Below are 72,089 nucleotides of genomic sequence, written 5' to 3' on the forward strand. Positions count from 1 at the left end.
AGAAGTTTTGTTCTCTGTTCCTTGTTGGTGGTTTGATCTGTAATTAGTCTGTGGCCACTAATGTGCGGTTGTCTGATAAACTGAACAAGGTCAACTTGACCTTGGCCTCCTCCTCGGCTGAAGGAGCAGAAAAAGCTCAATGAAGCATTATCTTCCCATTGACTTTCCCTCTTTTCTTTTCTTTTTGTATTGCGTGCAGGCTGTGATAGAACCTTTTCAGTTGTTATTCAGCCGTACAGTACACTTTGCTCCACTCGATCAGGTCATTTATAACCATCTACAGCATATGACAAGCTAATACATTCATTACAAACAGAAAGACATTCATATTAGTTTTCAATACAATTTCAAGATTTTATTTTATTTTAAGTATGATCTGCTAATCATTTGCCAATTTTCAATTGTAATTTAATTTTTTTCTTTTATTTCAATGAGTCTTTTGATTGGGGGTGGCATAATTGTTATAACACAGTACTGCCCTGATTTGGCTTGGAAGCCTCTGTGATAACACCGTACATTATATGTCACCCCATTTTTAGTTAGTGATACTGCAGCATACAAAATGTGTTTTGGCTGCTGGGTGAAGTATGGTAGGTAGATGCTGTTTTGCCAACAGCATCTCCCTACAACGCCACCACTGCAACCTATTAATGTGGAAAAAAGATTAACAAAGCTCAAAACCTCATGCCTGCTTTTTCTGAAGAAGATCAGCACTATGACAAATGAGTCAACAAGCAGCCTTTGGCTATTTTCTGGCCACCCTTCCTGGCCTGTACTTTATCTGTCCTGCTAACACCTGGCCATTGAGTCAGCTGAACAGATTAGCATCACCTCTGCTGCCTTGTGATCCAGTTACATGCTGGAAAAGGCAGACTGCTCAAACAGCAGGATGTTATGTAGCTTTGGGCTTGTTTTAGACTATCCAAAATCACAAATACAGCGCAAGCTCTTACCTGTAGCAGTTGTTGTCAAATTTGTTATAACTGGCAAATGCAATGAGCACCCCAAATCCTGCTCCTAGTGAGTAGAATATCTGGGTGGCAGCATCAATCCACACCTACGGCAAAAATAAGAGAGGAACAACAAAGCTTTTGACAGGGGCTGACAGGAATGTAAATGCTGATTTCCATTATTTAGGCAATTATTTTCATTTTCTAGTACTGTCTTCTGAACAAGCTGTGGGGCTTTCTTTGGAAAACACATGAATTTGCCTTACACATTTTATCAGATAGGAACACCTGGCTCTGGTTTGCACAAAAAAAGAAGTGAATTAAGTATATACCTGCCAAATGTAAAACAACTGAACTTTTTCTCAACCCTTACACATACATCAGCTCAGCTAGTGGAAGATCTTATCTATGCTTGAACAGAGTACATTCATTCATATACATTAAGTATGGGAGGGACCAGTGGGAAGCTAGCCCTAACCTTCAGAGCGAGAGTTACCCCACCCAGTGAATTACAGTAACAAAGATAGAAGGCTCTCTAAATCCACAATGACTCTGACGTTAATGTTACTCGTGAAGTCTAAGAGAAATGGATAGACTGGAAATTCCCACAGTTTAACAAAAAACTGGAGGTCAACAAGTAACACTTTTTTGCATTGGACTTTTTTTCACTAGAGACCCATTCAAAATCTCTCCAATTCCCATTGATGGGTTGTGACCATTATGCATTGTCTCTTGCCTCTAGATTGTTGAGCCGCTTGAAGTCGATGTGGAGGTAGGCCCTGATGCCGTCCATGGACCCTGGTAGAGTTATGCCTCGAATCAACAAAACGAAAAGGACCACATAGGGCATGGTAGCTGTGATGTACACCACCTGAATACACATACAGAACAAATAGGTAAAAGGGGGGAAAAAAACCCATCTTATAACCCCTTTTTCAACTGAACCATTTTATCAATAAACGGATACAAAATGTGTCAGTATATAACAAAAAAAGAAAGAAATGCTATTGCCCAATACTGTCTGACTCCAACGGTTGTACGGTTAAGTGGTACACAAATACAGCATGTAAAAGCAATTTCAAGGTGCGGGGTTAATTCGGTTGGTAGAGTGTGCGTCTAAAGTACAAGGCTGAGTCCTTACCGCAGCGAGCCGGGTTCAAATCTGGCCTGTGGCCCTTTGCTCCATGTTGCCCCCTGTCTCTCTCTCCCTCATTTCCTCACTCTATCTGCTGTCCTGTCATAAAAAGGCTTAAAAATGCCCCAAAAATATCTTTAAAAAAAAGCACTGTCAGTACAATATGTAGTGAGTATGATAACGTAAACACTATGATTGCAATTTACAAATCATAGTGTTAGCTCCAGTTTGTTGCTTGAATGCAAGTGACTACAGTATATTATACAGCATTGAATGTGAAGAATAAATGTGAGAATAGATCTTCACAATGTTTATCACCGCCTTTTGACTGGACCTTTTTTGACCCATTACCAACAGTTTATACTGAGCTACTTGACAAGTTTTCTGCAAATTCTTGTACATATAGTATACTAGTATAAATGATTTGGATAAAAAAAGTATAATGTATAAATCAAGAAAGCAACTGTTGTTGTTGTTTGGTGGTCCAGACATGTACCTTCCCAGAGGACTTGACACCTTTCCAAAGGCTGAAGTATAGGATGAAGACCACCACCACCAGACACAAGGTCAGCTCCCAGCGAGGCAGGCCCAGGTCCTGGATACCCCTACTCTCATGGAGATGTAGCACACCCCGTCTGCAGAAGGACACACACACAACGAAAAAAAGAAATACTATATCATGATAATCCGTGTATGGTTCGTTCTTTGATTATTTCGTTTCAAAACCAAATCAGAAAAAATTAAAAAACAAGTCGTTTTTTGTTTTTCTGTTTTAAAACCAAAACGGAAAATTATTGATTTTGATATTTAATGAGTCTTGGGTAGCTTTGTGTGTTACACTTGATAAACCTGCAGCAGATACACTTAGGCGATGGCGGTGCCCGATTAAATTTAATTAAGATGAGCTTGAACATCAACATAAGTGGGTTTTTAGTTTGAAAAACAGGACGATATTATATAGCTGCAGGACCGGAGGCTGCTATTGGCTCCACGTTCAGTTTATAACTCACTAGCAACTGGAACAGGAACGCTTTCCTGAGAATCCTCCGGTTTTTAAGATGTCTTCAGTTTAAAATGAATTCAGTGATAGCTGTCAGGACATCCAATGGTACACAGCAAATACGAACTTTTATCAGTTAATTCGGCGAGCTGTATATTAAGGATTAAAAGGTTCGGGTAATTTTTGTTCTGGCTCTCTACACTGTTTCAACCTGACCTTTATTTTATGAGATAGAAGAATTTAGGCGCTGCGGAGAGCCTCCAGCTGCAGGAACACATGGATTAGGAGCGTCGGACTTCATCCAGTCAGAGGGAACGACCACTGATCGTCCAGTGCGCCAGTTCTACTGGCAACACAACTCATAGTGGGTGCTGGAGCGTACAGGGCGTAGGTTGCGGGAGTGACCTGGTGAGCTGCTGAAGGTCGGTGATCCCTCTGGCTGGATGAAGCCTGAGGCTACGGATTTACGCATGATCCATGATGATAGGAGACAGAAAAATAGAAATGAACGGCAAAAATAGCATATTGTCGATATTTTAGAGATATGTTGATGCTGACGTACTTAATCTAGAAATTGGAGAATTATGAGTGCTTGAGTGGCTCCTCCATCTTGAGGCGAAACATGTATATTCTCATATTTCATTTTTTCGTACGTGGCTATGATAGGCCTGTAGTGCTTACTTCTACAATCATATTCGCCATAGTTGATATGAGATGCGACTTGAAAAGAAATAGCCTTAGCTTATAGGATATAAAATAAAATAAATAGCTTAAATATGTAATATTGACTTTTTGTTTCACACCATAGGCCTACACGAACACTGTTCTCCTGGTTCTGGCCCTCCTTTCACCCCAACTACATTCTTACTCAGTCTTTCCTGTTAAATATCATATACCTGCCTTTACAGTCACAAACTGACGATACAGGGCTGCCCCCACTGCGTTGACCTATGATGCTATAGGGATCCCAGTGCGTTACAAACAGACACCGATAGGCCTTGACCATGCCATATGTGACGAGTCGGAGAGTGAGAACAGGTTGTAGGGATACAACACTGGTCAAAGATAGAACAAAACGCAGCTCCTTTGTTTTCAGTTATGGGTTTAAAACAGTCTGTTTTTTGGTTTTCTGTTTTTCCATTTTTCCGATTTGGTTTTGAAACTAAATAATGAAAGAACGAACCATACACGGATTCATGATATCTAGAAAATATTGTTTTAATTCTGATATACTGTAAACTGTCGCTCATATCAGCGAAGTGTTTTAAGTATTTCCAAGAAAAAAATGCTATCACCACTACTCGGCACATGTAATGTGTTGTAATTTTTCTATGACATTTTATTTTTGGGAGGGCCGCATCTTAACATTTAGAGACATGTTTCTTGAACAGGCCCACCCAGATTCAAATCCATCTTGGGGGAGTCTAAACAAAAAAACCCACACTGTAAGTGCCTGAGGTGAAGATGACAGATAAGGTATGGGACAGAGGCTCTCTTAGGACATGCAATATAGCACTCCATATTCAAACTAGCATTTCTAACCTATACTGTCACTCAGTGCTTGAAGTGGAAAAAAATAGGTGCCAGTCCCCCCAACCCCCACCCCCGCGTACTATCCTGAACCACAAGATGAAACTACCAGATATTATAACATTAACGACTTTGCGCATTAACCACTTAATTTCTTGCATTCTGAACACATTTTCTGCACCAAGTTAAGGAGGAAATGTCTTTATTTATATGATGGGAAACTAAATTAAGGTCACAGTTGACAATTCAAAATATAATGGAATAAAATTCAGATAATTCAGTAATCAGCTTTTGGACAATGCAAATTTGTTTCTTCTATATTTCAATTGCATTGCATGTTTTCATTTTGTGCATTGTTTCATTTGTTATTTAATATTTGTAGTTGCTGTTTTTCAAAATACTTTTAACAAAAGCGTTCGAAAAAAGTGATGGAGACATTCAGATTCCCCAGTGTAAATGACACCTATCTGTCAACACTTTTAAATGGCCCGCCCCATCCAGGCTGTAATTGGTCGGTTCACGTCAAGTGACACTGACGAGCTACACTGAGCACACGGCTGCTTGACAGGCACCCGAGCTTCTCTTCTCCCTCATCTCTCTCCGCTGACAGAGTTTAGCAGGCAGGCGAGAACAGGAACAGGTGAGCGTCACGTAGCGCCCAGATAACCTGACATGGAGAGGGCAGAGGAGAGGACCGGCAGCTTGGGAGAAGTCCCAGTACGCAAGAAAATGTCCCGGTACGCCAAAGAGTAAAATGTCCAGGTGCCAGTACTGCGTACCGGGGCGTTCCGGCCCACTTCAAGCACTGCTGTCACTCTTATGTCATCCCAAGTTCATCATAGGCCAAAGCATTCAGTTAAATGACTTACAATATTAGAATATTAAATCACTTAGAGATTAAATTTCTTTCACCTAAAGTAAAGTATCCATCTTGGTGAAAGCTACACACAAAATGCTTTCATACAGTTAATAATGACCTCTGGCATTGTTTCGCTATTATCAGCTATTCTCCTCAACCCAAACACCTACTGTCAGATCAAGGTGAACGTTCAAAGGTTCAAGTGTTTTATCATGACATAATGAAACAAAGGGAGATAAATTGTGTCTCTTCCATCCCTATCTAATTATTGTTTCCAGCTGCAAGCTGATTCTTTGAAGTTGTACGCTTCCTTTCCACTATTCTGAGCAGTCATTCTGTTTACAATGGTGGGGTAGGGACAAAGTTAATGTGATGCATTGCAAAAAGTTGTTGTGGCCACTTTGGTCAGAAGCTGCTGTCAGTATTTGTCTCATCACCAGGTGACAGTATGGGCCCGTCAGCACTTCTGAAATGTTGTTAAGCTCATGTAAAGAGGACCATGACAGAAATGGACTTCATACATGAGAATACATTTAAAATAATAATACCGTAGCTCTACAACTGACTAACATGTATCTTGTTTGTTCAACCCATAACTGAAATTTGGGATTTAAGGGGAGCTTGTAATAATAATAATAATAATGAATAAGTCATGCTTAAAGGGGGGAGGGGGGGCAAGTTTGAACGGTGGGTTTTGGGGGCCTGATTGAATGATGGCAGGGTGCTTGCCTGTCGAATGTGGTTGGGGTGGGCAACTGAAAAGGCCCTGTCATCCCAACACCTGAGACTTTTTTTGGTAAACAACAGCTGCATGCAGAAGGAGCATAGTTTCTCCAAACGGAAGTGCTTGTCAGATGGTTAAAAAAATCTCAAAACCTTTCCGAAATCTTTAATTAATCATGTCTAGCCCCTTTCTGTGATGGCCAAGCCTATTTTGACTAATCAACCCGAGACTTTGGCAAGATCATCTACAGACTTTTAATGTTACCAAAATAATTTTAATTCGTCTGTTTTTTTTCCATAAATTTTTACTTTTAACACACAATTTTACATAAATGCTATTGTAACCAGGAGCAGTCCTGGGATAATATTCCACAAGGGGGTGCCACACATACAAAAGGTTTATTACTCGTAATTTGTTAAATGGATTTGTAAGATCTAGGGTCACTACTCAGTGAATGCACAAAATTTGGTAATGATTGCTTATGGCTTATTACACCGAATGTAAATTTCTAGACATTTCTCATTCCAAACTTCAAAAAAATCTAAGAAAATCACCCGTACGTCCTAGAGAGCTGAATTTTTTAAGCTGAAATGTGACAAAGGTTTATCCACTGTAATCTATGGTCAATTCAGAAGTCAGTGAATCTATATTTTTCATCTCCAGAAATCTTCGTTCAAATGCTACCAAAATTCACACAGACATTCTCTGGATATCCGATATCAAGTGTTTCAAAGGATTTTCAAATCGGTCACTTGGTGAGTCAAGTCCTACTTTCCAACAATGAGGTGTTCAGATCATAGTGAGTCAAAGTTTTCCTATTTTTCCTTGGTTCCCGAGACACAGCCTAAACCTTAAAATTTGGAAACACAAAATTTTGCAGGTCTGTTGAACATTTTACCCACTAGTCAGGTACATATAACGATACTCTCTGATCTCAAGGTGATGCTGTAAAAATCAGCTTTGCGTTTCTGCAATTATCTCTTGGCTTCCCAAATACTTTTATCACTTTAAGTCATCTGCATCTGGTCTTCTCCTCTGAAAATGTCAAATGTTGCATTTTTCACGACTTGCTTGGATCCCGATCATCTTTTGTTTGTCCAAATTGAAAACAAATAAAACAGAGACAGACCAGTAGTTTTCCTGTGCCCCCAATGTTATGCTCAGCCAGCTTAAACTCATCCTGACTACAGTTTGATACTTAACGCACAGGCATGAAATTGATTGCAATCTCTTCACCTCACTCTAAGCCTAATAGCCCCATGAACCTTTACGAGTCCCAGGAACTAAACTGAAGCTAAATCATCTAAAGAATATTTTAGATTAGGCAAATTAAACCAAGCGAAGTTTTCAATTGAAAACAATGCATCCTGCACCAATGTGTAGTCAATAGAGGGCAGCATAAGCCATGATTTTATTACACATGTTCTGCCAAAACTAGAAAAAAGCCATGAACAGTGTTGATGGAAAAGACTATGGAGTCATATATAGTTATAGTTTCTACTTTATTTGGATTTCAATATCCTGCAGTAAAATAATTTAAAACACAGTTGTTCTCTTCACATTTGTCCTAAAACTTCCCTCAAGAACGATTCAATTAAGTGGGCATGTGATGGTATGGGTTGATAAACAGAGGAACTGGATTTGGATCTGATACTCAGGCTGCTTACACAACAGCGCAACACAAAAAAAGCCAGAAACACGCAAGCTCAAGTATGTTAAGACACACAATCCAAAGGGACAGAGGGATCTGTGAAACTCCTCTTCAACTTTTTCAGCAGTTTTATCTTTGGCTGATAATAAATTCAAAGCTATAAGGTCCTTGGGGAGGCAGATAGTAGCGTGAAGATATCAGTTTATTTGGGGAGGGAAATTTATAGTCCATGCTCTGACCCGGAGGCCTTGTGTTGGTGTTGTAATACCTCAAGGCCTCTTTGTCCATCTGACTGCCAGTAAATGCTCACTATAACATCAATGCAGATCCCTTTGGCCCAGTTACTCTAAACACATTTACTCTTATCGTCACTCAGCGAGCTGGTTATGGTGCTATCCTCAGTGTTGCCATTAACTGGTCTCTGAATACTTGAGACTGGCACACTATTGCATGCAGTCTGATCTTAATGTTGGTTACAGAATAAGAAACAGGGCATGCAAAAATACATAAATAAAAAGGACTACAGACCTGAGTATCAAAACACAGCTGATGGGTTCTATCTAATTTCAACCTTATTTATTTAATTAATTACAAATGATTGTGTCATTATTTTAAAAGTAATTTTTCAACAAATATGTTAAATTGCATGTGAGATTGAAGTGAAAGCAATCTTCTCAAGTGTCTATGTAATTAGATCTTTTTGTTTAAATGAGGGCTATTTATCAAGCCTAGTTATCCTTGACATGAAATCAGATGTCGTTGCCTCAGGCTAGATTTAAAGAGAAAGGATATGGGTGCGTGCTAATGAAACAGGTTGTTGTTATCATTATTGCCATATTGTAAAAATGTCTTTTTTAGTCTGAACTTTAGTTGATATACTCAGTTTGAGTATATCAATACGCTTTGGGTCATAAAACACATTTAAACAAGTAAAACCGAAAACGAACCGACTTTTTTACTTAGAAGCAAACATTTTGTAAAAGAATCTGACATACATTATGTTTAGCTGACTGATAATGCCTGCAAGCAGGGAGACTTGCACAGAAAACCCAGTGTTTGGCCAAAGATGTAACTGTAGTGTCCATTAACACCACACTCAATAATCAAGCAGATTAAATATGCATATTACATATGTATGTCTACTTTGTGTTCACTCAATTGTTTTCAGTGTAAACAAACTACATACTTAGAGCCCAGTTACGATATATTATTGATATGGGACTGGTAGCCTGAATTTTGACCTTAAGAGCCAAGTTATGCTCAAAAAGAAGAGTTCATACGACGCGTTGTCCGACCACGCTGGAAGGCAATGAGACAGCGCGGAGACAGATTTCTTCTGTAAAGTTAATGGACACGGCGCTGTGATTTGGGAGTTTAACATCTGGGAGATTTCTTTGATCTCTTGAGACTGCACAAGTTATAAAATTAATCACAGAGAAATGTCCACATCTCTTGTTTCCAGGTCAGTCTTTTGGCAGAAGCCTTGTTTTTGGCTGTCCTCACATAGCTCCTTCCACTTGACATCTTCCAAACAAGCCCTATACACATGATTTAAAATTCACTTTCATACCCAACTATAACAATAGTACATACAGTACTTATACATAGTACAAATAGTACTATATTTAATTTTTTAGTGACACATATAGCAGCATGGTATTTACTTGCATTAGATAACTTTCAAAGCATAAAATCAGCTATGTTACTATTGCTATTAATAATTATATATTCCTCTGGTTAGCTGTTTATCACATGATATTTGGTGATATGTGACCTCTTTTGAAATACTTAGCGAGTACCCTGTCTTTATAAGGTTTTGTTGATACAGTGTTGATACATTCTATCCTTCTGTATGTTAAGTATGTTTTCATTGTTTGTCATAGTCATGTTTAATAATGGTAATGTTCATTCTTTCCAAAATGTATGACATGACTACATGCATATGAAAGGTATGACTGTAATGAGGAACCCACAGAGAATTATCGCCAGACTCTGCCGTTCCCCTCAGTTCTACAGAGAATTTTAGCTCATCATTTTGGTTTTACAGCCCCCAATTTACTGTTTGGTTTACTCTCTTACATGTATCAGGCAGTTTTTTTCAGCGAAAAAGCTCTGAGAAACCTCACTGTACATTACCTGCCTAGCTCCAAATGGAAAAAAACTTAGCAACTACCTGGTGAACATAGTGGAGCATTTAGCAACTAAAAATTTCTCTCAGTGAAGGGTGAAAACTAAAATGAAAGTGAATATTGTACCTTCATTCATCAGGTGGCCATAAACACTACTCCAAATAAATGCTAATGTTGCTGGATGTGTAAATAAGCAACTATTTACTACGCAATGTTGCTGTGTTATGCTCTGCAAATCAATGAAATTGCCTGTACAATATCACATAAACTTTTTGATCGCACAAATTGTGGTTATGTGTGATCATGAATGACTGGTAAGTCTTCAATAATAAATCAACTAAAATATGAGCTTCATAGTAATACATTATATTGTATTAAACCCCACCACCAGCAAAGTACACCAGCTCGGGTGTAAACAAAGTCTAAAATAATGTTCCATTTTTACAATTGCTTTGTTTTACTGCCGAATTTTGCTGTAAACTCCGCTCATGATAATTGGAGACAGTAGGTTCAATAGGCTTTGAGGGTTTAGAAGAGTGTAAGAGGTGAAGCAAGAGAATTGTTGACTCAGTTGGCCTCACTCTCATGCTGTGCTTTGGCATTGCTCCTGTGCTCAAAGCTAGCTGTAAGCAGGAGGATTTATTGTCCCCTACAGAGTCTAACTCCTTGCAAGATCTGTCTTGAAGTACCCTATTGTTGTCAGTCTTCCTGCGCACATCTACTGATTTTTTTCCCCTATGAGTGAAATGCAATAGTCCACATGGACATATATAGTTTGCCTTATGATTTCATGGACCACATCTACTCAAATGATATACTGCATCACTTTTTTGAAAGTCTGGAGCTTTCATGCGAATGCTGACCTCCTCATGTAAAGTGTTTACTTATTCATAATATATCAAGTTTGAGGATTCCTGGAAGTTGAGAGATATCCAGGGATACTGGTTAAATAAACATATTGTACGAGACAGTGCAGCCCAGTAGAATGGGAGTGGAACTTTAACAAGCTCGACTATTTGCCACGATGCATGCTCAATATATTCTGTGCGTCACGCCTAGCATGTGTCCCTTGTACTGTCCAAGTCACTTCACAGACTTCCTCTGGGCTACACAGTCAGTCTTCACAGAAGCTGGGGAAGAACTGGCTGTCTTTGAAGTATAAACAGATGGAGCTTTTTTCATGCACTTCAAAGAGTGCATTTGAACTTTTTATGTATACACCTTTTATAGTGCAAACATTTATGGCTGAGTAATTTTGGAGTCCTCTACTCACGTTCCAGTGACTGGTCACGTGGACAGTGGTTCACTTGTTTCATGGGAATACACCAGATATCAGACAGCACTCCCAAAACAAGAAATCATCACTTCCACGTTACGCTGTTTATTGTTGGTTGGACTGCAGTCAGTATACTGACTCAGCCAAATTGTATCAGTTCTTTCAGTGTCCAAATGAAAATAGACAATGAACGGTGTTGTTAAGACAGTGGCCAAAGCTTTGGTCTTTTTGCAATCTTGAAAATACTTTAATCCAAATATTTAAATAGTAGCATCTATCCATCCAGTGATTAAGATCACTCCATTTTGACATTTACCAAATACTTTGACTTTTGATTTTTAAATTATCCCAGAAGAGATTCAGTCTACATGTCTGAACAGCGTTGCCAGAGAGAGTTGCATGAGAGACAGAAAAATAAATTACACTGTGGGTCACGCACTGCTTTTGATCCACTGTGTTTTGTTGAAAATGAAAAGTAGTGATGTACAGGATATCATTTAGCTGTTGCAGCTTGAACAAGTCAGGTAAAAAAGAAGAATGTCAGGTTACCATGAAGTGGTTCTGTTACATTTAATGTCTCATGTAATGTAAATCATGCAATAATCTACACTGATGAATTTCATTATTAATTTCAGAAATGACTCACTCATAGTACTCTGCTGCCGGGGTGATCTTGTACTTGGCGTAAGACGTTCCATTGCCGAGGAGGGATCCGTTGATGGATTTGGGGTCGGTGCAGTTCGGACTATTCCAGCTGTTGCCACATTTGAGCCATGGCAGCTCATTGGTCATGGAGGAGAACAGGTAGTAGAGGGACCAGGCAATGATGACATTGTAGTAGAAGCCAACATACAGTGCTATGATGATCACTGTGTAGCCCACACCTGAGGAACACAGGGTTATTAGTGAGGAAGAACAATGATTTACTCTCACGCTGTGCTAATGATTATGAATCAAAAGTTTTTGTATTACATACCACCAGAGATGGGGACTCGAGTTTGAGACTCTGACTCGAGTCCGATTTAAGTCGCACACACAGTGACTTGAGACTCGACTTGAGACTCGTCCTCAAAATACTTCAGACTTGACTGGGACTCGAGGTGCGGGACTCGTGAACAATGTTTATTTTTTATTTACTTTGATTTTTTAGAAAACATCTGATGAGCTTACTGTTATTCTCCTCCCTCCGTTAACTACACCTACGTAACATATAGTATCCGCTGCTCATGGCCACACGTGAGAGAGGACAACAAACGCTGGCAGCTGCTGTGCCATTCATCATAAACTTTGGCTTTAAAACTTTATACAACAAGGCACAAACAAAAAAGCGCTGAACGCAAAATAGGTTAGTAACCTGAGGTTAGTAAACATGTTTAGCTCAGCATTGGCCATCTAACATTAGCTACAACCTTCTAGAGGTTAACTCTGACTGTCATTCGCTATGAAAAGATCAAGGAGCATTTATTTTCTTGCTTAACTTGTGGTAGTCGATTAACATAATCATTTATTTCCCTCTTCATTCATTCAAACCTTTATTTATCCAGGATAAAAAAACTCCTTGAGATTAAAAATCTCTTTTACAAGAGTGTCCTGGCAAGTGGCAGACACTTACAGGTAAATATATAGACACACTTTCACTCATCATATTCAAACAACAATGACATTTAACAATGGCAGACTGCCTTTCTGCAAGGTCCTTTAAAAAGCCTTTAAAAGAATAAAGTGAGACCAACTCCTTCAACTGTAGTTCATTCTGAAGCTGATTCCATGCAGATGGTGCTGCAAAATTAAAAGCCTTTTTGCCAAAGTCAGTGCGGGCTTTAGGGACAGTCAATAAAAACAGATCCTGTGAGCGCAGGTGATATGTCCCTGCAGGCCTCGGGAGGATGTAAGTGTTCGGATAAGGAGGAAGAAGTCCTAATACTGCCTTATAAATAAAAAGATGCCAATGCATCCAACGCCGAATGGAGAGGGAGAACCACCCAATCCGAGAATACAGCAAACAGTGATGAGTGAGAGATTTTAAGTTTGTGATGAATCTGAAGGCTCCATGAAACACAGTGTCCAAAGCATGAAGACACTGGGAGGTTGAATGCATGTATAAATATCACCATAGTCCAAGACAGACAAGAATGTTGCATTTACAAGTTGTTTTTTCACTTCAAAAGATAAACAGGACTTGATTCTAAAAAAAAAACCCTAACTTCAATTTCAGTTTTTTAACCAGATCTTGGACATGCAATGTAAAAGACAGTGATTGGTCAATGGTAATGCTCAAGTATTTATAATGTGACACTTCTTCAATTTCTGTACCAGAAAGTGTACAAATGATTGGGACATTGTTTTTAGTTGATTTTCCCAGAGTGAAAGTCATGACTTTAGTTTTTTTAGAGTTTAGAACCAATTTTAAAGTAGCCAGATTATGTTGCAAGATTTTAAAAGCGGACTGTAAATTGATTGCTTGACCTAATGTGGACCCAGAACAATAGAGAACAGTGTCATCAGAATAGTAATGATAGTTTGTATTTTTTATATTATTGCAGAGGTTGTTTGTATAAATGATAAAAAGAAGAGGCCCAAGGACTGAGCCTTGAGGCACCCCTTTTGAAATATTTAGGGAGGCAGAAGTGAGGCCGTCTACTTGCACACATTGTGTTCTCCCTGATAGGTAACTGTTGAACCATCCCACTGCTTGTTCTGATAGTCCAATAGAGGTGAGTCTTTGAAGGAGTACTTTATGGTCCACTGTGTCAAAAGCTTTTGACAAATCAATAAACAGTGCTGCACAGTGCTGTTTATTGTCCAAGGTTTTGACCAGGTCATTGACAACTTTTGAAACAGCTGTTATTGTACTATGTTGTTTCCTGAAACCGGATTGAAATTCATTCAGAATATTGTTATTAATTAGATAGTCTTTTAATTGCATGCTGATGACAGATTCTTAATTAATTTAGCTAATACTGGCAATTTAGAAATAGGCCTATAGTTATTTATATTTGCAGGATCACCACCTTTGTGAAGGGGGAGAACATTGGCAGATTTCCAGATGGCTGGTACTTGATTCTTGGCTAAAGAAAGGTTAATTAAATATGTAACTGGATTGGCTATCAAATCTGCAGCTATTTTTAGAAAATATGGTTCCAATTTGTCTGGACCTGATGATTTTTTTGGATCTAGTTCTTTCAAGGCCTTCCTTACTTCTGGTACGGTTACCTCTGGCTGCCATCACATTAATTAATACTAGGTTACTGGTTTATTGTTGTTCATGTAAGGTTACAGGGGAAGGTTAGGGCTAGGGTTAGACTCTGGCTCAAAGACTTGTGAGCATCTCTGCATGCCACTAGTTTAGAGAGGAATATCACTCCAGAGTAAATTCACTTAATACACACTGTCTTTTATGACGACTGGATTCTCTGCTGTTCATAGGTTTCATAATGTCAGTCGTTTCCAAATAATTTGTATCAATACATACATGCATTCCAACATTACTGATGTGGAGCTAATTAGCAGAGTTTCAGGAGTGGGACCACACATCAACCACGTCATCACCAGCATTTCCATAAATACCCACACGTCCCAGCTCCTCTTCTTCGCTCTCGCATTCTGCATCCCTCGCCACCACCCCTTTCTCTGTCCTGCCTCCTGATCTCCTTCTTCCTCTCCATAGAGTTATAAGGGGGTCCGTCGTGTTACGGCGGATTTCCCTATCGTACCTTCCCCACAACGCTTCAAATGTCTATTCAGCAACTGCAAGCCTCGTACCTCTTCTGTTTCAATCATCAATAAATCATTTAATCGTACCTGTCGATTGTGTGGTCTTTGCTAGTGAAATGTGCAGTTACAGATTGAAAGGTCAAAGCATTGATGATATTAGTCAAACATTCATCAACAAATGCCGCATCTCTAAGAATCGTTAGCTGTTATATACCTTTTTTTATTTAAAAAAGCCTCCTTTGGTAAAGTTCTGTGTGATTGTGTAAATTGCTGATGTGCACCACTTCCTCATGTTATCATCACTATGATGTACACATATCTTTCCCTCAGCGGTGTAGTGGAGGGCCCATTCATGTCATCATTTGTCAAACCTTTACAAATTTGAAATAGCGTTTATACACATGCGCTGTGCATTAATGCTTCCTTTCCATCATTTTGCACTTTTATTTGGTCAATTCTGGGATGAATTGTTCTTTCTTCACTGGAATGTGGCGTCCTGACATGAAAACAGACGCCATAAACCCATCACCCACCTCATTTTAGTTAGGAAAAAACAAAGCCTCCTCAGCTCTGAAGCCAACAAAAGCAATGACTGGTGCGGATTCAATAGTACAGACAGTATTTGAAACATTCTGTACCAAATAACAATCTGTTCAATAAGGGACTTCAAAGATAAAGTCAGGTCTTGACACTGTAGAGTTGTTTTGTATAGCTATTGCCGGTGGTTTTGGCATTAGGCCTGCATAGTTGGAAGTCAGTTTACCTTTAGAAGAGATGTGCTGAGTTTGAAAGTTATGAAATGACCCATTGTCGTATCATATTTTAATCATGATTTTGTCCAATTACTCTTAAATCTTTTGTAATTGCTGTACTCTGAAACAATGAATAGCTACCTGTGAACCAGCGTCAGTCCATGTAACACAAACCACATCAGCCTTCTAAAGTCCGCCATAAGTACAATGTTGTACTCCATACTGTAAATGGGGATACTTTGCAACATATACAGTAACCTAGGATATAGGCCTACATTATGTTCCTGATAATACTCTTTTCCCTGCACCTCAGTTTAAGTAAAAACACACTATGTACTAGGAATTATGTAGTTTGCCTAATCTTTTTTATGTTATCGTATGTACCCTTCCAGTGTATCTAAGTAGTATATGGTAAATTTGAAATAAATTCGCAGATTTATAAAATGCTACAGAACTCATTACCCCATCATCCCCCAAACGTCTAGCTTTGTTGCTCAATAATGATCATACTGAACCCTTGTCATAACAGAAAGATGTCAGTTGCCAGATTCTTACTCCTTATTCCCTGACTTTACATCTTGTTCCCTTGTACCTACATGTATTTATCAGTACACGCTGTACTGATACACTGCATTGTACACAAAATGACATTGTAAATTACAGTGTTCATTGCGGGTCATAATCTAAAGTCCTACCATGCTAAGGATAGTCAGAACAGCTTTTTGAAGGTTTGGTTTTACAGTAAAGGCCATTTCACTGGGAAAGAAATCACACTTGCAAAGCCCAGGTGCTAGAATTAACCAACACCAACTCAGTGTAAGCTTTAGTTTAAAGTTTACACAACATAAATCTATGTCCATCAGTGTTTTTTTATAATGTGCTCAAAGCTTTCTCTGTAATAATAATTGTATGTAACAGATCCTGTTTAATTTGAGATTTTTGGTTTTGCTTCTGAATTGAATTGACTGACGTGCAATTAAATTGACCCCAACTGTGTTCCTCGGCATGCCATGGACACTAGCTTGGATTGGTTTTGCTTCACTCATTTGAAATCGACATTTGTAAAAACATAGACAGGGGTATAAGGTTGCAAGTACAAGCAGAGAGAGATCAGAAAATACGAAGAGGTGAAACAGAGAAAGACACGATGTGACAGAGGGGGAAAGGGCAAAAACAAAGAGATGAGATGAAAGGGCAAGACAGTGAAGAGAAGCAAAAAGAGAACATGACAGAGCTGTATGTAGCACAGGTTAGAGAAAGGCAGAAATATATGGACATGCAGGTTAACACATGTGTGTGTGTGTGTGTGTGTTAAAGCTTACCTTTAAAAACAGGGCATATTTTCCAAACTGTAGCTGCCCCTTCCCTGTTATACTGGCCCAAGGCAAGTTCCATGTAGAACAATGGCATCCCCGCAATGACCAAGAAAAGAATGTAGGGGATCAAAAAAGCACCTGGGAAGATAAATAATATCATTTTAGGGTATACATTTTTTATAATTTTTCTGTTAATTCCATGCTAGTGTTACGTTTAGTTTGTAAATAATAAAGAAATAAAAAAAGAAAAGGTAAAAAAGTGGTAGTTGGGGGTCTTGACATCGTAAGAATAACACAGTGCATACAAGCAGGAAGGCTCACAGCTATTTTCATGCTGTGCCTCAGTAGAACATCCACAACAAGTAAATTACCTCTCATAATTGAAGTGTTCTTTACATCATAAATGACACATTACCTACAATAATGAATATGCTTTCCTCAGGGTCAATTGACAGGCCAGTGGTGGAGCTGACCCTTTGGGGCACTGAGCATGTGAAAGGACATGGAGGCAAACAGAGGACAGGGCCTTCCAGTGAGCACAAGTAAAACAACTGTGTTTAAAACAGTCCTTTGTCAATTCAACCACACAAACTGTATTTTTCCTCTCTCACTACAGTGCAGCTTTGGTGTTTAATGGATTTGAAAGCAGTGCAAGTTGGCAATCTGTTACCCTCGTATTCAGACTTACTGAGTAAACCTGAGCTCAGACAGTTGTTTTTAAATGTTCGAATAGCGTTTATACACATCTTATCTGTGCATTAATGCTTCCTTTCCATCATTTAGCACTTTTATTTGGTCAATTCTGGGATGAGTAGTTTTTTCTTCACTGGAATGTGATCTCCTGACATGAGAACACGGAATCCATGAAAGACCAAATAAACATTACAGTATATTTTTAAACTTGATAGAGCAGATACCCATATAATCTGCAAGCGGAGGTCAAAATATTTCATGGATCAGACAAAATATTACATGTCAGTTTTAGAGCTAAAGTGGCTTTCCACTTGTACATGCCTTTATGGAAGGAGACATGTTTTTCATCATGTAAGCAAATACCCCTTTATCATGAAATGTTAATGGATTTACAGAACTGAAATTGGCACAATATTAAAGCAATTTTAAGGTAACAATGTTAAGTAGTTTAAGACAGTTTTACCTCTTTTTTCTGAAACATTGGAACAAAAAAAAATTTAAAATACCATCTAAAACAACCTGTTGTTATGGTTATTTTGCATCCAGACTTGCTATGTAACCACTGCTGGACACTTGTATTTCCAGTGTTTGTATTTTCAGATAAATCTTACAGGATATTTAAACTGTATATTCAACAGTTTCTAATGAATCATGAATTTGGCAGGAGATATTGTCACTTTTCATCAACTCTTGAACAGTCTCATAAGATACAGTCAGGTTGTAGACGTTTTACACAGTCTCCTTTTCCATGTGCATGCTTTGATGAAATTAGGTATTTCCTTCATCATGAAAGCTAAATGCACTTCCCCCCTTAAGACACCTGGGACTATTAAAAAGTCAATTGAAGGAGATTAAAGGAACTAAAATTAGAACAACTCCAATCTAATCTAAAGCAGCATGCTATAGTGTTCGCGTTTGTTAGAAGGTTTAAACACATTTCTGAAACGTTTGAACGTAGAAATTAGAACAGCTCTGGCACCTGACCCTCAAATAAAAGAAGATACGGGCCATTAATGAGGAAAAAATGACAATTATTTTTACTGTGGGGGTTTACTTTAACGGCTTAGTAAAGCCATACAGTTTATTATTAAGTTACTGACTACAAGGATTTGTGTTATGATAAGTTTTGTGACCTCTTCTAAATTTTGAAGCATATACGCGAGTTAAACGATCACATGGTTTACTCACCTCCTCCATTTTTGTAGCACAAGTAAGGAAATCTCCAAACATTGGCCAGGTCCACCGCGAAGCCAATGACCGACAGGAGAAAGTCTATTTTTTTGCCCCAAGTTTCCCGATCGTCCTCGGATCCGGGAGGACCTGCGCGGTGGCCAGGGGTGGGAATGATGGAGGAACTGGTGTACTGGACGCCATTCTGGTCCTTCACCAGTATCAGTTCTACGTCTTTTTTCTCCACATTGCACTGTTTCAGCGGGGCCACCGACGAGAGCTTGTGTTCTGGCAGAACCTGGATATTCATCTTCTCTGCGGTGCGTACGAAGCCCACGCTGGCCCGGTGCTCTCACGGCCCCCTGCGGGTTCTGGCGGAGCAGATGGTCTGAGTCGGTGCGCTTGGATAAGGACGGCAATCCCGCTGACAAAAACCAAAGAAGCGAGCGGTCTCCACCGAAACAACAGCTCACACCTCCGCCTACATGGGCTGGAAAGGGGGAAGAGAAACAGATAGTTTGAAAAGTTTTGTGTTAGTGCGTAAAGTTTAAGTACAGTTACGCACATTGTGGGGTTACGACTGCCAAGAAGGAATAGGTACCATTATTCTTCCCATAGCAGACATATCCAATGTCTGTGTGCTACTATTACGAGTACAACATTAAGATAAAACATTTTATCTGTAGTATCATGCACAGCAAGGCGTCAAGTGAAAGGTACTTCACAGCGAATTTCTCTCTGTCACCGCGCGCATTGAGCGCATTGTGCGCTAAACAGTCTAATCAATCAAACAATTACCTAAAAACATTACTCAAGGACACATAAGGACAATGAGAAAGATACATGGTTATTTGAATATGTCATCGTTACTAAAGCAATTTAAAGGTCTGCATCTGAAAGGCTTTCCTCTTGGTTCCTACTTGGTTAAGCTAGGGACACCTCTCCATGACCCGATGCTGCTGTTGTCCAGATGCATCTGAGGGTAGACTGCCCATTCTGAAGGAACTATAAGACTCGCCTTCTCCAGCAGGGACGATATAAAATGCGAGCTTTTAAATCCTCTCTCTCTTCCACGTGATATTTTATAATTGAACACTTTCTCTCCAGTTTGATGTCGACTTGGCATCACCGCTTTTTGTCGGAGCTCAAGTTCCCATAAACTTGTGCATCTGCTTCTGACTTGTCAGTACAACAATCAGTCGGGAGCGGAGTGGTTTTAAGATTAATCCATGTTGAGTGGAACATAATATGACCCCTTACCTTTGCTATAAATCAAATATTCTGTTCAGAAAGCCTTGAACTTTATAAGCTACGGGCAGTTTATTTATTTGATTTCCATGTCTAGAGCAGGGTTAAAAGGCAGATCATGTCTTTGCTTTTCAGACTGGCGCTTGGATTGAACATTTCACAAGAGAGGTAAGGTCACTTTACCTTCAGCTTCATATTAGTACTTGAATTTCCCATACAACTAAACTTTTTTAATGTTTTAATTTGGACTTTATCTGTTTCTTCTCTGTTCTAAACAGATTGAATTACAGTTTTCTAAGAAGCCATAAAAGCATTGTGTTCCATGTGTAATTCAATTTTAGAGCAGCTTTTGCCAGTGGCAATGATTTCTATTAGATATGGTTGATCAGTTCATCCCATTAAAGTCAATGAATGTCCCCTTTGCTCTCCAGTGCTTGTTTTATAAAACCCTAATTGGGCTGGTTTTGAGGATTTTGTTTGTGAAGATTGAATAACTGTAGCGATGGTAAAACAAAGGAACAGGTAACAAGGAAGGATAATGTGTTATTACTGTTGTTTTCTCCTGAATTAGTTCTATTTTTTGCACTTTGTTTTGTATTGTGAGTTATCTCCAGCCAACAATCACCAAATGTTTTGTGTCAACATCATATGTACTTCTGTAGGTTTCTTAACATTTCATGGCAAATTTTCACAGTAATGTACAATAGCAAAGTTTGATGGAAAGTGTCCCTCAGAAGTGACTTACAGATGTAAAGCAGGTGCATATAGTAGGTGACATGTTGAGAATAGGCAACAAGTAGGAACTGACCCTGTAACCTGGACCATCATGCTGCACCCGTAGAAGTGTACAGGACTGCTCAAGGCAAAGTGATATCACCCATCACTTTTTACCTCAATTGTCCTGGATCCCTGGCTGGGTACAATTCATGAGCCCTCCGTTCTCTTTTTTTAATGTCCAGGCTCTCTCGTGTTGACCTGAGGATGAGACGCTAATGAAAAAAGACACAGGCTCTCAGCAGTCACAGTATGACTCTCTGAAATTAACCTGTGTATCTGGTTCAGGTCACAGCAACGATCTCTGCATCTGTTCCTTTCCGTCTTTTTTTGCCTCCGTACTAACTTGTGTAAACGCGCACTGCTACTTCTTTGAATCACCTATATTACCTCCCACCCCACCCACACACTATTGCAACCTTTCACCCACCTTTTCTGAGTATTTAGGTGACCACACAATTTCAGTTTGCCATTACACATCGATTTTTCATTAAAAAAATTACATTCTGACACCGATGACCTTCTTCCTTACAAACAAAAAAAATGTGCATTTCTAATATAGTAGAATTACAATATGAGGTCCATACCACATGATAATCAGGTCATGGTAATAAAGTTGAAGTGGGTTTGTTCTGTACCCAATTAAAACTCTCTGATTTAAATCTCTAAAGGCCTCATGAAAAGAGAAGCACCATTAAGCTTATCTCTCTGGGCTTTACTAAGATCTGCAAAGATTTAAGCCCCTCAGCAATTTTTAATCTTTCCCTATACACCATATACATTCAATGAAGAAAGAGCAGTGTGAGTCAGATGTCCAGTCACAGAGAGCAACATTTCTGAGCAGCAGACAACACATCTGGGGAATGTGGTGCCATTGTCTTCAAAATGCTTAAACTAATAACCAGGATTTTTGAAGTCTCCTTTATCTATATCAAAGAGTTTTATCTTTCAGTAGGTCACACCCATTCAATCCCCAAGCGACTGGTTAATGAAGACCACAATAGGGGGTACACACAAGTTGAGCTTGAATGATGGGCAGTAATTAGGGGGCAGAAAAGGGGAGGCTTGACAGCAAGAGGCTGTTTGGACTGTGAGGGTGCTTAAAAAAAGAAAAACCAAGGGCTGTGATTGATTGAAGTCAAGTACCCTTCAAACTAAAGATTAGATTCAGACCAAACTTACAACTCCTCTAAGAGGCATACTAACATTTCTAATTTTCTCAAATGTAACTGTTGCATATGACATATTGTTGTCATAAACTCTTTAACACATCATACTTTCTGCCACTTGTTTCCGAGAAATAAAGAGAAACATTGTTTACAGTGATTTAACGTGTTTTTTCCTTGTCCCACAGAGTGTAGAGGGATGAGTTGGGGTTTGTTTGGAGCGTATAAACACTTCAACCCCATATTTAGTCAGTCTCACTGACAAGTAAAAGAAATGTCTTTTCCACAACCTTACACTGACCCATTCTCGACTGTTACACAGGAAAAGTTGTTGCCCGTCATCCATAAAGACATCTGGAAAAGAATCAAACACAGAGATGTGAAACACCCAAAACATTGAGCAAGAAAACAAACCTAGGCTGCTGATACCGCCATTGGACCACTGAGGTTTCATACAGTTCTCCAAATCTTGCCCTCACCAGGACCTTCACTGTTTCTATAAACCATCACGCAGGAAATAAGGAACAATCACCTTCCTGTGAGAATAATAGGAGAGAGAAAATCAACAAGGTGTCATCTGGTGCGATAAGGAAACGTAACAATGAGGTTTGGAGGAACTCCCTGAAGAGCTGAAGGAGACAGCTTGCCAGGCCGAAGCCTGCTGGAATAAAGGGTGGTGCAAATGTGTGTGTTGTGTGTTTGTGAGTCGCATCAAACGTGTACAAATACACACCATGGCAGCATCTATAGAAGTGAACACCCATCAGAGTTAAATGAACTCTTTGCACTGAGCAGCTGGATAGAAGCCATATCTGCTCCGTAAGCAGGACAAAGCAGTGGGTCCTTCTTTACAAAGGTATATCATGCTGCCAAGCATAGTTGAAATTCAGAAAATACCCAGCATGTCATGCTGAAATAAAGGAAGACGTGTATAAAATGATTTAAATGGCATCTAGAATATTTCCATTGGACGATTGAGCCATGAAGAACAAGGGATCTTGGGTTGGAATATTTCACTCAGTTCTAAGCATGCTCATACATTACCGATCAAGGTGATTGTTTCAGTCATGTGTGAGGTATAGGAGTGAATACATTTAACAGTATGTAACATTTCCTCACCCTGTCCAGATTGAAAATATTTTTGCTCACTCAATAGTCCTCGCCAGCCCGCACTTCTCCAACCTGTAGGCTAATGTTAATGCACACTGTGTTTAATGTTTAAAGCTGAACATCCATGTTCATGAAGCAGGACAAAGGAGGGGTCACAGGAGTGTATATACACACCCAGGTATCCTGTTGTTATAACCAGGAAGGTCTATTCTATAGGAACATAAAGCCAAAATAACCTCTTACTCTTCCTCTTACATAATATTCCTAAAATATCCTTGCACTAATGAAGTTACTTTTCACATTTTTAAAAAATTGTCTGTTGAACTATTGCACTGGGAATCAGCGATTGTATTGTGTTTTTGTAGGCATTCAGGTAAAACTTGCATCTTGGGTGAAGTGCATAGACTGTTTTCATTAAAATGTAAAAATTTAGACTGTATTGAGAAACTTTTCACAGTACCTACAATATTAACTCCGTATCAGTCAAACGCATCAACACAACAGGTAAAACATATGGAGTGGAACTCAACCAGCAACCTCCTCATTTTGCTTGAGAAAACCAGGCTTCACGTTAAATTGACACATCAATTTAACAGCGAGGCCTGTCGCTTCTGACCTTTCCTTCCAGCCTGGCACAGAGAGTCCCCCATCCGTACGAGTCCTGTGTCCAGCTTTGGTCCACAATAAGAGGCTGCTCACTCATTCTGGTCCTGAGGAGACCAAATCGGATTACCAACACATATCTCCCACAATCTACTGCGACAGGATCACCCCCCAGGCACAGCTGAAATGGATACAGCAATATACAACAGCCATGCAGAGTAAAGAGGAAGGATGGAGGGGAGCGGGACCTAAGAGGAGAGCGGGAGCTGTGGGTATAGGGAAGGAGTCACTGTTGTAAGCGCTGCACCAATGTGACTTAATTGATTCCATGCCATCTCATCAATTTTGATTAAAATGAAATGAGCCTCTGTATGTTTGAAAAGGTTAAAACAAATTGAAGGTAGAAAACACAGTTGGTAATCAGGGGCTGTCCAACAGCGGGCTTTTAATGAAGCAACCTGCTCTCCATCATTCATTTCAGCCTCCTCTGTGCATATGGAGCAAGACTGCACATTTTCTTGTGTGTTTGTACGCGTGAGCACATTCACTGAAGTTCTTTTGAGAACAGCATATACTAGGTTTATATTAGCATCATGGCCTCCGTGCAGACTCTTCTGACAACAGTTAAGCAAATGGAATGAGCAGTTGTGCCAAAAAGGATTCATGGTCCGAGAACTTGAACGCTATTCTTTATTAGGCAGATGGATAACATTGTTTGTTTCAAAATATTTACACAAATTATATTAACAGGATAAGGACATATGATATATAGCGAGAAAAAAGTCATATGGTAAACAATCCTTTATGCCCATTTTATATTTTCTTTAATGACAGAATGGTCCATTAGCACACAGCTCACGCATCTGTTCATGATCAAGTCTTCTTCCCACCTCACAATGAAAACAGGTCAGTTTACAAAAAGGACAAATGAACAAATGCAACACAATTCTCCAATGCAGTCAAATCCAGCAAAAATAGCAATTAAGTCATGGTGACGCAAGTATATGATAGTATAATGTTTTGGTCGTCTGTGCTTTGAACAAAAAAAGTGCGAGATTTCTTGAAATGTTTATGTTCAAGATTAAATCAAAGTACAAATATAGCATGCCTTACCTTCCGTTTTAGTGCTGGAGTTCACTCATGATTAAATACATGTACATTTGCTGCTACATGAATATTTGCTTTGCACAATTAATGATTCAGTTCAAAGGCTAGGTTAAGCAAGTGAAAAACAAAACCTTAATATATCCACACAATACCTGCCTACAGTTTGGATGTCTATTGCTTTTAAAAACATCGGCCTTAAGGGTCAAGTGTTACACATGTGTACATGGACAGGCCAAGATGACAAAAGGCTTAAAATTCAAACTAGTACTCATAAGCAGAACAAAAAAAAAAAAAAACACACACACAATGCAATTGTAATAGGTAACTGCTGCCACCTGGTGGTGGTTTAGAGAACCAGAGGTTCAGTTGCAGCCCCTTCATTGCACCTATGCCTCATTATAAACAAAGTCATTACAAGTGAATATAACAGCACAGACAATAGTTAAAATTTTATTCTAGTTTTATTTTCAAAAGCAAACAGAAAAAAAAATCACATAATTGCAATGCACCCTGCCAAATAAATCAAACAGTGGCGCTAGTTAATCTGAATGCATACCCCGCTGGGATATGCTGTTGTGAAGAAGCACTGTTGCCTTTTTGCTCACAAATTGCCCTATTTTCAGTGGTTGATTTGCTTTAGTAAACTTAAAGCTGCGTAGACTTGCTGCTGTCTCAGCAACAACAATCTTCAGTAGAAATGCAAATAGATACACATGCAAAGCAAACCTCTGGCTAATTATACATCAGTCTTACAAGGTCTGTGTCCCTGAGCGCTGGAAAAAAGTGTATTGCACAGCATGTATGCTCTTCGTAGACATATATTTAATACAGCGCATCTGTGGGTTGCCAGATTGAAAAGATCTTAATAAAGCTTACTGTACACTAATTATACTTGCAACACAGATGCACAAGAACTCTTTGCTTATATTTAAAAAAGGTGTTGGTTTGGCAATTTTTTCACTCATTTACAGAGGACCACAAAGACAAAGGGGAAGGTACACAAAGCTACGTTCATCTAAGTCCAAGCAACATGGTGAGGCAATTTATGATGATCTGGGGAAAAATTCTCAAGTATATCATAAAACATAAACATTACAACTCTAAACATTGCAGGGTTTGTTGCTCACATGTGTTTTCTGACATATTTTCATCTTATGACTAGCTTTTCAGGGGTTTTTTTCTGGTGGACACCAAAACACACACACACATACAACTTTAGGGATGACAAAAGTCTGCAATAAGACATTTCTTGTGCAGTGGCATGGGGAAGTTGTTCCTCAAAATCTCTATAAGGCACTAAAATTGAAAATAGAAGCACTCTAAAAGCCATGTATACAAAGGCAAGCACAGGACCTATAATATGGCTCTGCTGTGGCAAATGACTTGAATTTGCTAAATGTCGGAGGGCAGATGACAGCAGTGCAGTGGATACAGTGTTATGTCTCAGTGCAGTCAAAGGAGAGTTCACGGTCATCCTTAGTCATCTTTTTTGTCAGAGGTGCCATCTTCCTGCTTTTCCCCTGAACTGGTCTGACAGGCCAATTCCAGATCACCTGGCGTCGCCTGCTGGATAGCTTGGTATCTCTGAAGCTCCAGGTATGTGGTGAAGAGCTTTGCGTACTCCGGGTGGGTCGTGGCAAAGGCTTGAAATTCACCTGAAGAATCACAGGCAGAGCAGCTTGGGATAAGGGAAGCCAACATAATAATGATAAAACATTTTCCTATTCCATAATATTCCAGTGGAAATACAAAAGAAGGATAGATGATCAAACTGTATCTTGGCATTAGACTTTTGTATTAACCCAGAGTCTACTCACTGAAGGTGATGAAACCAGAGCTGTCAGCATCAATCTCCTTGAAGAGCTTGACCATGTTTAGATCTGACACACCCAGAGCTGAGCGCAGCAGAGAAGTAAACTCCTCTCGTGTGATTCTCTCATCCTCATCTGTATCAAACAGCTGCATGAGAGAGGACAGAAACATAGAAAAATGTATTTCATTTTCCAATTTTTGCATGTTCAGGAAGAATGATTTTAGGTGCGCAAAAAGCTCACACAACATTGTTATTGGACAAAAATAACTTTTCAGTCACATTATATAAACACCAGAACTGTTTGTTGAGAACCACATTTGACCTTGGCCAGCAAACTGATTCCATGCTTTCTACAACAGACAAATATTGTTAACTTGACATTATCCAAGCCCTTTGAATGCAGCATCTGCTCTTCCTACAGTGGTGCTGCTACTATCTGCTGTGCTCTAAGATCAACTAAAGGCAGTGCTGGGTGATTCAGCATAAATATCCTACTTTTTTGCATTAGGCTTATTCCTATTGTAATTTTAATATTAACTTTTTTATATTCGGTATAACAAGTGCACATTATAGCTATATGCTGTAGATACAGACGGGTTTCTTGTATACAAACACTAGTGGATGCCCGCGCATGTTTAAGTAGGCTACTAACATAAATATTGCCCATCCACATCTTGTAAACAACACTGTGTTAAATGGCGGCTTGGTTGTGAAAGGAAGACGTAAAATACGGACATGGTCTTGGTTAGACAGTGTGGTCACAGGTTGATCTGTCTCCCATTTTAAAGAGTGATGGTTGGCTGTACGCTCTAGAAGTTGTTTTATGCCACGACGACAGCGGAGTGAGAGGTGATGACAGCGTAGGTTTGTGGAATATCGATCTGACTTTGATTTATTTTCCCACATTGATCTGAGTTCGAATCCTGTGATAAAAATATTTTTTATTTTATTCGTTTTAAAATGCTGAATGGTTTTTCTACATGACATGTGTTTACTGACGCAGCCTCCAAAGTCAAATATGTGTAATTACAACATTTATTACAGATAATGTTTGACATTCACAGGAAGAGCAACTTGCCCTCTTCCTGTTTTCAACATTTTCCGTAACAACAAGCTACGTTCAAAGCGTGACAAAGTGGTACATGACAGGTTTACACCACACACGACTCCAAAGACGAATCAGAAAGGTATGTTTTGACTTTTTAATGAACAACTACAGAAAGAGGCATTCGCGGGGACAGCTACGTATTCGCTTCCTGTTTTCAACAGCTGTCGTATCTACGACAACAGACGCATTCGGCTGACGGCCACCAGTTAACAGGGCCACTCGTTAAACTGAAACACCGGCAGCTAACGTTAACTTTACTGCCAGTGAAGCATCCACTCGGCAGGAGAGAGTGGCGTTAATCAACTTGTTGTGTTTTGTAAAAGCATGCAATACTTCTCTTATAAATAACGTTACATGTGCAGAACACTAACGTTAATGTTAGTTCAAATGTCGACACTTGATTTTTTTTTTTTATTTCAGACAGTGACGTTAAGAAATGTTATGTACTGTAAAAAGCATACTAATTGATGCTGTTATGAATACGCGATCAGTTAAAATGTCGGGAGGGACCTGCTTTGTTTTGTATTATTTTTAAATGGCTTAACGTTATATCCATAGCCTACATGAGACAGCATGCTCTGGTCTGAGAGGCTGCACTGTTTTCAGTTCGGCTGGTTGTTGACTCCTCAGGTTAATTAACGTTATTGTTCCAGTAAATTGGATTCATTTCTAAAACAGGTTTCCCGTCACTTTTAAGGATTGGGTGCGGTGGTTGAAAGTAACTGTAACGTAACGAGTAACGTGACTATTTACTTTTAATACCCAGTAATAAGTAGAGTAATATTATTACTTTTTAAATGAGTAATAAGTAAAAAGTAAGTCATTACAATGTCTGAGTAATTTGCCCAACACTGCTGCTAGTAAAGTTGTAAACTAATGTGCCTAGTGGCGCGCGCATCTTGGTGATGGCATTGCACAGAAACCCATCTATACACACACTATGTGTCAGAGTTTGTAGTTACAGCATCTCAGAAATGTCTGCTTTACATGGTACTACAACTAAAGTTAAAAGGATAGAGCAATAACACCCAGTCCTAAAATACTGTATGTCAGCAGGAAATGTATGATGCAATTTAATGACCATGACCAATGAGAAACATTTCTGATACAGTGTTGATTACAATCTTTGAAGAATTTGTGTATTTGTATTCAGTGTACAATAAAATACAGTACTGCATATTCTTCAGGCCCTAGTAGGGGCACAGCAATGTCAGAATATTCCCTTCATACCTTGAATGCCATTCGAAGAACTTCTTCAGTGTTAGCTGGTCGACACAAAATGGTCACACCGATAACATACTCTCTGAAGTCTATGGTGCCATCTCCGTTCTGGACAGTGTCAAAGAGACAGCAATAAGACTACTTAATTTGGTCAACGCACAGATTATTAGGATGGACAGTCGTTTACCCTTCATGGTCAAAAAATATAGTCTTGTCTGTCATCATGGATGTTACGAGAGTATATGTGATTTAATAAGAGACAAAAGCACAAGTCGTTTCTATAAATGACAATTCTCTATTACTGAAAAATTATGGGGCATACATTTTCTGAGGAAAGCAGGATTGAACTGGGTGTTTTTATGCTTTTAATCCTCCTCCCACTCAAACTTCTGGTAGACATACCAGGGAAGGGGGTCAAACTACTTAGATCATAGTTTCCTCTTCTGGTATAAATCCTGAACACACACCACTCTCAATTTTACTTTCATTGGTACACATGAAATGCAGTGAAGTATTATGTGCATGGTTCTGTAAACTGAATATTAAGACTGTTGTTGTGTTTTTTTACTCTACTTAAGCTGTGTGTCAACCAAAGGAATTTTACTATTTTCCATTCATAATTGTACTATTTAGTGGTCCAAGTTGCTCTGGTTTTACAAAAACTAAATATTTGATATACATGTCCCTCACTCTGTCAAACAGTGCAAACAGCTCCTCAAGGGCTGGGTTGACAGGTAGCTTCAGGAATGTGGAGAACTCCTTGATGGTGATCCGTCCTCCTTTACACGAGCTCGCCATGGCTGCGAAGCCCTCCAGCTCCTTCCTCACATTGTCCCATTTCAGACTGAGGGAGTAGGGCACAAGGAGCCATACGTGTCATTGTCAATGTCTCTGCCTGGTGATGCCTACAGTGTACTTAAGTGAGATGTTCTTACTTGAGTTTACGGCTAATTTTGGTGAACTCAACCAGGCCAGCCTCCATGGGCAACGTGAGCTCGCCAGCTGAGATCATCAGGCGGCAGTCTTCATATGTGTGGTCTGTCACTGGAACTCCCAAGGCCCTGAAAGCAGACAGTTTGCATATACAGTGGTCATTGTATGATGCAACAGGCAAGGAACTGTGCTAACTATGCTACAGTCAGATTAGAGGGATGCAATAACCAAACTCATTGTACTCTGATGTAGTTCTAATGTCAGTAAAAATACAGAATATTTGGTTAAATTTAAATTGTGGCCATCATATCCATCATATTAAATAGCATACTCTCCATCACTCACCACTTGTTTCATTTTCTCATCAACTTACATGCACATGCATTTAAAACACTTTAGAACTTTAGAACACTTACTGGGCCATAGTTTCTCGCACTCTGCTAGCAAACAGGGCTGGGCTTTTCTTCTCCTGCTCTGTGGGGATATGCGGTGGCAGGAACTGAAAAAACAGAGCAAATAGACAAAAAAGGTCACAAGGAAGGTCGAGCAGAAAGTAAACTCCTCCACATTTGCACTTGATAGCACACAGTGGGACTGATACTACCAGTAATGCTTATATAACAAAAGAAAGTTTCCATTTCTTCACATCAAACATTCATTTTGTTTATGATGTGAAACCACTCTGTTAATGGAAACAAAAACAGTTTGTAGTATTATTATATTAGGATGCACACTTGGGGGATGCCTGTTACCTCTATCTCTACTGTGGTGTACAGCTGGCACAGAGTTAGAAGCAGCAGCGTCCTCCTGCACATAACACAAGCAGGATAGTCAGTTACATATGTACAGGGTTCCTACACCTTTTCCATTTCAAAATTCCATACTTTTCCAGACTCCGATTTTGAGAATCCTCTGTAGACTTTTCAGATCATAATCTGATGTTGGAGTACAAATAGCTAGATGTTTATTTTGTAAATAAATAGTTGAAATCCATCTATTAGAAAAGAAAGTTGGACAACGTTCCACTGTCAAACATCTGTTGCCCAAAGAGGAATTAAACATACTCTACTATTATTTCCCCCTAAACTGAATTCCAAAATCCTTTCTTTCTAAGAATTACAAATGACAGTATACACAAAACGTTTTATAACATTTTTTTAATGGAAATCTATCTGTCTATCTATTAGGATAACCATTAGCACCAGCATAAGCATTGGCTATCCTTCCTGGGGTCCATTCAACTGTGTGTTAATAATGAAATATTGACTATAACTTTTACATATTCTCCAAAACTGCATCAGGTTACAGGACCTTCTCTCTCGCAAACACATCTCAAAATAAAAAGTGCTCCAGGCTAGGCTACTGGACAGAGCATCCCACAGAATGAACTGTAGTGGGGGAAACAAGAATGATACATTTCCCTATTCAAATCTACTTCGGTAAGCGTTAATTTACCTAGACAGTACGCACAAGTAAAGTTTGTGTGGCAAACACGCAATTACAAATTGCAAGCACTGTCTTCTTCCAGGCTGACAACATGTTTAGCGTGTGTGTCTGTGGCAATAGTTGGTTACTGTGCCACAGCATGCGTGTAAATTTAACATGTACAGCGGATTACATTTACATTTATTCATTTAGCTGACGCTTTTATCCAAAGCGACTTACAATTGCTATATACGTCAAAGGTCGCATGCTTCTGGAGCAACTAGGGGTTAACTGTCTTGCTCAGGGACACCTCGGTGGATGTGTCGCAGTAGGAATCGAACCCCAAAAGCAGTGCGGCCTCGCCACCCCCTCAGATATCGGATATGTGACACTGAATAACCCTGGTCACTAGTCATGGCCGATCAAGCTGAAAACAAAATAGGAGCAATACTATGGAAACACAAATATTTTTCCATACTTTCTTTTCTTTTTTTCCAAACTTAACTATACCTGGAAATGACTAAAATCTAATTCCATACTTTACCGTTACGGCGTAGGATCCCTGTATATACTGTATTGATTCAGTAACAGTTGTTGCAATACAAGGCAATAATGTTGCTGTTGTGTTATAATTGTGTTAACTGTCTAAGAAAAAGTAGCAGCAGACACCGCCTTCACCAAACATGAGACGCCTACAAAACTGTAGAAAACATACTTACGAGCTGAAACCCTGCCAAGTCCAAGACACTGTATCCTGGAGGAAAACATAGAGAGGAATGTATAAAGCTTCACAAAACATTAAGACTGCGATGTAATGGAATACACATTGTTTTGTGATATAGCTAAGATTGCAGTGTTGGCAGTTCTCTTTGTGACTGTTTGCATTCAAGTCTGACAGTTCAGCCAGTCAAATTCATAAAAACTGAAATGGCCAACAACATGAGAGGATGTCAACTATACCGCAAAGATTTGCATATTCAGCTTACTGATAAATCCATGCATACTAATTATTAATACTGTAGGTCTATGTACGGTACCCCAACAGGATGTAGTAGAGTGTGGTGGGGCCTCTAGTAACCCCTTGATGCCTGAATTTATTTACAATTATATAAGAAGATGTATTATTTTAGTTTTCATTTGCTTTCAAGATGATTCTAAATTAAGTGGAGACTGTTAATTTGTCTATAGAACATAGAAAAGATATATATTCAGGTATGATGTGTAGGTATGATGCAATTTAGCAATAACAGGCATAAATGAAAAACCAGCGCTCGCAAAAGGTTCGAATATGCACAAACAGGCATTGGGGGAATACATACGCTATCTCGGCTACAGCCTGTAAGGAAGCAGTGTGATGCGAATTAGCGATAGTCGGGGTTAAGGGGTTCTCAAGACGTGAGGTGACGTATATTGATGCTGCATTACAATCACAATATCTCACCAGTTTGTTGGGATATCTCATAAGCACAGGCTGCACAGGTACCCCTGGGATAAAGGCACCTAGAGTTGGGGAACACACATCATCATGGAGACATTCTCCCACCTCACTCACAACCACTTTTGTTGGCATCAGCTGACAACAAGTCAATGCACAAACCACATGACATAATAAATGACTGAATGGAGCAGTGTAGTATCAAGTGTTATTTCTGCTATGTAGCCTTTCCGCTCAGTGGATTATAGATTATAGATTTGAGTTAAGTGAAAATGCTAGATGCACAGATGGAACTGTCAGTAAATACACTCACTGGCCACTTTATTAGGTACACCTTGCTAGTACTGGATTGAACTACCTTTCGCCTTCAGAACTGCCCTAATTCTTCGTGGCATACTTTCAACAAAGTATTGGAAACATTCCTCAGAGACTTTGATCCATATTGACATGATAGCATCACGAACTTGCTACAGATTTATTGGCTGCAGATCCATTATGCGAATCTCCCATTCAACTACATCCCAAAGTTGCTCTGCTGGATTGAGACCTGGTGACTGTGGAGGCCAATGGAGTACAGTGAACTCATTGTCATGTTCTAGAAACCAGTTTGAGATAATTTTGCTTTGTGACATGGGGCATTATCCTGCTGGAAGTAGCCATCAGAAGATGGGTACACTGTGGTCATAATGGGATGGTCATGGTCAGCAACAATACTCAGGTAGGCTGTCGCGTTTAAATGATCCTCATTGGGGCCCAAAGTGTGCCAAGAAAATATCCCCCACACCATTACACCACCACACCACCCCACCAGCAGCCTGAACCATTGATACGAGACAAGATGGATCTATGCTTCCATGTTGCTTATGCCAAATTCTGACCCAATCCTTTTGTTTCCTGTTCTTAGCTGGCCGGAGTGGCACACTGTGTGGTCTTCTGCTGCTGTAACCCCTCTGCTTCAAGGTTGGACGTGTTGTGTGTTCAAAGATAGTATTCTGCACACCTTGGTTGTAATGAGTGGTTATTTGAGTTACTGTTGCCTTTCTGTCATCTCAAACCAGTCTGCCCATTCTCCTCTGACCTCATCATCAAGAAGGCATTTTTGTCCACACAAAAACTGCTGCTCACTGGATATTTTCTCTTTTTGGGACTATTCTCTGTAAACAACCATGCCATGTTCAAAGTCACTTAAATCCCCTTTCTTCCCCATTCTGATGCTCAGTTTGAAACTTCAGCAAGTTGTCTTGAACACGTCTACATGCCTAAAGGCACTGAGTTGCTGCCATGTGATTGGCTGATTAGCTATTTATGTTAACAAGCAATTGAACAGGCATACCTAATAAAGTGGCCGGTGAGTGTCTGTTAAAATGTTCCTTGTATTTAACACTTTTTACATTTACATTACATTAAATTCACGTATTATATCTTACCTTGTTTGAAAGTGATAAGACATGAACGATTTGTACATGTTCCCTCTGGAAATATCAGAACCTGAGGAACAAAGCATCATTACTAAATGTTAAGATCCTATTCTGTATAAGTCTGTAATGTTATGTTACTACTACTTACAACGGGCAAAGTATGCTTGTGAAATAATTATACTTGTATTAGAGCTTTGGCTAATTCTCTTATAGATTAAAAAGGAAATGTATATATACAGCGTGATCTTCTGAAACTGACAAAGGAAACTAAAACCAAACCAACATCCGGCTCCGGATTTTTCTGAGGTGACCAGCTCAGTACAAGTGTTCTCCGCAGCTATAGTCCATGCTAATACCAGATTTATATTAGGTCCATTTTTGCTTTGGGGGAGGGTGGGGGTTGTGTTGTGACAGACCTGTGGCCAGTGGCCTCCTGACTTTGCTCTGCTGTCAATCTCTTGGATTGTATTCTTCCTGGAGTCTGGGTCCTTTCTTGACACAAGCACTGGCTGAAGGCAACGCACAAATCCTGCAGAGAGGGCAAGGCACACACTTCAATGCACACACTAATTGCTTTTTGTCATATTCTTCACTGATTATTTCATGTTCAGGTCTCATTTCATTGCATTGTTTTAATAACATTAAATAGGGCTGGGCTACTTCATTAAATGGTTACCTGCTGATAATATCACTATACACACACACACACACACACACACACACACACACACACACACACACACACACACACAGGAGGTTGAGAACACCACCACAAACAGATAAGCCCCTACTTCCTTTTACTGGCACAGCAAAGCAAATGAAAAGTGTCTTACTGCCAAAAATGGGTGTAGCCAGGTTCTCAACACGGGAGACGGTGGAGGGCAAGCCTGCAACAATGCACACAATCCCATCAAAAAAGGTGGAGTGGGGGGCCACAGCTAGGATGGGGGCCTCACTGCTGCTGACCTGCTTGCCCTTGACCACCACTCTGAAGCCCATGCAGAAGTAATAGGCCCTCCCCAAGGCAGCCATCACGCACCGACACATGAACCTGGAGATGACCAGAAAGTTTCAGATTATTGAATTTATAAAGGAAATTTTGCTAAAAGCATAAATGAATTTAGATATATATTTCTCAGCATGTTTTGTTACACTGTCTTTATTACTGATAATAACGTCCAGGGCTATTATGGGGTGCATAATATCAGTATGTTTTTTAACAAATGAAGTAATGGAGTTGTTTCAGTAACAGGAAGAGTTGCGTCATTTTGTACACAAGAATGTTCCTGTTAGCTGTGGAAATGTGCCTTGTGCATGTAGCAGCTACTATCTGTGCAACTGAACAGTTTAAAACGCTTTGGTACTTAAGAGGTAATACTAAAATCATTTGACATTTATTTACATCTTGTATTCATACTGTGCACATTGTTGAATATTTCCAATTGGATGACCCATTTAATCAATTTACATAATAAAAATATGCATTAGAAGATGAAGTTTTGTTTTCTGTTTATAAAGAGAAAACTCCCTTTTTCAGTTCCTTTCAGTAAGCCGTGCTAATACCACATGACTTTCTGAGAACTGAGCTTAATGCCTGTGGTGCATGTGGAATCTAGGAAGCATTATTCGGCAGTAGTACAGGCAGCTGCACATTCTTCAAGTCATGTCAAGAACTTATTTTGAGAAAGTGCTGCCTTCGCTGTATTTTACCGTGCAGTTGGCCAGGTTCCCGACACAGGTGACGGTGGAAACACACCGCCTTTACTGCTTCTTGCTTTAGTAAAATTCACTATTTCAGAACAGTCCAACTCAACATATTTTTGTTAAATATCAACATTCTCCACCAATAGCTAAAATTACATGCCATGGATGGGAGGGCTGACCTGAGAAAAAGATCAGTGTTAGGAGCCAACTACATCTTTGTAGGTTAGTATAGGTAAGTTTAATATGGTGCCAGAATGATGGTCACAATGTTCAGCTATGCGGTTGCTTTAACACCGCCCTGGTAGAAGTAAAGTAGCCTAGCAGTAGAAGTGGAAGTAAAAAATGACATACAATCTGAGTAACCATACAAGCATTAGCTCAAGCTCAATTTACTTGAGAAAACATATATAATTTTCAGTATGTTAATAAAACTGATGTCAATAAGGAAATTGTTAGAGTTTTAAGTGACTGAAGTGATTGTGTGTCAGATATCTGAAAGGCCATGGCTTTTGATGCCAGTCTGATGTGATCTGGTGTGCAGTGCAGTGGGATGTTTGTGTTGTAGGCCTATTACCGTCTCCAGCCGGTCATTGGTTCCACAGCTCCTTTCAGAGGATGCTTGAAGGTTATTATGACAGCCACTGGCCATGTCACCATGAGAACCAGGGACAGAAGGATGGCGCGAACGGGGACCAGGAAGATTCCCAGCAGGACACACTGCATAGAGAAAGGGGTACACACACACACACACACACACACACATCATTTACAGTCCTTCCACCATGCAGGAACACTGCTGACAGAGGTAACCCTGGTTGTTGACATTCCTCAGAGCAGAAATGTGCACGAGTCTGGAAATCCATGCCATCACTGGGCAGCTTTCTAGAAAGCACACAACTGCTCTCATTGTTTGTGCTGCACATAACGGGGCTTTACAAGCCGATTGTCAAATCCCCTTTGGAGAAGATTACAGGCCCTGGTTTCACATAAGTGTGTGTGTAGGCTATAATCTCATACGTCGGATGAAACACAGTGTGAGCCGTGTTGCCAAAAACGATGACTAAATATTCTTCAACAGCTTGCCTTCAGCGACACTGACCATTTAAGTCATAACCGCCATACTCACTTTTATTATAGCCGCTTTGGTTAGTTTGGTGTCTTGAACAAACGGGTTGATGACCGCAGGCAGGAGCAGAGACTGTTGCCTCGGCAGGGCGAATACTCGCTGTGGCGGCATCGCAGTCCGGTGAACGAGGAACACGGGCAAATGTTTTAGTCGAGGCTCCGCTATGTTATCATCTCACTTCCTCAACTGGGACCCTGCGCGCTAATTTCCCCCCTTATCACACGATCATGCGGGCTACCGCAGACACAAGCAAGCGACAGCGGATCCGGGACTAGCGTTTTTTCAAGCTCCACCTCCTACGTGGTAGCAGCGGTGCTCGTTGATGATCGGTGTTATTTTTCAAGCCTACATGCGGTTTTTCATCAGTTTCCCCAAATCTGTGAGCCATCATTATACTTTTAGCACGGTGCCACCCTTCCATTTGTATTTCTAATGTAAGAAATCGGATGAAATGTAAAAAAAAAAAAAAAAAAATGGTGATGCCAGTTCTTTGTGAAAATACTACTGGGGTTTTATAAATTTGTGCTGAACGTAAATCCAAAGATCCCAGATTTAATGCACAAGTAGGGAATAAACCTAGATTTCAAGGGGTTAATGTGACATAGTTGTTTACACGCTCTCATAAATGTCCACAAGATGGCGGAGTTTCATTAAATAAATATTTGGTCCAGCCCTAAAAAGAAAGCCCTGTCTCTCCTTTTAAGAAGTCGTGGAATGTATTCATTTAAGTACTTGAAAAGACTTGAGGTACTTGTACTTTACTTTAATTTTATGCTACTTCATACTTGTACCTCACTACATTTTTCGGGGAAATATTGTAGGCTACTTTTTACTCCACTATCTAGCCTGCTTTACAGAGCAGGGCTACTACTTTAGAATTAAATTTTCCATAAAAAAAAAACAAACAAACATGGAATACAGTGCAGTGTTATCACAACCCAGCAATATAAGCTACAACAAAATGACATAGCGTCACTTCATATTTCATAATCAAATAATAGCCTATATAAGAATATAACACTAACAAGGGCTATGCAAGCTGCATTAGAAGTGGGCTATAAATACTTACTGATACTGCATTGTGCTGATAATTATTTTACTTTTACTTGAGTAGTATTTTGAATGCATTTCCTTGAATATTTTTACATTGTGGAATTGCTGCTTCTACCATACTCAAGTGAACTGAAAACCTCTTCCCTCACTGTTATTTGGTTGCTGAATTCACAAGCTTGATGGTGAATGCCCATAATTGTGTCTATAACCCACTTCAGTGCTTTTTCAAGTATTTATCACTGATCCACATTATATTGACCATCTTTATTGATGACAGTAACAAAGTGCACAAGCATTAAAAACAACATACACACTCACTGTATTGTTAAAACCAAAGAGAGAAAAAAAGAGTATAAAAAAGATTATTAAACAATACTACTGCGGTACTTTTGTCATGATTCCATCATGCAGTAAACCAATACAGCCTCTAGAGGCAACCTGTGCCTTTAATCTTTCTGTACCATTAGTGAAGGAAAATGCAACATGGAGTCGCCATGAAAATCATTTGGTCTCCATGTTGAGCAGTTCCCTTGGATAGTCCTATACAAAGTGCTAACCATTTGAATAATAATGTGTGCCTGCAAATACTAATTTCTGACATCCAGAGGATGTGTATATAATATGTATATAGGACTATACGCGAAAAGCAATCTCTAAAGCACCATTTTCGGTCAAACACATTGTGCAAATTCATTTTTTCAAATGTATTGTACAATAATGAGAATATTACTAAATTAAAAGTGATACATTTATAAAACTGCACTTAGTACACTGGACATTGAAGTTATTCAAAGCCAACAGGAAATCCTCATATGGTGTAAAACAACTTTTCAGAATTAAATTTGCATAAAACGGCAATATCTCACAGCACAGTATAGCACTGCGTTCAATGCAGTGTGGACATACCTGATGTCTGAGTTTTTTATAAAACAAACAAAAAAACTATAAAACAATAAAACGGGGTGTACATATTGTAATAAATTGGCACCAGCATAACAAATTAAATGTCAATATCACACAGTAATATAGCAAATATCCAGTTGCCTATGTTCAGCCTGTGTATAAGGTCCCGAGGTGCCTTTCTACAAAGCTGGAGGCTGGAAGGGACATGTCTCCCACAGAAGTGTGCAGAGTTGCCAGGATAAAAACTTACAACAGTGTGCACTGCGGCGACCACAAGTTGTGTGCGATACAATGGCAATGTTCTGATGAGGCCAGATGTCATTGCAGGAACTAGCCAATTGTGAGACATTTTGTAAATGCTCAACAACCGAGCCAGTCCTTTGTGATTTCACCCAACTTGACAATCTTCAAGCTGCTGTCTTCCAGTTTGAAATAGTGGTTACCTTTGAAGAAGTAGCTGTAATCTGTGAAAGACAAGCACAATGCACACTGTTTAAAATGTTTGCTGAAGTTCTACTTTCCATTTTAAATTGCTTGAGTAAAACAAGTGAAAAACTACCATGTAATAACAGTGAAATAATAAAGCTTTTAAACTGTATAAGCATAAAGACTGACAGTATAATCAGTCTTAATCGAAGTGATGAAGATTAAACCATCCAGTCTGGCACTGTTAAAGCCACTCTCTCTGAATCATGCTAATCAGGAAGCATACAGAGGGACCTCTGTAGAGGGGGACAGACTTGCTTTATATAAATATGTTTGTTCACTGTGTGGGGAAGGGGCTATGTGATGCTTACAGTAATGTGTGTATGTTAGGGGAGCAGTGATGGAAAAATCCCTGGTTGCTTGCCATAAACAAAAAATTGCATACTACCTCTAACCTCAAGGATACATGACAGATGTTTACCAGTAGTGTCATGACAAAATTCACCACCATATATTTCTTGCACTCTAGATGCAATGCCCTACTCGCCAATGAGTAAAGCATAACATAAGCCATCATCACTCACATCACATTAAAGCATGAGAGATATTAAGCAACTGCATATTAAGCAACTGCTCTCTCTCTGACTGTCTTCTCTCAACATCAGACCACAGATCACTCCCTAACTTCAGAATTACTCCCTTTGACCTGTTTTACTTCCAGTTTCTCACAGTTCAAGTTTCTCTAAACTGTTTATTTCTGGCTAAATGGCATTTTTGCTTGGTTGTTGCAATTTTATTAACAGAGGCAAAGTGCTGAGATTGCTGACGAAGATGATTGGATTTGCATGCAACACAACCAAAGAAATGGCAGTTTGAAGACAGAAAACTAGCACACAGAGCACCAGCTCTAATCCAACTATAACTGAAACACAGCAACCACAACAAAATTAAATTAATTATTATTTTTCCCTTAGGTTAGGTAAGACTCAAACAAAGTTCTAGGCTGACGATGCATTTTGCTATTTTGTCTCTATTCTTTGATATACAACCAGTGCAGTGATAATTGCTGGTTCATTGTTTTCACATTTTAATGAGGAGAGTAATTGGTTCATTGGTGTGGCATTTATTTCATTTCATAAAAAATTAGTTTATGTTTATGGTTCAGATGTGGTCAATGATTCATTTTTTAGACATGCCAACGACATAGGTCTAGAGATGGCAATGCCTGTCAGTCAGTCCACCATTTGGTCTGGACTGAAATTTCTCACCATTTCTAACTACTGCATAGATTTCCATAAAATGTTGAACATGAATGGTCACCCAGAGGTTGAACTCTTCTCGCGCCATCACGAGACTGACATTTGTGGCTTTGAGTGAAATGTGTCAACCACTATCAGATGGATTGCCATGAAATATGTTACTGATATTCAGTTCCTCCTCAGAATAACATGTATAATTTCTGCATCCTGGGACATTTATTCTAGCATCCTTAATGAGAATTAAGAATTTTTATTTTGTCCAATACTTTGGTTTGTACTTGCAAAAGTAATTGCCACCAACCCAGCTGTAGTTTTTGTTTAGTGCTAATTAGCAAATGATAGCATGCTAACATGCTAAATTGAGATGGTGATATGAAGAATGTTAGTATTGTCATTGTGACCATGTTAGCATGTAGCTCAAAGCACCACTGTGTCTAAGTTCAGGCTCTCAGATCCTCTAGCGTGGCTGTAGTCTCTTAAGTCCTGTTATACTGTAATAACTTGAAAACAGTGCTGCTTGGAAGATACAGTTAAAAATCTGATCGAAAATTATGCTATAATGAAAATGGTTTCCAGTAATATTAAGTATGTAAAATTTGTAGCACGCTGGAAATCTTCCATTATGGTCCTTTCATTCATAAACCCATGCTGCTAGAAAGAAAGATTTTTTTTACCAATTCCATTAAGACTGAAGGCAGCATCTATGCCATCTGGGATGCCATTCCAGGAATCAGCAATAAGTTTGGGGAAGCCAGGGTCCATTTTCTTCTTATCTTCATCATATCTGTACACATAGTAAAAGTACATTTGTTTAATCCTTTAATGGGAACACACACACACTCATAAAAACAGTTAGTAATCAACAATGTGAATCCCCATGTTGTGCAAGGGCTTCCAGAGCTGTTGTGGTTTACAGTGCGACATAGGTCACTCTAAATGCTAACTAGATCCAGATGTAGCCCACTGCTGCAGGGTGTGTCTCACAAGGGTTTCAGGCTCACAAAGGGTTGCATAAGCTTTTGCTCCTCCTCACCTCCAGAATTTGTCCCCAGCAAACAAGTATGTCTTCCTGTTCTTCCTAAAGTTGAAGGCAGCATCGATTTGCTGCAGGTCAGTGGGGAGGTCAAGGCTGGAGAGTCTTTTGGGATAGCCTCTCTCCAACTCATCTGCTTTGTAGACCCACATCTCATTGCCTGGGAGGGAAGTGTAAGTAACAAAGTAGAACAATAGCTTAAATAACACTGGAGACATATGTTTTATTGATGCAAGATATTTAACAACTGTGCAACCAAGGTATTATCCCATATTCCTACAAATATGTTAACCCCCAATAGCCAAACCAGCTCTGCTGTTAATCTCTTCAAAGCTGACAAATATATTATGTAAATGTCATCAGTATTCAGGAAGGTTGTCATATTAGTAAAATGCAAAGAAGGCATCATAAACCACTAATAACTATGGTGGAATATCTCAAGTGTCCCAAAAGTGCACACGACACACAAGAGTGCTCAGCCAACATTCCTGCTTCTCCTAATGTTTCAGTACGTAGAAACGCCTGACCGTTAACTGAAAGGCATTCAAACGGTAAAAAAGTGACGACACCTCTTTATTACTCATGGAAGTGGAACTGTCTTGTTTCTCTGATCACCAAATAAGTACAGGGAGGACATGAACAGAGTGCACAGTTCAGGTAATATGACTCTATATTCAGCTAGGTCTAAATAGGCAATTTCTTTACTGTTTTTTCAGCAGCATACCTGAGAAGAACACTGTTTTTTCATCCACTGGGTTTTCGTAGGCAGCGTCTATCTTGACAGGCAGGTCTGGCCAGTAGGTGGCCACTAGCATAGGGCCGTTGGGTTTGCTTCTGAAGTTGACTGACCTGAACAGGAACCTGCCAGAAAGAGAATGAGTGGGTGAACCATCGTAAGGTTGATGAGCTGGGGATCAAATGAGAGTGACGGTGAAAGGGGGTAGACAGGGGCGATGAGAAGGTGGGGGGAGTGTGTGTGTGTGTGTGTGTGTGTGTGTGTGTGTGTGAGAGGAGGTTTTAGTGCAAGCGCTTCACTGGCCGAGCCAGCCACAATGGCCTGATTCATGAGCATCTGGTTCTCGTTAGGACTAAGGCTGCCGACGCCAGCGGAACAAGACCTATCTTGCCCAGATTTCCAATACACAGCTGCACAACAATGGCAGCTTCCCAAACTCTTTTCCAGTGACCTATTTTTTAAAAAGAAAAAGATCGGCCAAATGCAAAAATGAAATGCAAAAACAATAAAATGAAGATGAAAACAAAAACCTTACGTAACACACATGCATATTATATACATTTGTCAGGATGAAAGAGGAAACATATTTCAATCTTATCTAACCATCTACAAATTGTATTATTATAGCAGTGTTCTTGTGGATCAGTATTAGTTCATGCAGTGTACCAGCAATATCCAGAGGGATTTTCTGTCTTTTCTTCCTGTCGTTATAAAAAACTAAAAAACTATATAATTGATATACTTAAGTGGCTGATTAAGAGGACAGACTAATGGGATATGGGGATTTTTCCAAATTGTTGCTGAGACTTCAAATATTCAAGTAGGTAATCCATTTATCCTGCATTTGTTGTTCTCTAAATAATATTGTAGCTGTATGGTATTGCAGGTTGATGATCTGTAATGCACTACGATATAACAATGTAACTCTGACAAAAATATCGGCAGCCATGATGTTCACTTTAATGATTTTTTTGTGTCTCACAAAATCAGGATTAGGAAATTAGGAAACACAGTACATGTAAAGGATGTGATTTGTCATAAATGGTCGAAAGCATACTGTTTCCATTCAGTGAATTCCTTTCTATACAGTTATTTTTTTTGGAGTCCTCATTCCCTCGATGGATTCATACTGCCTACCTAGCACGAGGGATTCACAAAAGGCATGCTTGTAATGATCTACTTAATACTAACAGCCTCACTATTTACAGTTCACTGTGTTTACATCGTCAGAGTGGTAATTAAATTGCTGCTAATACAAACAGAACTTTTCCTACTGCTGCTAGTTCACAGTGTTCAGCTGCTGAAACACGGGGTGTCTTTTATTGTGAAACAGCCACAGCAAGCGCTATGTGTTTGTCATAGCAGTTAGTAGTTCCAGAGCTGACCACGATTTGTTCATCAATGATGCGTCTACCAAAGAAGACAGTCACAGTCATTCATCAGCATCTTTTGTCAGTAGATGATTCTTAATTTTTGCAAGGGAGTAAAGAAGAAGCAGCCTGAATGAAGACATGTATTTAACAGGCTGCACATCACCAACTCCTCAGCAAGGTAAACAACTTTCCTGTGTCCTGCTGTTATGTGAAAAACTACTCGCACCGTGTGCAGCATGAAATCAGACTGCAGTTGCAATTATTTTTGAGTGACTTCTTTATTAAATCAATGTGACTTTGTTTGGTTGCAGTTCTGTTGTATTTCTAATAAAGTAACTGAGTGTTTGCTGTATTCATCAAACCACACTTGCTGTTAGCACGGTAAACACTGATCTGCCAAATCAACCAGGACAGAAATGTAAGGGGTTACAGCTTAAAAAAATACTGTATATTATATATATATATAACAGCCTCTGTTGTATACATGCTAGGATACAAGCACATGAGCATGGGTTACTTGCAACAAGCCAAACTGAGACAGACTTGATAAGTGTCTTCTGCTTAAGCCTCCAGACAGACAGACACGGTTTTATGCTGAACTCAGGGAGTGTGTTACTCATTGCATCATGTCAAGATTTGTCCTACCTCGTAAATATGCTGAGCCAGGAGAAAAGGAGGGATTCCAATTTTACAGTGGGAGAGTCAAGTGAGCATTAGCCCAGGAACCCAGAGGGCCACGCCTTTTCTCTGAAACTGTAAAACTTGGCTTGTACCAGAGCTCTATAGCTTAGAAACCTGACATGGCTTTTGAGCAACAACAGGCCATACTGAAACTTTACTAATATCAGATTTCGGAGAGATACTGTACTGTAGGTTCACTTCACTGCCTTGAGATTACTCTCCTCAGTTTCTCCCACATTCCTTCACATAAGTTCTGAGTCTTCTGTTGCTTGGGCTCATTTTCACACAGCAACTAAAATTAAATGAATATCATTTCAAAAACTGCTTGAAAATATCATACAAAGCCTTGTATGGTCACACAGAAGAGCCAACAAACACAGTGAGCTGCTGAACATGGCCAAACATCAAGCAAAACAGTCTTGATGTGAAGGTATTAAATTAGACAACTAGTTTTCAGTGAAGTAAATGCAATACATCTGTATGCAATTTTGCAGTTCTTGACATATTTCAGCTACTTTCCTCACTGGCTGAAAATTATTGCTCTGGATTATGATTATGATGGTTTATATCTATTTAAATTGGCCCATCTTCAAATAACCAAGGAGTGGAAACTACGGAATATAATGAATATCATAGCTAGCAATACCCCACAAGCACCTAAATGGCATTTTGGGATCTGGGTGTTGCAATTAATGATCATGGGACAGTAATGCCATGTTACTATATGAGATTATACAATCATGAACAGTTCAGGTGATTACCAGGCGCACTCATCTGTTGGTTTTATAGTCCATCCGTCTGAATCTTTAAACTACTACAGCACTTTCTTAAGTGTATGCAGAGCCACAGAGAATACAGTTTCAGCTAAGTTTGATTTCCATAATACAGGCCAACATGTGTCTGTGCTCCTCTGCCGATCACTGCAAATGTGCGGAAGAGAGCCACAGCAAGATGAAAAGTAATTCTGTACTAAAGCAGGATTTGTGAACTGGATTGTTGCTTGTTCTTCACAGTTTCTAACTCAAGGTTCTCAGAGAGGAAAACCAGGCTAACTGAAAGACTACACTCTTTGGTGCGGAGGTATGTTGGCCTGTTTACTTTGGACACATTTCTAAAATGGCCATGACAGATATACAGTTCTGTTACCTTAAAATTGCTAGGAGTCTATGTTAGACTCCAGACAGCTGGAAGTGTTAAAACATCATAACTAACAAGGACAATATTTGTCTTTTGTATCACTTCCTTTCCAATCATATCATTGTTTTTGTTTAAAGTGACTCTTTGTCTGTAAGAAATTTCAGCTGCTGTGATGAAAACGTTCTACTTCCTACGGGAAAATACACTGACTCACAAAGACTGCTGACAAAACCACAGCCCTTCATGAAACTCCTCTTCTACACAGGGTCAGCCAATAGACACAGTTTACAAGCTTACAAGACTTTGGATTCACTGGCGCCACTGGAGGAGAGGACTGTAGACTGTGTTTAGGACTGATGACTACTTTGGTTGTCATTGCATGAGAAGAGGTATAGTTTGTTTTTCCCTCTTATTAATTGTCACATCATGCAACAAGCAGCTAAAACATAATACTGTGGAACTAGATGACAATGTGAGAAACAATAATTAACAAGAAACGTAACGTCAAAATGCTCATTATTTGCAGTGAAATGATTATAAAACACAACTTGTGAAGGCGCCTGTATTTCACTTGCACAAGTCATAAAGCCAGAAGAGGGCTAATGGGCTTTGTTTGTCATTCTTCCAATTGCTGACAGACAGGAAATTTAACCAGACATTAGATGTACTTTTTTGGCAACTTTAAAGAAAATCAAACATGGACTTCACATCACATTTTGATTTTGACTAGCATCTTGCAGGTAGCATATTCAAATAACACGATCAAGAACTACTACTATTTTGAATGGATTCATTGTCAGTGCTCTGCTCATACCTCATTTATGTCTTAACGTAGCACAAGTAAGTTGCTGAAGTCTAGTTCAGGTTTAAAACAATATTAGGAATTCTTGTTTTGATTTGATTACCTGTCCTTGAAGAAGAAGGTCTCTCCTCTTATCTGTGCTACAGCATCAAAGATAACTGGCTCTTTACAGATGTCCATTGGAGTGACTGGACCCAGGGTTGGAGGCAAAGGCTTGTCCGTCGGCACACCTGTTTAAAAGAGATTTACCAAAATAGCTCAACGTTGAGGGAGGAATAACACACTCACTGTACATTAATATTTTCTGGCTAATAAGACAAAAACATCCTTTTTGTTATAGTATTAGGCTTAATCCTTGTCCAGGAAACCAGCCACACATGACATTTCATCTCACCATAGAGCTCCTGGATGCCTTTGATGTCATCCTGAGAAAGTCTGAAGTCTTTAGTGTAAGTGTAAATGGGGGCCATCAATGCTCCTGGATCCTGAGAATGCTCCAAGCCAAGGGCATGACCAAACTCATGGGCTGCCACCAGGAACAAACTGTAGCCTAGAAACATGTAACACAATGAAGAAACTTCACTGTAAACACTGAATAGCCTATATAAAATACTGACACTGTAAAGTAGAAAATGGATATTTTAGTTGTTAGCTATAGTTTACCAGTGGTGGTCCTTTATGGGGTATGATGATAGGACACAATGGTTCTTGTGAATGCCAAATGACTGGTATTTTCAGACTGACAACCTAAACCTGACCTAAAGTTTTATTTTCCTGTTCATTGTGAAAATAAGGAAAATGACTAATGCGTTTTCTTTAGTTGTCACTCATTTTTGTTTAATTTGTGGCAAACCCCACTTTCCCAGAACTACAGCAAGAACTGTCCACAAATACTATTCATACCTTGGTCAGGACAGAAACCCCATTTGCGGTCATCATCATAGCTCTTGGTGGAAGCGCACCACATCTTGCCATCGCTGCGCCCAGATGAGGTGCAGGAGTCATAGGTGTCACCTAAGAAGGTGAAGGGGAAGACACAAGGGCTTCCCTCTGCATTTCCTCCCACTGTTGACATGGCTGGATGGAGCAACAAAAGGTAAAACTGTAAAACTGAAATGTGTTGTGTACTTAGTTCACTTCACTGTCTAATGAACTCGTTCCTGTGCCAACACTTTTCTTCAGAACAGTTTGGTTTGCATTATATTGGGAAGTGAGCGCAGATGATGGCGAAACAGCATCATGAAAGCACTGGCACAACACATATGACATCAATAACTAATCCGCTGGGCACAAAACCAAAAAGCATCCACCCAAATTGATTTCCTTTCAAAGACAGATCATTTTCTATCTGGCAAGACTGTTTTTGTGCTGTTTAAAAGAAAGAAACATAATAATTTCCTATTCAGCACAAGCTATCGCACAAGGCTTTACAACAAAGCTACAGTCCTAATCAATTAGAACCAGATGAAAGCTCCAGTGGATATACCTCTCTCTTTATATCTCACTGTCTCTCTTGCTCCCTACCACCTCAACCCTAAAACCAGTCCCACTGACAGAATGGAAAATAAGCTCTGCCACTGCACATTAAAATACTTTCACAGCCATTCAGCAGACCACGAGCAAGACCGAAAACCTCAGCTGGAGCATTCCTGTAGACCAATACACAGCAGGGCACCATACACTGCATCTCAAAATAAACAGCTAGCAAAACGCACTGTATGCATCTAAAGCAAGCACATAACCCTTAAACAGGACACATAAACAGAGGACAATGTGTACACTATAGTATTCACACATTTATGGATGTCGGCACACCAGACAGGGATAATGCATTTTTACTTGAAGCTCTGTGCAGTATTCTATTATGTGATCAACATAACAGGCATAAGATGACAGTACCCCCTACCAGTTTCAGGGCAGAACCCATAGGATGTGTCACGGTCATAGTCGTCAGTGGTGGCACACCATCGGTAACCATCGTCCCTGCCCTGAGTGGTGCATCCGTCATACTTCTCTCCCTGAAAGGTGAAGGGGAATTTACATGGAGCGCCATCTCCGTTTCCACCCAGGGTGAATAGTACTGTAAAACAATTATCAACAAATACAAAGAAGTGTTACAGAGAAGCATTATATAACGCATATTTTCACATTTTCAACCGACTACTGAGTGATGCTGTAAGACATATGTGTTCAGAGAAGAAAAGAAATCTGATTTATATATTATATTGTTAATAGTTTGAATGGAACTTTTTTTTACATCAGTACAAAAGCTTAACAGACGGCTCCAGCGCAAACAGGCCTCGCTGGTGTTCTCATCATATAAAACAACTTAGTACATGTGTACGTTGGCACTTAGTTGTAATAGACATGTGATCATGTTAGTACCATGGACAGCAACATAACACAGATAAACAAAATGTTTAACAAAGCCTGGTGTTCTAAAGTGGGGCAGTGACTTGGAAAAGAAATGTTCCATAATCCACTCCAAACAAAAAAACAACACTTTCCTGGCATACTGTTCAGCCTACTTTCTTTCTGTCCAAAATCAGCAGAACATCTTTGAATATAGCAATAATCTGATATGAAGTAAAACTTTGCCAGCAAAGAAATCACTGCTTCAATTTCAGTACGGTAAGGTGGAAGTAGGGCATGACACCAATGCCACTGAGGTCAAGTGGGACCACAGAATTACAAATCTATACAGACACAAAATGTGTTTGGAGACACTGCAATGCTATATTGTTACATCAAAAAAAGAACCACTGGACAAACTTACATTCATGGGGGCAGAAGCCATATTTGCCATCTTCATCAAAGTTGTAAGTGGTTGAGCACCACAGGAAGCCGTCATCACGGCCCTGAGATGTACAGCTGTTGTACTCAGTGCCCATGAACAGGAAGGGGAATTTACAGAACTCTCCATCAGCATTGCCAAACTTCACCTTCACCACTGTAGAAAAGATTAAAGATCATATTGAAACTTTTCCACATTTGAACTATAATTTTGTTTTACTACAAATCCTTGAATCATAAATATATATGACCTATATTGCTGTCATCCATATTCCCAAACCAATATAAAGGTTATATGATGTTCAATGTGACAGACAGCCTATCTCAAGCAAGTTTCAAGTTCCTGCAAGTAAGCGTTAATATTTTTTTGAACAAAACAGAAACAAGTGGCTACCTAGATTATGGGAAGCCATTTAAAAAGTAGGCTCTCAAAAATGGTCCCCAGTTCACAGGTAAGTTACATGTGAATTGTAGTGAATAGGATAAAACTTGCAATGGCTCCAATATAATCAGAAAACAGTGTTGTGAAACTTCTTTGCGCCATTAGACAGGGAAAATAGCTTTATAGATTACTTCCACACAAATGACAGAGGATGTGAATAAAAACTATCTGGGTCACTGCATGCAAATACAAATTTATTCAGCTTCCAGGTGGCTGAGGTTTGTCATGTCAACTGCCAGATAGTTCTAATAAAGTAAAGAAATTCAAAGCAAAGTATTTGAAAGTTAAGTGTATTATCAATGTCAGATATAATTTGTTTTGAATAAAAGGCTCATTGTGGATGTTATCCAGTGGTTTGTCATTCTTTCCATCTTTAGACAAATTGATGCAAGTGATATACTGTCACCGCACGAATCACAAACTGTAAATAGTGATTCTCCCTTACCTTGGCCATCTCCCAGCGTCCACTGCTCATCATCGTCAAAGTGGGAGTCTCCCCCAATTCCTGGCCCTGGAGCAAAGGCATGAGCCAAGAGGCCATCTTTGCCATCGAAGGGGTAGCCATCTCCATGCTCTATTGATGACATCATTCAATATTAACATATCCAGACAAATATCAGTTTTTTTTCTTTTTTAAGCAGACACAACTGGTACAGCTGTGCAGCTCTTAGCTAGCCATTAAGTGGCAAGAGAAACTACTTTGAATAGACAATACTACGAATAGCAGTCAGCAAAATATTTCTCACATGCTGTAACATTTGTGTGTGTATTTAAAGAATTGAAATATTCCTTACTATTTTTGTTTCTGTAACACCAGTTTCATATCTTCTGAAATGGCAGGTTTTTTGTTTGTGTTCCACTATAATTGCCGATTCTTTCTCGAAAGAGTCAGCTATGGCTAGACAGAATGATTATGATTGTGAGTAATTAAATATCAAATGGTTGTTTTAGTTGGAATGACTGGAATTGCCTGTGTGAAGTTATTTAAGCATTTAAGGCTTCTTAAAATGTAGGTTTGAGTTCGCTGAATCACTGTAATAATGTTGTTGCTCCTTGACCACTAGTCAGCAAGGCAGTGAACTTCTGTTCAACTCTTTTCCAACTTCGGTTCTATTGATCCTCTTGGATGTGAAAGCCAACTACACTTTATCATAACTTAAGAGTGCTTCAGTAGTCCTTGGGGAGAATTGTTTTGAATTTTATCCCTCAGTACCATTCATGTGCCTCATTAAGGCAAATAAGTACGTAAGTGTGCACTACAGTTCCCCATATCCCAAGATAAAAAATAAGAATTGAAACAGTTACAGTAAGCAAGGTTTTTGAGGGTACATCAGTGGTAGAAAAAGTATTCAGATCCTGTACTTAAGTAAAAGTACTAATATCACACTGTAAAATCAGTCTGTTACAAGAAAAGGTTATGCATTGAAAATATTACTTAAGTAAAGGTATGTAAGTAAAATCAGTATTTTACTCTGAAATAAACCTATTTTTTATGAATTTTACTTTCAGATATATATGATACAGTATATTTCACCTGCTCATCAGATACTGACTGTACTGCCAAGCAATATCTAGGTAACATGTTGATAGTTAAACTGACTACACTGCCTGTTAAGTATTTTATCAATAGTATCTATACTGGCATACCATTGCGGCCAAAATTAATCATGATGTCTGCCTCTCCATCCATGAGACGGGTGAATGAGAGTGGGGTGACGTCACTCCATACTTTGAAGGCTCTGAAGAAAGCATCATTTATGACTTCCTCGTCCAGATCGGGAGTGTATCCAAGGATTCTACAGAGTTAACACAGAGTCAGTTTCATTCTAAAACAAGACAAACAAGGGACTAAACAAAACTGACACTCTATGAATAATCTGGTGAAAATACTCCTGAAACAGTGTTCAGCCACAAACCCTGTTATATGCCTGTCTGCATAGTTCTTTCCTAAAAACAGTCTGAGATCTCTTAGTTGTTATTGTCTTTGGCTCGCAGTCTTCCTTACAAACACACAGGCAGACTGACTGGAATGATCAGGGCACACAAAACTGCTGATATAAATAAACCAATTCCGCATTGTTGTAAACCTCAAACAGAACGAAAAACAAAAGACCTGACACATACTGCGCAGGAATGCTGGGGTTAGTAAGACACAAGCTGCAGGCCTGCAGTGACTGTGTGGATGGGGGTGGGGTGGATAGGAGGTTGAGGGGAAGGTGCTGGTGGGGGGGGGGGGGGGGAATCTCTCAAAGCAAACAGACTCTGATTTTGTATTTATACTTTCGTGCACTCCTCAAAACACTGCTTTGGAAATTACTCATATATTCCAAGAAGTATTTCTCAATACTTATGGTTTGAATTATGGGCAGTAGTTGGGCGGGGTCACGTTATTTTACCTTTCTGGGATTGGCAAACATTAAATAGGCCATACTGCCTAAACCTCTATGATGGCCTTATTAGTATGAGTATGAGTATCACTAATTCAGACTTTAAATTAATTGGAACCTCCTCCTATTATAAAATACCCCCTTGCAGGATACAGTTTAGCAGGTAAAGTGCAGGGCATTCCAATGCTGCTTCAGGAAAATGTGTAGGTAAGATTAATTCCCTGACCTGTAAGTGATGTCTTTCTTCTGCCACATGGGTTTCCTATGGAAGAAGTTGTAATTAGCCACATCTGGGACGCCACAGCGGGGCTTTTTCATGATATCCACAGTTTTGGCATCAATCTCTCCAGTTTCTTGCAGAGAGAAGAACTTTTGCATTTTCTTCAGGGTGTCCTTGAGCACCATAAGGTTACATCTGTCTTGTGGGCATCCATAAAACTTATTCAGATAGTGCTAAAGGAGAAAAATATAGACATACAAAATGGTTTGAGTCTCCCAGATGAAGAATCTCTGTGAAATAACTGCAATAAATAAATAATGGAAAAACCCTCCCCGACAGTTCCGTTCTTACAGCCTACAGTAGTTTAAACTGTTACTTCATAGCTGACACTTTTAGTGTCATCTTTAGTCAAAAGTATTTTGAAAAACAATAAACTTACCAGAGCTACTTCTTTGTCTGTTTTTGGGGTAGTGTCGTCTCCAGGAAACCTAATAATAGGCGAGGGGGCAGCATATGTTGCTTGAAAGGCGATGAACTGAACCAAAAACACTTTGAGAACAATCCGACGACAAGTAAATATCGTCGGAAAGCCCATTTTGCTCAGTTTAACTATAGCTCAGCTGTGGTAAATGCCGTTCGTTGTGGGTTGCAGTCTTTTCACCCCGTCTGCTTGTGTTGCCTCTGCTCCTCTGTGGGATTTTTTTTTTCTCCTTAACGGGACATCCTGCACCTCGGCTCTATGAACTTTCCCAGTTCTGCTTGCACATGCACTTTTCCCCCGACAGCTTTCTGCGCAGTCTCCAGGTTGAGAAATAGGAGCAGAGAAGCGCACAATCAAACACAGCAATAATGTCATGCTTACTCATATATGTGATTTCTCAGTCAGCCCTGTTTTAACAAAAGATGACTAAGATGATAGCTCAGGATTTAGCCTAAAGGTATAATGTCCTGAAGTGACCAGTCTGCAGTATGGATGTAAGTGACTGTGGGCGCTGGACATATGATGGAAATTTTAAATTTTACTGAGTTTACTGTTTTACCTTTGTACGCTGTATACTATTATAGGTATATGTTTCTCTGTGTGGTGTTTGATGCTTTATTAGGTGAAGACTCGTTAAAGGGTTTCTTATCTGACTGTCCTTGATAGACCTTCATCTCAGGACAGTTGGTTTCGACTCCCTTCCTCCCCAAGACAGCTGCGTAATACCGTTGAAGTATAAAGTCACATCTGTCTTCACTGGCTCTTTGTCTTACACTCTGCAGACTGGTTGCCCTCTGTATGTTTGTCTGGCCCTTTGCAAAGAACAAAACCCTTAACGACGTCTGGATTGAATTCTTTATTTCAGAAGACTCTCCAAAGGAAAATTGCTTTTACAGCCGTCGATTTATGGCGGTTACCCATTTGTACAGGTCATAGGCCTACTGTTCAGATGACCATTCAAAAATAATTTAAACTCCAGGTGGTACACGTGGGTTAAATGATGGAATTACATGCTGGTGGAGGGATAAAAAAAATAAAGAAATAAGCAGTAAAATCAAATCGTTGATGTGTTACTGCAATGTGTGTTTTGATAGAAGTGCATGTGGATTTAGATTCTGGGCATTCTGCGATAGGAGACAGCTGGTAAATTATAACTACAGTAATTCACTTCATATCAATGAATAAATAGGCATGATTGCAAAGATTGTTGGGTGTTGCCTGTCCTGCACATCTACATATTTCAGTGTCCCTGCTTCACCATTAACACCTTTTACTTGTTTTTTCCACATCAGGAAAGCTTTTTTTCCCGCAGCAGTTACTTATTGTCCCTCATAATAACATTTACCTAATTTTGCCGAGGGACAGTGATGAACTGTTGCCGATTATTGCTTTCTCAAACTTTACCAATCTCTTTTCTTTCTCTAGGATTGCATTTTCTACATGATCCAAAGAATGCATGAGTCATTTGTGTCAGTCTAACTCACTCACTCAATTTTAACAGACACAAAGCTGCTGTTTCTTGATGTAAATATCCCATCACTACTTTGCAAGGAGAGAAACACAGAGACACCCAGCGGTAGACAGGCCAAAAGTTATTTAAAGTGGTATGTTGACATCTTGTGGCGGGAAGTGAAAACTCACTCCAGTATCAGGTTGAAAAGGCCCCAGTGAGTCACGTAACTACAACCACACAACTGGTAAAACTGATTTATATGTTTCTTTTTTTGTTTGTTTTTGCACCATAATGTGTACCTAATTTTGTAAATAAATAGTTAGTTATCTTGTAGATGTAAGTTATGTCCAATCTTGTGACATAATTGATCAAACTGAGGAGATTCTTGTCATTTAACTTCTGTGCACGCACATGCTTGGATAATGAAAGGTCAGTCTGTGGATGAGACATTTGCAGATGAAATATTTCCAGATGTTACCAAAATCGTGCACTATTTTATAAGATGAGCTATGTTAGTATGATTTACGTGCTGTGACACCTGTGTGAATAAGAAGAACTAAATGTAAGTAACTAAATGTGAGTTTTTTAAAATTATTTCTTTATTTCTTTATTTATTATTTATTCCTATCATTGCTTTTTCCACTGTACCTAACCTAACTCTTGGGAGGTCTCTGCAGTGAAGTCATGTGCTGCATGAAACCATGTTGCAGATCACTGATTCATTAGAGTCTAAATATTCCGTGAAACAAATTCCTATTCATTGCCACAAAACTGTCCAGAGTAAGTTGGTTGAGGTTGCAGCAAAGAGCCATCAGTATCACTGCCCTCTGGTGGCTGACATAGGGCTGGAATCTCTGTCTGTTCTGAGGCCCTTGGAGCCAGTCTTCATTACCGCAGTCTACGGCATAGGATTTAGGATTTGCTCTAACTCTCTTTGACATCTCTTTGTTTCTGCTCTCATATGCTGTTCAGAGTAATCCAGTATGATTCTTTAATAGAGAAAGCTGAAGGACTTTTTTTGCAAAGACATCTGACAGATGGATAGCTCACAAACAGGATTTTGCGGTGTATCTAGCAAAGCAATTTCCCTTCCCTTTAGCCAGAGTACAGTTAATTTTTCATAGCCGGGGCTGCTGTTGGTGGTTGCAGAGTGAATTTAACATCCATTTGCCAACAATATCCAGGGCCTGTCACTTCGGAGCAGGAGCTTTATTTCATGCACTGATACATGCTGCCATCTCCTCCAACTGACACACTCACAGTGATCTCTCGCAGAGCCAGAGAAAAGAATGGCTACCTATTAAATGTACATGGTACTGCCTCTACAAATAGAAAATGCTGAAATGTGAAAAGTTTGAGCCACATCTACAGTAATTGAATGCCTTTGTGCATATGAATGCAATTTTGCAGGCGAGAGTGGCATAAAGCGATTGAGATGATAAGGTTTGATTTGCATGTAAATTGTTTTCTTTTTTTGCCTCCTTTGAAGGCTTAAGCTTCCTCTAGATGGGAGCACCTTTGTGTGTGTGTGTGTGTGTGTGTGTGTGTGTGTTTTGACGAAATACTGTTGGCTTAAAAAAAAAGTGTTTCTTGTTGCTGTTGATTGCAAGTGCATCTTTTCCATTTGTTGCTGAACTGGCTGATTTGAACATAATCATGGTTTTATGCAATGCTTTACACAAGTAGAGCTGATTTGTGCCTCAGCGTTTACACCATAACATATAAATCATACATGTCATGTTATACACATACAACTTAATGCAACGCTGCAATATGCTTGCTCTGGTCCTACACCATACAAACTCATGTCATTAATTATGAGGATGAGTGGCTTCCTCCAGCATGCCAGCATGGCCTCCTCTTGCAACTGGGAATAGGACATTCTGGACATGAAGGCCAGTTGTATCATGGCTCTCCAGCTGGCTCTGGATCTTCAGGCCCAGTGATTGACCCCAGTCCAACTGAACAGACCGCAGCCCTGGATGTCACCCTCTTCTCTCACCCCGGTCCTCTGGCTCTCACAAGGACCCACACAGATTCTCTGATGGGTCATCAAACCAAACTGCCTGTATGGCTGGCTAGCACCGAGGTCATGAATGACAAATATCACAGTCCCACTGCTGCTCCATCCGCTCCTCTCCTCTCACTCCAACTCGAAGCTGCTCAGAGTGCTTGAGAGGACAGAATGTGTGTTTAGTGGTCCAGACTTGAATACATTGTTAGCATTGGTGTGTAGTTAAAACTGACACTGAGTGGTTTAGAATCAGTCTATTGGCATTGTTTGTTTTATGTACTTTGCCGGAGTAATTAAGCAATGGTTGCTGAGTAAATGAATGCAGCAACAGCCCTGTCAATAAATCTGTTTCAAGATAACTTAATTTGGCTAAGCACTGTGTTACAGAATACTGTGACACATATTATATCACTCGGTTTGAAACATTCTGATGATGAATTATTGAACATAAATCCATTATGTTGAACATATTTTATTTATGAATGCACCAAGACACTGGAGGACTTTAACACTGCAGGGTAATTATTGTTCCACATTGTGTCACCACTCTTCTCTCAGATGCAACTGCCAGAGCAAACTGCAATGAATCAAAGAATCGCGAGTTTTGATTGACATTTTGTGTGTGCACAAGGCCCAAAGCGACATTAGCCGAATTGCTTTATTTAATGCTTTCTCCCACATTCTGTTTCTCTTTTAGCACGCCTTGTAAACACTGATGCAATAATGCATTCCATTATACAGAGGAGAGGAGATGAGTGTCTCTCGTGGCTCCTCTCCATCTCAATAATAGGTCAACAGCTGTATTTAAAAAATTAATCACATTCTTGGCAGTTGCAAAGGTTAGCCGCAACACTCTGAGATGCAATATTGGAAGCTCAGATCAGCAGCAAATCTCGGTGGAGATGAGAAAGAGTTGCCTTTGATGAGTACAGCATGTAAATGATTTGTGTGTGTTTATAGGACACAGGGCTGGCCCTGCCTTACTCCAAGACAGTGGAGTCGGCACCACTCTGTGGCAGAGGCTGGCTACAGCAGATGGAAATAAGCAAGAGAGGGGAGGGCTGACCCCGCTACACCACTTCACAGTTTGTACAGTCTTTTTCCTCTCCCAGTCTATCTCTGTTTCACATTAAGGCTAGTTTAATTCTGTTTTTGATTCTTAATTTCTTCATTCTGGCACCTGTGTTCTTATTTTCCTTGCCTTGCTTCTTGTTCGTCCACTCATAATTAAGTATCTGAGAGACTTTTGCTGTCAAAGACGTTCTCTGCGATGCTACATTATCAGAGAGTATTCACCCAGGAAGCATGTTAATGTTGCAGTTTCAGCACTTCTGCAATAAAATACACACCTTTACAAATATCCCCAGGACCCTCCGACTTAATGTGAGTTTCAGGACAATTCAGGACAACTGAACAGCTTGTTTGTTAATGCTGTTTCCTGATGGAGACATTATTGGCTAGTTAGTGTGATCTTTTTTGAAATTCAAATATCAATGCCTTTCTCACATCAAAAACAAATTACTCTCAAAGATATCCTGAGGTACAAGGAGAACACGCAGATAAAATATGAATGTCTGCCTTGGATTGCTTTTAGTAATTCTGAAATATTCACAGTAGTATTTTTGGAGTGCCGTGGCTCTTACATGTTGTGCATGGGTTGACACTTGAGGATGAATTTTTCAACAGTGATCTGATTTGGCCGTCACAGTAAATGGATAGCCTTGATAAGTCAGGAACATTGCTACCTGGATTGTTGGATGAAAATGAAATACTGCATGATGCAAGTGAGTGAAAGGAGTGTTGAAAAGCTGCCGCCTGTCTGGTGCTCTTGACAGATCTGAGAGCTTCACCGCAGATTAGCTATTATGTTGTTTGCACGCATCAACGTCTGCCTACTAGTCACTTTTACCATGTGAATTAGTAAAAATTGTACAGTAATTATTACTTTAACCCAACATTCTTCCTTCCCTGGGACAATTTATCTGAAAATAGTTTGTCTTATATTCCGTGGGTCCCACCTCAGCCACAGTTCATACATTAACACCAATTTTTTATGTTAATGATGATTTTTCCCCCCTTGGAGTGTAATTAGGAAAAAAAAGAACACTCAGAGGATAAGTAATCGTCCATTAAAAAACTGAAAATAATGTTTTCAAAAAAACAGAGACCCTTCGGGAAATCAGATTCACTATCGTTTCCTTTCACTCATTAAAAGAAGACGGCCAGACTTGGCAAACATCCTTCCTGGCTTCTTCTGCTTTAAAACCGGCTTGCCTCCTTTTGACATATTTCACTGCTATGCTGTGTCCTTACTTGCCATGTAAGAACAGTTACCTTAGTCTTGGGAAGATGCTGCACAGTCAGTGAGGTGAGGTCTCGAGCAACTTGTCCCTCGGGGGTGGCTTCATTCAAGGAAAGTGTAATACACCCAGGTAAGCAGCTTTCATCTGATCACAGCACGTAAACACACTAACAGGGTGAATTGTATTCCTTTTGATGTGTATCTTTTGGCATGTCTACTTTACATAAAACAGCAAATTTCCACAGCTGCACTTGATTTTTTTTTCTTTTGCTCCACCTGGTCCTAAATTCAAACATCAGTCAGTTGGCTCAAACAAATCCACACAGTCACCTCACTGAACCTGCTTCCTGGAAGATAACAGTAATGCCTTTAAAGCTCAATAGGTCATTCACTATTATGGTTTGGGCCCACCATCACAAATTCCAGACAAAAGTGAATTTCCTATTCTCTGTCAATAACAAGCTTGATGTCACCTCTGTATGTGAGGGAGCATGATTCAATAAAGTATTCTCTTTTTTTTTCTGTTTGACCCTTAGTCACCCTGTTGGTAAGAGAGTGTTGAATTACAGTTTTTATTATATTACCACTTCTAATGGTAATATATATACTACCAGCTTCCTAGAACCACACCAGACTGACTATCTTGTATAGACCTCTGATCACACAGCTCAACAAGCATGTAGTTTCTTACACTGTAGAAAGATGCATTTTAGGTTAATGCATTTCTTAAAGGGACAATAAACACATTTTTACTGCCATATAGTAAACAATATCTATTACATTTTTGCAGGGGTTGGTTGGCAACATAATAATTTTTACTAGGCATTTTGAACCTTCAATGCTCAGTTCCTTTGCTTTCATTGTGACACTGCTGTCATTTGTTGGTTGTTGGGAGAGGCTATTAAAATAATTAAAATTCTTAATGCTGCTGTAAAACACAAACACATTCACAAAAAAGTTCAATTCAACTAAATTGGGTTTATTTTACAGATTTCAAATTCCCAGCATTAGTAATGAGCATGAGTCCAGTGTCAAGACTATGTGGCAAGAAAACAGCTTTGCTGTGTGATGAACAGCAGAGGTGTGCCGATGTATGAGCCAGTGTTCTAGCCATGGAAGCAGTGCCTCCTGTTATTGCTGCTACCTGTGATCTGAGTCTTAAAGTGCCGTGTCTGCAGCCCACAGGCCCCCTGTGTATTAAGTACCGGATAGCATGCGCGCCGCCGTCCATGTTTGCAGGATATTGAAAAAGGCCTTTGTCAGGAAGGTGAGGCCCACTGGCCATTGGGGAGCAGTGATCGTGCTGCTCCAAATTAACATATCACCTTTCGCTCTTTATCCTAATAAACAGCTAAGTCAGATGTGTGTGAGGTGACACTCATGCAATGCTTTATCTTACCTTCAAAGAAGTAGAAAAAGATGAGTACTCTTCTGGTAAATGTATGATTTTGCACCAGAGCATATTTATTGCTGTATAAAATAATATATAACACATGGCAGGCGGTAACATATCTTCCTGAGTGCATTGTGTTTGCAGCATTGAAATGTGACTAGAAATGAATCAATGCGCACGGTAGCCCTGTTGTTATTACTATGCAAACCAGATAGATGGCTTACATTTAATTTATATAATATTCCCCTCAGAATCATTTTTATTACAGGGTAGATCTGGGTAAGAATATTTGGCCTATAAAGAAATTAACTTTGTCTCTTTGCTAAGTACACCAATGCATCAAGCCATTATCTCTGTGACAGATGAATCTTATTTGATATTACGCAAGACAAATGTATTCATATTGCATATTTTTCTAATTTTTCCTGTCTGACCATCTGTGTGTGTTACGCATTACCAAGATTAATCCGCTGATCCTATTGGGATAGAGGGCAGGTGTTTTTTTCCTAACTCATAATAGTGAGTATGAGCTGATATAAAAGCATAATCCACCACATAGTATTTTAGATATTTGTAATGTATCAGGGACAGTGATTTCCACAACTGGACCATACTGAGAACTGATTTATTCTGTATTATCATTTCATGTGTGTGCATGTGTGTGCGTGTGTTTGTTAAGACTAAGCAAAAGGGGGCAGACTGTGATCAGAAAAGCCCTTGTTAGAGACTTGTGAATATCAGTGACATATGAAATAGTACTTTGTTCCCTTGGATCAGTGTGCTCAATCATTTAAGCAGAATGACCCCTGACTGGATTTGAGAACCTGGGGGATACTGAGACCTGTTAGGCTGGAAAGACAAAGGGCAAAGGTTGCCCTCTGGCATGGATGCTGTTGACCCAAATTCCATCCGTCCTCAGCTACAAAGATCTGATGATTATTTTTCCAGGAAATTGCAGCATTTGATCTCACCTACACCTCTTTATTTACTTAAGTAGCTCTCGTTTTGGTGTGATTGAAGTCAGACGATGATTTACAGAGACAACACTCACCTAGCACGCTGTTCAGCCTGTTATAGCCACTGTCTTACATGTGCCCTCCTAAATTCACTTATGTAGAATACTTGTCTTTCCTAAGGCGTTAGACAGGGCGAGTGGATGCACAGACAGATTGCAAACTAGTGTTAATGATCGGCCTGTCAGGCAGAATCTGTACTGCTTAATCTCCTGGTCCTGCTGCACACGATCAAAGCAATGCAAATGCAATGGGGTATTGATTTCTACAACATCTCTCCTCTTGCACTTATATTACTCCTTTTACTGCTACCCTTAACTTCCATCCACACATCTAACCTCAGGACTACTGTCATTTAAACAACCTGGAACAACAAAGCTGGTCTTTTCTATGTTTTAGTTAATGTTGAAAGCTGTTTTTGTATGACTTTTAACAAAACACAAGTGATAATATCATATTTGATGTTTTTCTGTAAGTACAGTCAGCTAATAATGACTATAGTATGAAAAGAAATGTATCTGTATATCTCATTGCGGATATGAAACTTGTCAGTTGAAGATCAGGGGATTAAAGAAGATCCAGAGTTGAAACAGATGGCTTGCTATGACGTGTCCTAAATGCTAATCCTGTCAACTTTTCACATAGCCAGCTGTGATTGATACATTATGACATATTGTAAAAGTTATATTCTGTGTGATGTTGAGTGTCACCTCTGAACTCTCTGAACCCTGTTTTTCCAAATGACAGGCTGTCCCCAAAAAACAGGACAATCTAGAGAGTTAACTGTAACTGATGCTGTTTTCATCAAGAATGCTGTCTGATTTTGGCTAAAATTGTTGTTGCTATTCACAAAGAATGTAACTGGACAGGAGTGAAACCCATTTAAAGTGCAATTCTTGAAATGTGAGCAGCCACGGTGAACTCTCTGTCACAATGAAACATGGTGATTAAGACAGCCAGTGGGAGAAAATGAAATTCCTTCAGCTCTGAAGAAGTGTTGTATGAAATTGTCACAGGTCACCCTGCAGGTGTCTACAGTTTGCAAAGTAATTCATCCAATGCATTATCCCAATAATGATGAATTTCAGGCATTATGAATTGGGATGTTTCCTCACACAAGACTTTAAATGATATTTAGGTAAAAGGTCCAAGGATCATTTGCCTTTTGTTTAAATTTCTCTCACACTGCTGTTGTAGACTTGTGATACTGTTTAATCTCCAAAAGCAACTGTGACATAGAAAGAGTCTATAGCAGGTTCTTGTCTTTGAAATTAGGACATTATGCTATTTATTTTCTTTTACAATTTTTGGATTTCTTTTTTATTTTCAACTAGTTTAAATGTCACTAATGAAATTCTAATATATTGGGCTCCTTGAACCTGGAATAATACCTGGAGTTTTTCTTTGACCACGTAGGGGCAGCATAAAACAGTTGCTTATTTCCAGATTGAGCAGATATGAAGCAACACTACCATTAATTTGGAGTCGTGTTGCTAGTTGGCCAAAGTAAGTGCAATATTCACCCTCCTTTGTGTCCTTTGGTGTTGTTTCTACCATGAGGGAAATATCTGGCTCTTCAGCTGCTAAAAGCTGCTCTCAAAAGTGACAGAGTAAAAGTAAAATACTATATGTGAATGTATGACAACAACAATATTATTTCTTAGCAAATTTTGCAGACTCAGTCTTGCCTTCAGCACATTTTGATAGATACAGAAGTAGCCAATCAATGAGTCTTCATGTAAGTAAATGCAGTAAGTAAAAATAGATCCAGTTTTCCACTTTTTTTATCACACTTATCCACTTATCCACTTTTTGTCAAGTTTTTACAGGTGTAATCGCTTTGATAATTAGTTACGTCCAAATAATAAATGAATTGCAACTTAAATTTGTGAGAAAATTAGTTGTTCTAACACATGTATGTTTGAGCCCCTACCTTGTCTTTATATGCCTGATGGAAGATAATTCCCTAGAGTGATCTTCCTTTATATCAGTTTTGTGAATGTCCTGTGTATTAAGAATGACTACATACATACATACATTTGTGCAAGTCATCCCATCTTCCGTTGCATAGAAGCATGATTCATTTCCAACTTTTGTATGTATGCAGAATACTACAGTGGGATTTATTGTCTTCTATTTGAAAATATTAAGCTGCTTATCAAAACCACCTTTTGTTTAGTTTGCAGCAGACTGATCATATTTTTGAATATTTTATAGTAGAACTGTTGTGCTGAGCAAGGTTAAACAAAAACAGCAAAGAATGTAGTAGACTAAAAGCACCTATCATGTGACATTGCTGTTTATTGGTCCCTTATGATTGTAGGCCTGAAATCTTTTCAGCAATGCTGTCTGCTCAACCCAAATAATGGCTGTGCTTGTGTGTGGATGGCACCCTTCAGTTTTCTAATTGATGACTACTGGGTGCAGTCCGACGGAAGCAGTCTGCTGGCAAACACACAAGAGGAAACCACTGCCAAGACAGCTTTTCTATCAGATTGCTCTTTGAACTTCAGGCTTATGAGCTGCTGACAAACTCAGACGCTGCATGGCGGCATGCTGCAGTGCCCCTTGCCTTCCTTCCTCTACTCAATCCCTGAGACCTTGTGGAATCTACAAAGTCAACATTAGAGTCTAAAGAAGGGAAATATCCTGCTGTTTTTCCCTCACAAATGTGTGCAATCTCTGGCGTACTGTGATTCTGACTTAACTCTAAATGGAAACAGTGTTGTTTCTTTTCTTTCACGCCACCACCTAGCAGCAGAACAGCGTGTCAGACCACTTTCCTCTGGATAATTTCAGACATGAGAGACCCGTTTCAGCCCTCTCCAGCCCCCCTTTGCCTCCGTGGCCTGGCCTTCATTAGGCCGACTTATTGGTTGCACATGTCCAATGTGGACTTTGTGTTTACCCTCACGCAAAAGGTGCTGAGGAAATTGCTGAGTCTTCTGTCATAAGACAAGTCCTGAAGGCGATTTCCTTGGCTTGCTTTGCACGCGTGGCCTGGCGTGGCAAGGGGAATAATGAGGCTTAGAGTGAGTAGGACCTTAAGCCTGGCAGGTCCTCATGTCTCACAGAAAACTGATATCTGCAGTGGTCCGGACATGGAGCCCTGAGGGATCTCTGATGCTGTCCTATGGGAGATTAGCTTTGCTACCCTTTGCCTTGTATGCTTCCTTTCTTAATTCACTAAACTAATAGAGTACTCACACATCAGGAAGGAAAAATGATTAAATAATCACAAAAAGTGGCTGCTGTAAAGATTAGTTGTAGTGGGGTAGTTCATATGATTAATGATGTGTACAAAAAACTGGCAGACCTGAAGTGGAATTTAGCATAGGCTACACCAAATTTAATGCAGTCCATCTGATTTGTTTATTAATTTATGTGTCTACTTTGGCTTTCATCTTGAAATGATACATAAAGGATATGAAAGATTTGCAACAAAAGGCAAATATAGCTATTGCTGTGATGAACATAACAAGGCACAGATTTAAGCAGACATGCACATTTGTACACACACTTTATTATTATGTGTTTATATGCCTTTCTATGTGTGTGCTCTTGTGCCCTGGGTGAAGATGAAAAGTTTTTTGGACTTGTAACCCCTCTTCCCCTGCCGGTAATCACCCCAGAGCCCTGTAATCCCTAGCGAATGCAGATGCCGCCGGGGGAATATTACTGTTCATAATATTAATCTGCTCTCAAATTCCTTTCTGTTACCAAGATGAGGGGCCGCGTGCACCATGTTCTTAAGGGTATTAAGTGTGCTACAAGAGATTCATCGAGAGGTAGATTCTGACTCGTCAGGGATCAAGCCCAGCCTGAGGTCGTATCGCTACTTTAAGGAACACCCGTGAGCACGCAAAACCCATCTCCATATTCTCATAAACAGCCTGACGTGAAAGACGCTGTGCCACAGCAGGGACACAAATCCACAGCCAGCCCACATGAATCATGTCAGCCCGAGCCAGAAGAGGGTTAAAGCCTCTTTAAGGTGCTCGGTCCCCGGCTGTGATACCTGACTTAGCAGCAGGTAAACCCCTGTGCCACAGGGCTGAGGAGAGCGGCATTGTCTTCATCAGCTGATCAAAGGCTCGGTAGCATGCCGCCACCACACACTTCTAAAACCACAGGAACAGAAATGAATAGGAACCCGCCAGATGGATTGGAACCATTTTCCCATTCAGCTGCTGTTCATCATCCTGTACCTGGAATTTGGCATTGTAACATTTGTTGTACAAAGCTTAGCGCCATGGTAGATCCGTGGAGGGCCTCAGCACAACAGTGTAATTATACTAAGCCTTTCTGTGAATTTATTATTTCAAAAATGCAAGGCTAATGACCACATTTACTTTAATCACAGAGTAGCTGTCTTTGAGGTGTGGAGACAATATTTTAAATATGTATTTATACTCCAACTGTATATATCTATATTTATATTCTTCCGATTTTAAACATTGTATATTTATATATATCACTTTACATACTCCGCACACCCACATAAGCATTTTTTTATATAGCTAATATCTCGTATTTCTACGGTGTTTTTAATTGTTTCGGTGCTATATTTTTAAGCTGTGAACTTTGCACATAATTTCATACTACAGTGTACTGTGGAATGACAAAAACAGAAATCTTGAAATCTTGATCTTGAATCTTGAATCTTGAGACACAGAGTATTTAGCTAATATGAGGTATTAGGCACTCTGATGACCCTTTTTGAGTATTTATATATACAAATATATATATATATTATTATTTTTATTTATTTTTTCAACAAGAACCTCACAAGCTCAACAGTGAGAGTGAGTGAGAAACCAGTCTTGCAGATTAAAGCCTCACACTGACCTTAACTGGTGCTCTATTTATTAGTTAATGTTTTTTTTTCCCTCTCCCATCATGACTTGTGCATGTGCAGCCTGAGATGTCTGAGCGGGTGTGGAATTGGATGCAGTCCACTGTGTCACTGGGAGTATTTATGCAATCAGGAAGCGAGCAGGCAGAGGTGCGGTGGTGCCAGTGGCGTGTGAAATCTGCCGGCAGGATTGACACTTTGATGACGGATACCTGTAAAATAGATTCATGCCTCTGAGAAGGGAGGATTATTTTCTAGTGTTACATAAAACACTCAGCGACACTACTGAGGGATTCCATCCTCCCCCCGATGGTATAAGAAGAGAAACACTGTCTGAAGTTGGGCTGAGGAAAAATGAAGAGAGAGGCCTCCACCACAACATTCAGATCATTTTGATGTCTGGGAAATGCACATTCAATTATAAAGGCTGCACTGCATGCAAAGCTGTTTGTTCAGTTCCCTGTGCAACAGCCAAACTGAGAACTTGTAATGGAAAGTTGTTCTCTTGAAACAGTGAGCATTTACATGCCAGGTGTTTGTGTTCTGCCTTCACAGGAGATTGGATGGAAATCTACATTATTTCTGCATTATGTGTCTCCGTGTCGGATGTTGTAGAGAGAAACAAAGAAAGATGGAGGAATTTGTAATGCAGCATATTGATCGTGTTAGCTGGTGTCTCTGTATCGTTCGCCTGTAAGTGGTGTGGCGTGTTATGACCCTTAGCTTCTCTCTACAGGGGTATTAGTCACCATTAGCTGTTCTAAGGTCACCTTGCAATGAGTCGACCGTCCCTGTGGAGGTGACAATGTCAGAGTGTCACTTGCCATATGTAGACTTGTATCTTAACCTTGACCAAAGAAAATGTGTTTTCCAGTAGTTAAAGATTTCCAATGGGGCCCTAGGCTATAAAGCCTCAGGGATTTTACTGTCCCACCCCCTCTGCTTATCCTGCTGCCTACCCTGTTAGCTATCAGTATAAATGCAGACCACCAGTCATGCATTAAGTGCATAATTATTCCATTTCCAAGATAAATCTGGTGTATAGTGTCATATCCATCATGTGCTGTCACCTCCTACATGGAGTGTAGGGCACTGAATGAAAGCCTTTTTGCTCATATGCACTTCTATATAGTCATCAATTTTGAGCAGTCTATTCATTGTTTGGTTTGACAGACGTGAGTTAATAATGAATGATCAAGCAATGCCCCTCAAACAAGAACAGCCAGCCAGTATAAGCATACACAGGCAGTGAGGAAGAGGAGGGCGGGGAGGCGGGGGGGTGATTCCACAACACAGACAGAGCTGGACAGGCAATGTTCTTCTGCATTACCCCGTATTTTTTCAAGGTTGCTGTTCTGGCAATGGGGACAATGTCAAAAATTTGTAGCGATCAATATTTGTGAGTATGTCTGATCAAGAGGAGGACCAATAAACAAGTGTTAACAAAGGGCCGAGGCCATACCAACGTGGGTTTACAGCTTGTATACACTGGGATATGATGTGAAAACAGTGGTTCAGTCTTCAGATGGTGCCCAAAGAGGAGCTCTTATCCTTGTCCCCGCCTTGTTTCACAGTAAATAACATTGCTTGTCCACTTAGGATGGACACGGAAAAGAGATTTAGGCCCTGACCACGGGATGATGTTTATTTTTTTCCTTTTATTATGTGCTCTTCCGTTTAACATGGGATTAGGCATGTTACTGCTGATATGAAGCTAAAGTAAGGCTTCTGGGCTGATTGGAAGCAAAGCAGGTTATGTGATGTGCATAATAAGAATATTTAGGCAATATTGGGGTTATTTTGAAAGGCTTAGTTGAGGACAGCAATCCAAAAAACCATTGCTCTCACGTTAGTTTTTACTTTGGTTTGAAGACATGCTACAGCATGCCATTAACTTGAAAAACTACCTACAAATTAAGCTATGCCCTTATAATAATAATAATAATAATAATAATAATAATAATACATTTATTTATATAGGGCTTTTCAGAACTTATGTAGGTTTCACAATATTTGGTATTAAGATTATGTTTTTCTTCATTATATTCTGCTGTGATTGAATGACAGCTGAAGGCATCACCACGTGGCCGTATGTCATTTTGTATCTTTGGCACTCTTTGTTGGCTGATATTAGTCTTTCACAAAAGATGCATTAGAAATGTATCCAGCATTGATGAGGGGATGGGATATTTGCAATGTATTGTGGGCATTAGTTTAGAATAATGTTGGCTACCATCTCACAATACATAGTCCAAATGCTGCCTTAGGCTCCCCAAACTGAAATGCGAAGATATGTCATGTGTTACATGCTTGACTGCCCCTGTTGCATTAACAGTAATTGATTCTTTTCAGTGATTTTAAAATTCTGAGGCCCCTGCGGCATTGCATGTTTAAAAGGAGTGCAGGCTTGTCACGCATGGCTCACTTCTACAGATACGCTGCTTTCTTGTAATTCAATCCGGCCTTTCTGCACCTAACCAAGGTGATTAATTCCCTAGGACACGACTGCTGGTCTTCCTCCCCAGTGACTATCACTGTATCCATGTAATCTCATGCATAATGACACAGATTCACATACTCTCATTCTTTATCTGACTTGGCTTTGAAAATGTGGATGTTTTTGATTTTTTTCTTTTTTGCGGTAAACTGACAGCAGTACTGCCGCAAAAAAGCAAGACACAATAACTTCATATTTAGTCAACACTGAATATGACTTTCTGACACGTTTACTTCATAAAATATATTTTGCCAAATGTGTCATTTCTGATATCACATTTTTAAATGTGAAGTGAAAACAAAACAGAGCTAAAACCCAAGCCAAAATGGAGTAACTGCACTCATGGTCAGCCTTAAAACTAAATCTACTTGATGTTTCCCTAGCTGCCATCTGTTAATAAAAACTATAAATTTTGAAAATCTGACATCTCAGTAATTCATTGAGTTATTCCACGTAACTAAATGAGACAGTAGTCAAATATACTTATGATGGAGATAAAAAAAAAAGGTAACTATCTCAGCAAAGTACGCAAGTTACTGCTGTAAATACTCAAAATAAATGTATTTTCTTAATTAAACTAGTTAAAATGAAAAGGAAAGCTGAAGGAACAGATTTTGTTGATAGATGCTGCATTTCCCCTTGAAATCCTTGAAGACTTTGCAAGGTCACTTTGAATTTGATTACTTGAGTTAAAATAATCAGCCTAAATAGACATTAAATGAAGGCATTTCAACATTTCTATATGTTGCACAAAACAGATACTGCTTAGGACTTCAAGGTGTGTTTCTGCATATTTATTTTTATGCTTTTCCATTGTTTTGTTTTTGCAATATTACTGTCAAAAGTATCTCACCCATTGGTTCGATTCCAGCCCGTGGTTCTTTGCTACATATCATCCCCTCTCTCTTTCCCACATTTCCTGTCCCTCTCTTCAGCTGCAACCCCCACCCCCCAAACAAAAAGTATATCACCCATATCATACTGTATTTTAAAAAGCAGCCAATGAATTTTTGATAAACATATTGTAGACCAACTAGCAAAATAATGCGTACTCAATGCAAAAAAAAAAGGACGCATCAAATGCGCCACAGCTCTGTACACAGCCTTCATCTGTATTGTGCTAGTAAACAACAGAGAAGTTATTTTAGAAATGAAGCAATTAAGCAGATCCAAAATGAACACAACCCCCTTGTAAACCAGCACATGGCAATGTCATTTGCATGCCTTTGAATAACTAATCTCTGAGGGGAGTTCTTTCAGATGGAATTCTCAGTGCCATGCGCTCTTTGTTTTAAACACAGCAAACAAACAAACAAAAGCGTCCTGGGTCCAGAGTTACTACAGCTACCCCCCACTCCCCATCCTGCCTCTCTCTGTCTCTCTCTGCAGTCAGATGACCTACAGGTGACTGACTGTGATTTTAAAGGCTAACCACCAGCAAGAAAAAAAAAAAGATGGAGTATGGGTACCCTCTTATTAGATAAACAGAGAGACTAGGGAAAAAGGGAACTAGGGAAAACATCCCAAGTTGAGTGTAGATTTTCTTTTTCTTTTCTTTTTTTTTTGGTCTTAATTAGAATCACCATCCATCATGGTCACCGCATTTCTATTCATCCAGCTGATTGGGGACATGACAAATGATTGTGGGAATAAACGGAGTGTCAGTAAGGCGAGGGAGATGGATGTTCTCTCAGCAGGGAGGAGCGGGAGAAGTACAGTTAGCACTGGCAAGTGGCCAGAGCTTCTGGGCTCCATGTCTCTCCACACATCACCCCAGGGGCCACAGGCAAGAGCACTTTCCCATTTCTGGACCCCCGTCACCCTCCCTTCTCTCATTTATTAGTACATTTACGCCATGTCACACTGATACACCTTCAATCCCCCACCACCTGCCTCAAATGTCCTATATCACCTCCAGGATCTGAAGTATCCAGATGTCAGTCAGAGAAAAATGTGAATTGCTGTGCTTCTCTTAAGCGACTTCTCCTTACTACTTCAACGGTGTGATGGTGCGATGTAGCACAAATGTACTATGAATGTTAAGAGTTGTACTAGTTGTTGTTTGGATGTAATTATAAAACAGAAAAACACTGAACATTAGCCAAGCCCTATAGTGAATAGATTAAACACAGTTTAGCACAATGCTGTGTTTTATTCTGCCCCACTGTGCTCTCGGCAGGAGCTGGAGGGCCACTGTGCCCATTGATGTGTAAAGCAGAGCGAGCAGTGCAAAGGGTTGCTGAGTTCAGACTGAATTAGACACCATTAGAAAGTGTTTGACTGACATATTGTAAGCCCCTTCTTCTTCAGACATTATTAGCAAACTCACTTTGATCCTATTATACAGCAGACAATTGTTATTCTAGAAATGAAGGAAAAATAATAATGTTATAAAGATTAATGCACCCCTACACCTCATTCTTCCATCCGCCCACTTTTGCATAGACCCAGCTCTCATATAAATTTGAATTGGTTTTTCAATTATTAGAGTGCCTCAGCTCTCTCTGGCTAAACAAAGAATTTCCATCGGATCCATTGAGATGAAGTTAGATTATGCATTACTGCAATATCCAATTTAATAACTCAGATTTTCCTTTATTGTTTTTTCTGTTTGCATTGTATTCCTTTAAACGACTTAACCAGGCTGGATGGCAGGCTGGCATAGACACGGGTTCTACAGCTTCGCCTGACAAAGACGTACACAGGGCTCACATCAATGACTGAGAGCATGAATAAATACAGGCCTTCCTCAGTGAGGATGACAAAAAGTTGAATTCATGACTTAGTGGAGCAGAATAAATGTGATTAAATTAATTACAGAGTAAATCAATATGTGTGTCAGCTCAAATTGCTTCAAAAATAACAATGACCATTGTCAGTTTGTCAGTTTAACTTCTATTAATCATATTTTAATCACATTTCATCTTAGTGCCTGCACTTATTGTTCTGTAACTCCATTGCCCATATTGTACAGTTTGACATAGCTTATCTACAGAATATATCTAGATATTTGGTAATATATGTGTGGTGGGCATGCTTGTTTCTTAAATGACAAGTGGGCAATCTTTGCACAAGATGATCTCACAGCTCCACTTTTCTAAAAGTGAGCACGTCAATGGTGTCATTTCAAATTTGAAGAATTATAGTGATTGAGCTGCATAAACAACCTGCAAAGGAAGTCAGATTCACTGTCACATCCAGACACTTTAGTTTGAAAACAAAGAGAGTGGAAAAAGGGATTGTGATCGCAGCACCGTGGCATATTGGAACAAAAGCCCAACCTGAATGATTTATCTTTTTCCCCTCTTTGAAGCGAGAAATGCTGTCTCCCCACTGCCTCTGTTTGAGCTGCGCTGGTGGAGTACCTGGGGAGGGCAGCACCATGCAAGACAGTAGTCTGTGAAGCTCTTGTCCCCATGTTTAGTCTATGCAGAGAGACAGTGCATACAAAAGGGAAAGGGAGTACAGCGGTTCTGGCCTGAGGCTATAATGTGTAGGGCTCCCTGAGCTTGAACAAAGTGCGTGAGACATTTTCGAAACACAGATGCATTTTGTTACAGAAGAAAAGAATAGATGAGAAGTAATGGCAACTCATGAAAATTAAAAAAAGGAGAGCTCTGATGCATACCATGTTTCAGCAAGATCCCCGGGTGATTACATCCTATTGAAATATCCAACACGATGCTTGCTATTGCTTGCCAGTATTAAAGCTGAGAGGCAGTGTTAAATAAGGCCATTTGATACAA

At 39.6% G+C, this 72,089-nt stretch overlaps 3 protein-coding genes across 4 annotated transcripts in view; all 3 read right to left on the minus strand.

The window, feature by feature from the left end:
* Positions 1-19,903, minus strand: part of slc6a2 (solute carrier family 6 member 2) — a 31,699-nt gene extending 11,796 nt beyond the window's left edge. Inside the window, exons 1-7 of one of the 2 annotated variants that reach the window (XM_046032883.1) lie at positions 19,820-19,903; positions 18,918-19,389; positions 17,043-17,174; positions 11,901-12,138; positions 2,582-2,720; positions 1,687-1,821; positions 954-1,057 (exon numbers count right to left, since the gene is read on the minus strand). In XM_046032883.1, coding sequence (XP_045888839.1) covers positions 954-1,057; positions 1,687-1,821; positions 2,582-2,720; positions 11,901-12,138; positions 17,043-17,174; positions 18,918-19,209 — 1,040 coding nt within the window. In that variant the 5' untranslated portion in view covers positions 19,210-19,389; positions 19,820-19,903. Of the gene's footprint in view, positions 1-953; positions 1,058-1,686; positions 1,822-2,581; positions 2,721-11,900; positions 12,139-17,042; positions 17,175-18,917; positions 19,390-19,500; positions 19,588-19,819 lie in introns of those variants that run through there. The other variant, XM_046032884.1, reaches the window with a different exon arrangement.
* A 5,446-nt stretch (positions 19,904-25,349) lies between these two features.
* Positions 25,350-37,380, minus strand: lpcat2 (lysophosphatidylcholine acyltransferase 2). Its single transcript, XM_046033065.1, has 14 exons — positions 37,091-37,380; positions 36,539-36,681; positions 35,094-35,311; positions 34,677-34,789; positions 34,270-34,330; positions 32,849-32,907; positions 32,127-32,161; positions 30,735-30,789; positions 30,399-30,481; positions 29,985-30,110; positions 29,740-29,893; positions 29,059-29,157; positions 26,725-26,866; positions 25,350-26,562 (listed from the first exon to the last, which is right to left on the minus strand). The coding sequence occupies exons 1-14, from the start codon at positions 37,199-37,201 to the stop codon at positions 26,384-26,386; spliced, it is 1,578 nt and encodes a 525-aa protein (XP_045889021.1). The 5' UTR covers positions 37,202-37,380; the 3' UTR covers positions 25,350-26,383.
* Positions 37,381-38,392: 1,012 nt separating this feature from the next.
* On the minus strand, positions 38,393-53,049 carry mmp2 (matrix metallopeptidase 2). Its single transcript, XM_046032816.1, has 13 exons — positions 52,775-53,049; positions 52,342-52,568; positions 51,376-51,524; positions 50,174-50,302; positions 49,270-49,443; positions 48,400-48,573; positions 47,397-47,570; positions 46,888-47,043; positions 46,597-46,723; positions 42,489-42,625; positions 41,765-41,924; positions 41,406-41,515; positions 38,393-39,510 (listed from the first exon to the last, which is right to left on the minus strand). Exons 1-13 carry the CDS (start codon positions 52,928-52,930, stop codon positions 39,407-39,409), a joined length of 1,977 nt encoding a protein of 658 aa, XP_045888772.1. The 5' UTR covers positions 52,931-53,049; the 3' UTR covers positions 38,393-39,406.
* Between the last annotated feature and the right edge of the window lie 19,040 nt (positions 53,050-72,089).

This window comes from Micropterus dolomieu, linkage group LG20 (genome assembly GCF_021292245.1).
Source record: "Micropterus dolomieu isolate WLL.071019.BEF.003 ecotype Adirondacks linkage group LG20, ASM2129224v1, whole genome shotgun sequence".
NCBI lineage: Eukaryota > Metazoa > Chordata > Actinopteri > Centrarchiformes > Centrarchidae > Micropterus > Micropterus dolomieu.

Coding starts and splice junctions, on each gene's coding strand:
- mmp2 (XM_046032816.1), bottom strand. CDS start 52,930: ATGGGCTTTCCGACGATATTTACTTGTCGTCGGATTGTTCTCAAAGTG. Junction 41,925..42,488: donor AAAAACAGTGTTCTTCTCAG/GTATGCTGCTGA, acceptor CTTCCCTCCCAG/GCAATGAGATGTGGGTCTAC. Junction 39,511..41,405: donor CTTCAGTCTTAATGGAATTG/GTAAAAAAAATC, acceptor TGTCTTTCACAG/ATTACAGCTACTTCTTCAAA.
- lpcat2 (XM_046033065.1), bottom strand. CDS start 37,201: ATGCCGCCACAGCGAGTATTCGCCCTGCCGAGGCAACAGTCTCTGCTC. Junction 36,682..37,090: donor CCAAAGCGGCTATAATAAAA/GTGAGTATGGCG, acceptor TTCTCTATGCAG/TGTGTCCTGCTGGGAATCTT. Junction 35,312..36,538: donor CCAATGACCGGCTGGAGACG/GTAATAGGCCTA, acceptor GGTCATCTCCAG/GTTCATGTGTCGGTGCGTGA.